At 43.1% G+C, this 72,089-nt stretch overlaps 1 protein-coding gene across 1 annotated transcript; it reads right to left on the bottom strand.

Moving 5' to 3' along the window:
• Nucleotides 1–28,268: 28,268 nt before the first annotated feature.
• On the bottom strand, nt 28,269–56,003 carry CAND1 (cullin associated and neddylation dissociated 1). Its single transcript, XM_066633807.1, has 15 exons — nt 55,795–56,003; nt 50,043–50,186; nt 44,780–44,934; nt 42,850–42,973; nt 42,226–42,482; nt 42,011–42,116; nt 40,364–40,509; nt 39,580–39,872; nt 38,991–39,132; nt 35,874–37,367; nt 33,801–33,896; nt 32,112–32,281; nt 30,782–30,946; nt 29,624–29,731; nt 28,269–28,819 (listed from the first exon to the last, which is right to left on the bottom strand). Exons 1-15 carry the CDS (start codon nt 55,860–55,862, stop codon nt 28,595–28,597), a joined length of 3,693 nt encoding a protein of 1,230 aa, XP_066489904.1. The 5' UTR covers nt 55,863–56,003; the 3' UTR covers nt 28,269–28,594.
• Nucleotides 56,004–72,089: the final 16,086 nt, after the last annotated feature.

Below are 72,089 nucleotides of genomic sequence, written 5' to 3'. Positions count from 1 at the left end.
ATTGGGCAATCATGAGTATATTTAGCAGCAGTTTCTACAGTCACAGTTGTCCTGTTTCAGCTTCTGTGATTACAAGAAATGCTGCTGACGACAGCTTCCTGAGTTTCCTCATTCAGTGGTGTAGCCAGAGGGGGGTGCAAAGCACAAAGTTTTGCAGGGAGCCTCTGTTTTTGCAGGTGTGTGCAGGTGTTTTGCTCTCCAGCCCAGGATGGCTCCAAAGGGGCGGGGGAAGGGCCGCTTGCACACTGCGGTGAGGCGCCCTGCAAAACTTTCTGCTTTGCACTCCCTCTGGCTATGCCACTGCACTAATTACATTTCTGGGTTCTCCCGTCTGCTAAAGAAAACCTTATTCCTCTTTTCATTTCTAATGATGGATGCTTTGTGTGCAACATGAAGCACAAACTCTAGTGTATCAAACAACAAGTGAACCAGGACTTATGCCAGTTGATAATTAGCTCATGTGGACTTTGACAGGTTTTATGCCCTGTATCCTAGACATGAAAAGTACCGCAGAAAAGAGACAAAACGGCGATGGAAGAGCGACTAAGTGAGAAGTGACAAACTCCTGCAAAATGTTTCTTGTTCGTCTTGTCTTGTTCACATTAACATTTTGCAGAATTTGAAACGTATGTGAAATTTCATTCCCCTCTCCCTCCAGAAAATACAGCAGATAATATTTCAATTACTGGTATTCTGTTTGGCTGGGGGAATCAATGCATTTTACATACACTTTGGAAAGCACACAAAAGGGGATGAACATGAAAAAACATGATTCGTTCACCCCAGTTTAACAAAGCATACTGCTAACCCCAGCAGTTCTGGTATTGCACCCCAATTTTCTTTTAAAATATTACAGCACAATCCTAGGCGTGACTATTCAGAATTAACAGCCTGATCCGATCTAAACTACCCCCTCCACCAATGCAGTCAAACCACCAGAGCACATGCTGCATCCTGCATGGAGGGCAGCCCCAGGGGTCTTCTCCAGGTAAGAGAACATTGGTTCCCTGCCTCTAGGTAAGCCTCTGCTGCCCAAATGGGTCTACTTAGATCTACAGCAGAGACTTTACTGGCTGAAGTCCAAGTGGACCTGGGAAAGCAGATCGAGGCCAGGAAGGGGGGGGTAGGATATTGGCAGTGCAATGACCACTGATACCACTTTCCCAGCCTCAACACACCCCCTGCCTCTCCCCAGCACGAGTCCCTTTCAAGCCCAGGTGGGCAGCTCTGCCATTCCCTAACTGGCACATGGCAAACTGGGCAAGAAGCTTTGCCTCCCAAGCCAAGCTCCAAGTGGCTTTCAGGTGCTTGGCCATCCACAGGTTCAATGATGTCATCTTCAAATGTCCAGCCTCTCTTCACAAAAAAGTTGCCAAGCCCAGCTGTACAGAATTCCACTCTTAGTTGCAGGAAAGTGTGCTATATACAAATTCCTGCCTACTACTATGCTGGAAGAACTTCCTAGTGCTGAAGGCAGCAGTGCAAGTTGAATTCCACAGCAGGGAGAAGAGATGGGTGGGGAAGCAGGCGAGGCAGAGCCTCCCCACCAGAGTCCTTCGGAAAGTGCCATGGTGGTGTGGAGAAATCTGCTGGTACAGCATGTCAGGGTGCTTTCAGAAATCGCTAATTTACCACATAATGAACACTTCAAGCATTTCATAAGAGTGTAATTAGAGCCAGTTCTGCAAAGCAGGTCCCAAAGGTAAAATACAAAGCCTGTCAGACCAGTTGAATGAATCAGTCTGTCCTTATTATGCCAGTGACAAAGTTCTAGTATGAGGAATCCTTTTCCTTGTGGAGGCCAGAATGCTGACAAATGGACAGGAAAGGAGCGCTCCCCTTCAAGCTGTACATGCATTAACAAATGCATATTGACTTGCCAGCTGGCCAGTTTTAAGGTTAAGCCAGCCAAGTTGGGATTCTTCTGTGAGTGAGCCTTGCCTCCATTCCAAAGCAATCTGCAGTTCACAGCAGGTACGCTTGTCAATGAACGAACATGTAAATACGAATAACTTTTGCTTCTGCAGGTGATGGCCAGTAGCTAGAGGGGGTGCAAAGCACTAAGTTTTGCAGGTGTCTGAACATGCCATGCAAGTGGCCCCTCCCCCTCCCCTTAGGAGCCATTCCGGTCAGTGGAAGCAAAACTGAGAACTTTACTCAAAGGTGGAATTCATTTAAAGGTGAAATGAATATGGAGGTGTATTGCTCCTGTGCCCATACTCCCATGCCCGGAATGGCTCTGAAGGGGAGGGGGAGAGTCTACTTGCATGCTGCAGTAAGGCTCCCCGCAAAACTTAGTGCTTTGCACCCCCTCTAGCTACACCACAGTCTGCTTACATTCTAAAGATACATTAACTGTTAAATAATATGAAAGCATATGGGATGAGCTGAGCTATTTAAAAGGAGGGGAAAGACTGCACAGTACTGTGCAGACTTGGTGCACCTGAGCTCCACACACTGCAGGTGATACTTGCACATGGACCTGTGAGTGTAAACCAGAGCACATGGAAGCTCCTGACCTGTGATTCGAACTCTGGATTTTTTCCCAAATCACACATCCCAAGCCTGCCCAGGTGTTTTTGTGCAGACATAACCTTGACTGTGTGGAAACTGAGCTCATCAGCAACTGTTAGTTAGTTAGTAACTAGGGGCACAAGAGGAATCTGCAGAAGAATCTCTATAGGGCCAATGGAGCTCTCCTCCAATCCCCTTTCCACTGTGTAATACAATGCATCAGAAGGGGAGGCTGGCATCCTTCCCATTTCCCTTTCCAGCCCTCTATTCCAACTGATACTGCCAAAGCTGCGGACAAGGAAATGACTGGGCAGGTATCTTGAGTGACAGTGGAGGAAGAATTGCGATCAGTCCAACTAAACACAGGTCAGACCACATACTAGTCCCTCCTCTGTGGTGTTAGAGCCATGAAGATGGTGGTAATTTCTCCCCCCTTAAAAAAACCTTCCATGAATCACTTTGGAGAATTACCAGTTGGTATCAAACCTCCCTTTTCTGGCCAACATGGCGATTCAGCTCCAGAGTGTCCTAGATGACCCCCCTTATCTGGATCCCTTTCAGTTCAGCTTCAGGCCAGTCTTTGGGATGGAGACAGCCTTGGTCACCTTGGTGAATGACCTGCACCAGGGACTAGACAGGGAGGATGTGTCCCTGTTGGTTCTGCTGGACCTCTCAGTGGCTTGTGACATCTTTGACCATGGTGCTTTTCTGGGGCAGTAGTTTGAGTTGGGGCTTGGAGGCACTGTTCTGCAGTGGTTCTGGTACTTCTTGGCTGACAAGTTCCAGAAAGTGGTGCTGGGGAATCCCTGCTTGACATGTGGAGTGCCACAGGGTTTGATCTTGTTCCCCATCTGTTCAACATCTACATGAAACCACTGGGAGAGGTCACCTGAGAATTTGGAACAGAGTGTGATCAGTACACTCTCTCCACCAAATACTAGGGGGCTGTCAAAGTACTCCAGAAAAGTGGGACATAAATAAATAAGATAAATGGAGCTGGAGAGAGGGTTTGATTGGGTATCAAAAAGTGTACCAGCCTCATAATCTGGGTACTAGCTGGTGCACTGTGGCACACAAATGCTGAAGAGAAGAGAAGCTTCATTGAGCCCTATGGTTATCCTTCCAAACAAGAGTAACCATGCTTGTGTTGGAAGAAGTGCCCGAGGATTCCAGCACTGATTCGGTGGTCAGTGGGTGTTTGCCTCTGAAGAGGCAACACCTTTTATACACGAGGATTAAGAACAAGTCCCAGGCTTTGAAACATAAATTTCATTTTCACCTGTCAGCTTGCAAAATATCTCCAGATATATATAATGTGTGTTTCTAGCACTTTCTCTTGTGCACAGTACAACACACAACCTTGGCAGGTAATCCTTTCCCAATACTCTGGTGCGTATTCTTTTGAGCAACCAAGTAGAATAATACTAATACATAGGAAATATGTAAGAAAGAGAAGTTTGATTTCACATTGGAGTAGAGTAGTTGTCATTTCTATGAGCAATAAAGGGTTGCACTAGAGGGTTCTGTTTTTCCTGCACATGCCTGATCTCATCTGATCTCGGAAGCTAAGCAGGGTCAGGCCTGGTTAGTACTTGGATGAGAGACCGCCTGGGAATACCAGGTGCTGTAGGCTTATACCATAGTCTTTCAAGACTGAAGGTTGCCAACCAGAAGCATGAACCTCACTGGCACACATGAACTGCACCCACATTAGTCGTCTGCAAAGTACCTGTCAACCTCCAAATTGCAGAATGCCAATGTGTTCATTGTCTCAGGGAAGAACAGACAAAAACAGTATAACGGGCAAAGATACTCTGGGCAAGACTGCTGTGCTTGGCTTCCCTAGTGGTGCTTCTGAGTGTGTTGAAGGCTAATTGAAAGGTGCAGCAGCTGTAATAGACCAACCATTGACTCACAGTGTTTGTCTTTTTCTGAGAAAAGGGCATAACTGCATGAATCACATTTCTGTAACTCAAGCCTGTCATTACTGTCAATTCTTACCATCACCTCTCCAGCTATATGAATATTTAGCAGGAACAGCCAAATAAAGCATCAGATTAGAGGAGAAGCCAGAAAAATGTTGTCTCACAGCCCAATCCTATGCTAGTCTACTCAGAAGTAAGTCCCATTAGAGTCAATGGGGCTTAGTCCCAGGAAAGTGTCGATAGGATTGGGCTGTCAGTCCCTACTATGCAGAATATTATAGAAAGGTACCTGGCAAGCTGCGTGGCTGCGCAACTCAAAGCTGGGCTCAGAGCTCGGCTGAACTGGAAGTTGGCGATGACACATGATGTCATTGCTGAAGCCCTGAAGACATCACTGGGCTGCCATGCAGCAATCAAAGGGGTCTGCACAGCATGCTGGATCCCTTAGGGCAGGGGTCAGCAACCTGCAGCTCTAGAGCCGCATGCGGCTCTTTCAGCTGTCTGCTGCAGCTCCTCCTGGTGAAAGTGGCAAAGGGGGTAACAGGAGGCACCTGTGTTGAGAGGGCAGGCTGCTTCCCTCCACCCCCTGAGCTCACTGCCCTCCTCCCCCTTCACCCCCACCTGCCCCACATTGGCTTCCCTTTTCAATTTTGCCCGCTCTGCAGGCTTAAGCTCCCTGTTTTTCCCTTCCCCCAACTCTCCAGCAGGACGCCCTCCTCCTCAGCCATTGCGAGCCCTTGCAGGTCCCCATTCAGTGCAAGGAGAGGCTTTTCCTTCACAGCAGAGGAGACATCCTGTGTGTCTACTCAGTAGTAAGCCCCATTGCAGCGGATGAAGCTTACTCCCAGGAAAGGGTGCCTGGATGGCAGCCTTGGAGCCTGCTTCTATGTGTGTGTACTCACTTGTAAGCCCAATTACAGTGGATGAAGCTTACTCCCAGGAAAGGGTTCCTGGGAAAGCAGCCTTGGAGCCTGCTCAAGGCCAAGCGCAAGGACTGGTGAGTGGGAGCCTGCGCAGGTCTGTTCAAGAGCAAGCCCCAATGTAGTCCCTGGGCTACTCCCAGGAAGGTGTGGAGGACTGTAGCCTCAGCCCCCTCCTGTGCAGGTCTACTCACAAGTAAGCTGTAGTCAGTGGGGCTTCCTCCCAGGAAAGTGTGGAGCAGACTGCAACCTGAGAGCTCCAACCAACTTGTCTGCTCAGAAGTCCCATTGTAGTCAAAGGGGGTTACTCCCAGGATAGTGTGGAGAGGGTTGCAGCCTGAGTGAGCAAGGGCAGGCAGGCAGGGCAGAAGCTGGCCTGTGGCTCCCCCCCACCTCTGGCTTCTTCTCTTCCCCACCTCTGGAGTCTGTGTCCTTTTTTCCTTCCAGCAGGGTGCCTCTGGAAGGTGGGGGAAGTTCTTTAGTATCCATGTAAGATAAGCAGATGTCATAACCGCCATATGTATTGGAATCCTGGAAGATCTGGTGAGGAGGTAGATGTGGTGTCAGCAGTGGCCCCTTTAAGGGTAAGGCCTGGGCATCCAGCAGAGTGTGCTGCACAGCTGCAGCCACTTGAAGGCAATAGGGCCCTCAGGGATATAAGGAGCACCTGAGGCAGGAAGGGGGTGTGGGTTGGAGAAGGAGTGCAGGTTGGAGGGGAGACTGACTTGCCTTATTGACTTTGACTTGGATACTCAGACTGACTTACTTTGGAATCTGACTTGGACTGTGACTTGGCTTATTGACTTTGGACTCTGCTCTGGATATTCTGCCTGACTTTGTGACTAATGGACTGCTGGAGACACTGGAGTTTGAAGTGTGGCTGCTGTGCCCAAGACCTGCTGAGGACCAAGGGTCTGCTGTAGTGGTGGGAGGCTGCTGGCAGGAGAGAGGACCTCTGCAGGTTGAACAGGTGACCTACCCTGGAGGTGGGGTCCAGCAGGAGTGCAGGGCAGAACCAGGGTCATTTGTTGGGGGAAAGAAGGGGAGCTAATTTGCTTAAAGTGGGCATAATTCTCCAGGCAGAGAATGGCCTTGGAATCAGGCAAAACACCATAGAGGACCAGGCGTCTGAAAACACAGGACAAGAATGTATGAGAAAACTAACTAAAAGCTACAAGAGGGGGCTACATTATAAAAATGGGACCTATAAGAGCATAAAGGTTAAAAAAAACAACTATATATGCAGTGTTATCTTCATTTTAGATGTCAAAAGGGTTTTGTGGCTCCTGAGGTTTTTTTTCCTCCGGAAAATGGGTCCAAATGGCTCTTTGAGTGTTTAAGGTTGCCGAACCCTGCCTTAGGGGGATATAGGTAGAAAAACGTCAAGTCTGCCCCTCTGGTGGCTATATTTAGATTAGCAGCTTAGTCTGTCTTTCCCCAGGACTCTTTCCCTGACAAAGATTGTGTTGCATTTCATCACCAGACATGTGCCAGGCTAGTCAAGGTGAAATTCACAGACACCTATGAATGTCAAGTTTTTGCCATGTACCAGGATTATTATGTCCTATTAAACAATAGAAAGCCAGGAGTCACAGCTCAGTGGGGAACATGCTTTATGGCTTTTTGCAGAATGCCCCAGTTTCAGTCCCTGGCACCTGTACTTACAGAGGATCATGAGTAGCATGGCTGGGAAATGCATCTGCCTGAAAATGTCAGAAGCTGTTGCCAGTCAGAAGGACCGTATAAGGTTAGTGGAGCAGCTGTCTGAATCAGGCCTTAAGTGCTTTTGTCATATCTCTCCAATCTGAACACATGTTCAGGGGGGCAGGAGGTCTGGCTCAGTTGGTAGAGCTGCTGCCTTGTATGCCTGAAGATCTGAGGCTGCCAGTTTGAAATAACTGGAAGTACCCGAGAGCTGATATAGTGATGAGCTGACCCTCAGTGGCAGAGAGGAGTTGCTGTCAAGTGGAGCGAGGGAGGCGAAGGGCCAGAGAGAGGCCAGACCGGGAAGGAATTCAGCTGGAAGGAGGAGTTCTATGAAAGACTAGAACTATTCAATTGTAAAAGTCCCTTTGGGGGTTTAGAACAGCCTGCCTATGTAAACCACCTTGGATTAAAGTCTGAGAAGAAATCTGACAACCAATAAAGGCAGTATACAAATACGTGTGCGCACACACACACACACACACACACACACACACACACACACACACACACACACACACACGTGCCGTTCTTTGGGTGTAACTCAATCAGTCGATGTTGAGTTTTAAAAACAAAAGAAAACCAACCACAATTGGTATGCCTGGTCTGCTGAACAATCACCTTCAAGGCAGGAACATTGATAGTCAGAAGTAGGGCTTTCATGGGAAGGGTGCTCTTGTCCATGTCACTCTGCTTTAACACCTTATCTTCACAAAAGCTGGCAAGTGGTGTGACATTACACATACCAGCAGGCTATGCATCCTGCAGCAGTTCGACATTTCTTTCCAGCATCAATAAGAGGTGGAGACAGAGGAGAGGCCTTCATCGGTTTGCTTCCTTTTGAACACCATTTTGCACACTCAAGGCAAGTTTGATAAAGCAGTGATGCAAGTCTTAGCTACCTTAGTAATGAAATATAAATGAGCAACCCGAAAGAATACTGTAAAGCAGTGTTTCTCAAACTGTGGGTCAGAACCCACTAGATGGGTCGCGAGCCAATTTCAGGTGGGTCCCCATTCTTTTCCACATTTTATTTTTAATATATTAGACTTGATGCTCCCATGATATGTGACTGAGTTTGGGGAAATGTTACAGACCTGTACTTACCCTACCCACACTTACCCGATAAGTCCCATTTACTATCATTGTTAAAAGAATATACATTGGAACTTGTTAATCCTATGTATATTATTTTAACAATGATAGTAAATGGGACTTACTGGGTAAGTGTGGGTAGGATTGCAGCCTAGGATTGTCAAAAATTGTTCTGCTTGATGATGTCACTTCCTCTTATGAGATCACTTCTGGTGGGTCCTAACAAATTCTTATTCTAAAAAGTGGGTCCCGGTGCTAAATATGGAGAACCACAGCTGTATCACAACCTTACAGCCCAATCCTATCCACACTTTCCTGGGAGTAAGCCCCATTTACTCTAATGGAACTTACTTCTGAGTAGACACGCATAGGCTTGGGCTCTTGGGAGAGTCAGCTCCATTAACTATAATGAGGTTTATGTCCAAGTAGTCATGCATAGAATTGCGCACTTAGTACTCGGTTTACTGTTCTCAAAGATCCACAAGACTCCAATAGTCACTGTTTGAGCCTTATGCAAGCAGGGTCTTCCTCATTTGGTAAAGTTCCACACACACAAAAGGCTCTTGGCACATTGCTGTCCCTGAAATAGAAGTCGTGGGGGAAATCCTTGCTCTGGCAAGGGCCATGTGTACCCTTGAGTACATAACACAGACATGACCTGCTGTCCTAAGAATAGCTACAATCCTTAAGGGCTTTTCCATGAAACTTAGAGCCCAAGCCTATGCATGTCTACTCAGAAGTCCCATTATTGTCAGTTTGGCTTACTCACAGGTATCTGTGGATAGAATTGCAGCCATAAACATTTATATATTAGTATCTATCATTTAGGGATAATCTTAGAACAATAAGCCTGCAATTGAGGAACACATGGCAGCATCCACAGGGCAAGGATAGACTCTGACAATTGCATTTCACAGCCTTCGACTCCTTATGAGGTCTTATAGTCAGGGGTCTTCAAGATGCCAAAAGCAGGGATCTACTTCCAACACCAATGTGGGAGCCACCTGCTTTCAAGAGCCCAGCACGGAGCAGGAGTGAGTGAGCAGTCACCATTTCTCTTCTCTTCCTGCCCAGTAACAGCTCATCAGTGACTGCAGCTTCAAATCCCTTCTTTCCTTCCAGGTTCATTGAAAGGAGCAAAGGAGCAGAGTGTGGCACTGTAACAGCAGGGACTCCATTTTGAAGGACAGAAGGAGAGAAATCAGTGGCTGGGTGAGGACATTAGAGGACAGGTCCTCTCCTGAATTGAGAACTGGTTGAAGACCAGGAAACAGAGAGTGGGTGTCAATGGGCAATTTTCACAGTGGAGAGAAGTGAAAAGCGGTGTGCCCCAAGGATCTGTCCTGGGACCGGTGCTCTTCAACCTCTTCATAAATGACCTGGAGACAGGGGTGAGCAGTGAAGTTTGCAGACGACACCAAAGTTTTCCGAGTGGTGAAGACCAGAAGTGATTGTGAGGAGCTCCAGAAGGATCTCTCCAGACTGGCAGAATGGGCAGCAAAATGGCAGATGCGCTTCAATGTCAGTAAGTGTAAAGTCATGCACATTGGGGCAAAAAATCAAAACTTTAGATATAGGCTGATGGGTTCTGAGCTGTCTGTGACGGATCAGGAGAGAGATCTTGGGGTGGTGGTGGACAGGTCGATGAAAGTGTCGACCCAATGTGCGGCAGCAGTGAAGAAGGCCAGTTCTATGCTTGGGATCATTAGGAAGGGTATTGAGAACAAAATGGCTAGTATTATAATGCCGTTGTATAAATCTATGGTAAGGCCACACCTGGAGTATTGTGTCCAGTTCTGGTCGCCGCATCTCAAAAAAGACATAGTGGAAATGGAAAAGGTGCAAAAGAGAGCGACTAAGATGATTACGGGGCTGGGACACCTTCCTTATGAGGAAAGGCTACGGCGTTTGGGCCTCTTCAGCCTAGAAAAGAGACGCCTGAGGGGGGACATGATTGAGACATACAAAATTATGCAGGGGATGGACAGAGTGGATAGGGAGATGCTCTTTACACTCTCACATAATACCAGAACCAGGGGACATCCACTAAAATTGAGTGTTGGGCGGGTTAGGACAGACAAAAGAAAATATTTCTTTACTCAGCGCGTGGTCGGTCTGTGGAACTCCTTGCCACAGGATGTGGTGCTGGCGTCTGGCCTGGATACCTTTAAAAGGGGATTGGACAAGTTTCTGGAGGAAAAATCCATTACGGGTTACAAGCCATGATGTGTGAGTGCAACCTCCTGATTTTAGAAATGGGCTATGTCAGAATGCCATATGCAAGGGAGGGCACCAGGATGAGGTCTCTTGTGATCTGGTGTGCTCCCTGGGGCATTTGGTGGGCCGCTGTGAGATATAGGAAGCTGGACTAGATGGGCCTATGGCCTGCTCCAGTGGGGCTGTTCTTATGTTCTTAACTACAATTCCCAGGAGGCCTTGCAGGTCTCTTGTTATCTGGTGTGCTCCTGGGGGCATTTGGTGGGCCGCTGTGAGATACAGGAAGCTGGACTAGATGGGCCTATGGCCTGCTCCAGTGGGGCTGTTCTGATGTTCTTAACTACAATTCCCAGGAGGCCTTGCAGGTCTCTTGTTATCAGGTGTGCTCCCTGGGGCATTTGGTGGGCCGCTGTGAGATACAGGAAGCTGGACTAGGTGGGCCTATGGCCTGATCCAGCGGGGCTGTTCGTATGCTCTTAAACTACAATTCCCAGGAGGCCTTGCAGGTCTCTTGTTATCTGGTGTGCTCCTTGGGGCATTTTGTGGGCCGCTGTGAGATACAGGAAGCTGGACTAGATGGGCCTGTGGCCTGATCCAGTGGGGCTGTTCTTATGTTCTTATGAAATGCAGAGAGCAGAGGGAGAGATGTGGCAGGGAAGAGTATGCAGATGGGTGGAAGATGAAGGAGGGCAACTGAAGACTGGGGAGGGGGGTTTCAACGGCTCAGGCAGGATTTGCCTCATCAAAGACCATCTAGCCCTGACTGCCATTCAGACTGTGCGGGCTTGCACCTGAAAACAAAAGGGCGGTGACAGCACTGCAGCAACCCACTTGAGAGGGTCACGACCCACTTTTGGGCCCCATTCCCTCTGCAGAAACCTTCTGTTCTAAGTTATAGCCATTCACTACTGATATGTGTGCGAATTCTCAGTTCTAATCTGTTGCTCTGTTGCTTGGGAAGGGTTGCAGCTCAGTGGTGGAGCACACGCTGTGCATGAAGAAGGTCCAGCTTTCATCCCTGGCAGGGCTGGGAAAGAGTCGTGTCTGAACCTCAGAGAGCAACCTGAAAGCCGGGCAATGGAGAAAATACTGAGCGCCATGGACTGGCTCAGTACAAAGCAGCATCCAATGTTCATAGAAGAAAGGCACATGAACACAGCAAAGGCTAGATAACTGGGGAGCCACTAACTCCACCCCTTCCTGCTGCCTTGGAGGTTGGGCTTGGAGAGAGAGAACCTCTCTCACATGCCCAAGGCAATCCCCGGAGGTGCTTTAGCTGCTGCTCTTGAGGGTTGCAATGAAGACAGTTCTCTAATTAGCGCACAGGTGGAACAGAGACAGGCAGAGCTGCCTCTGCTCCGTCCACCGGGAGTGTGGGCACACCCCACCTTCAGGCAGGCAGTTTCAGGTGGCGTAAAGCAAGGTATGTGCAGATGGTTCTCTACTCAGCTCCCAGCTGGTTTCTTCACTGGAATGGTGGCACCCTGCACACTGTGTGGCATAAGTGAAGAGTTCTACTGAGTTCTGGATCTGAACAGCATCATCTTCTAGAGGCGTGACTTATACTTACATAAATGCTCCAGAGCAGTGGTTCCCAAACTTTTCAGCACTGGGACCTGCTTTTTAAAATGACACTCTGTTGGGAACCACCAAGCTTTACAAGACCCCCCCAAAAAAGTTTCACTTTACTCAAAACTCAAAACTCATGTTTTTATCCATTTTACAATGTGTGTGTGTCGGGGGGTGTCTTCTGGAGTGTTTGTTGAGCCCCACATTTATCAGATCAGGACCATTCTAGTTGCTTGTGTTCAAAGTGGACTAAGGTGTGTTTGCCTACTCACAAGTAAACACATACAGTACGTGTTGTTCCATTTCAGTTTCCGTAGCGCTCAACACATTTTCCTTGTCAATACATTTTCCTATCAGCTTGTCAGTTTTGCAACCCACCAAAAATCGGGTTGCATCCCACTGGTGGGTCCTGACCCACAGTTTGGGAATCACTGCTCCAGAGGAGAACAAAAGTCCTGTGTGTCCTGCCTAGACCCACCTTTGTTGCATTTACTCCTAGTTATCTATATAGGGTATTCTCTTTTATTCCTCTTGTGTCAGAATCATTCCTGACTGGCAAAAAATATTTATCCAGTAGGGGGGAAAAGAATGCATGGATCTGACAGATCGCATATTGCTAGCAAGCGTGTAGTAACGTAGCAGCCTGCAGTCCCCCAACTCTTTCCGCGCTGCAGAATTATTTAGGGTGACAAACCTGGGCAAACGGTTTAAAGAGAAAAGTTAGATTGATCTAACAGGAAATGAATTGTTTGGGCGTATGGAGAAACCACAGCGGGAGCCCGGTCGCTATTTTTAAGGAGCTAAATAAATCTGATTTTGACGAGACTGGCCTGGAACATCTCAATAGACTGAAATATCTAAAGGAAATTGGTGTCAGCAACATACAAGCTGGTGGGTTTATTTTTCCCCTCCTCTTCTTTAAAGAATCGCACCTGGTGTGGTTTCAGATTAAAAGAGGAGTGTGAGGTGTACATTATATCTGTGTGTGGGAATGGAAGTAAGGGATGAATTTAAACAATAAGCGAGTTGCTTGCTTAAAATAACAAGGAAGGAGATCAGAGTCCAAATGCCCTGGCTGTGTAAACCTGAGTTTGTTTAAAACAAATTAAAGTTGATCGCTTTCTTTCTGTGCATTCTAGGGAAGGGGATTTTGCAGCCAGCAGCCGTTTCATTTTCTCCTGGCTCTTTCTATTTGGATCCTGGCCACATGTCATTAGTGACCTATTTTTGCTGCAGTGAGATCAGCTGCGTGTTGCAGGACCCTGAATCAGCAGCTTTTCCCCTGGCTCTGTCTGCTCAGGCCTTCAGCCAGTTCGGATTCTCCAAATGTGCTGCTTTCATCTCCCCTGTATAGATCCATAGGAAATAGCATTCGACCATAAAGAAAGTCAGGTTGAACCAATGACTTCCTTCCGAGCCAGACCATCAGGCTGCAGTAAGTTCAAGCAGCTGAGACAGACAAACCTGAAATGGTTTCATCTAATTCAGTCGAGCTAAACATAGCAGATGCCAGCACTCTTTCATGGAAGTGGGCACTCTTGCTGGTTAAGTGCTCACGCTAGAGGTGGTAGGGTGGAGAGCTGCAGCAGCAAGAAAGGTCAGACGTAATAGGAGCGACAGCTAGAGATGAGCCCCTAAAGGTGTTTTCAGTGTGAGCTTGGAACAAAGCAAAGATGGTGATCCCAGTGGTTTAGCTGAGGCATCTGCTGTCCAGAGTCACATAAAATTTGGCACCTCTCACACAATGAAATACAAATTAATTAATTAATATGTTGTTAATTCAAATATATTATTAAGAAGCAGTAACACAATATCAATCTCTTGCCCCATAGAATACAATGGGAGGTCCGCAACTGCACCTGAAATGGGCTCGCAATCCACCGTTTGAGAAACACTGTGCTAGACTCTAGCTAAACTGGAAAGTCATTTGATCAGCTAAGCACAGGAACTCGGACTTTTAATGACAATGACCCTTAAGAGCTTCTATAGCTTTGTTTAAAACTTAGGAAAGTTTCAGTTTCAGAAGCTGCTTTCGGAATATGTAGCTGATTTATATTCTATCAATCAATCAATTTTTACGGCAACAGAACAAGCACAGTTACAGAGATCAGCAAATCGGACAAGATAAGAAGCCATGTAGCACTATTGATGCTGCGGGGCAGCACGGCCACCCTATATCACGGGATACCCTTAGCCCTTTGGGACGGAGCTATGCCAGTGGGTGCTTCCCAGCTCATTCAGACATACCTAGGGTATGTTACCCAGGGGGGAGGCTTCCAGGTCTGAGGCATCTTAGGAATCAATCACTGAAGGAAGGGTGTCATAAAGCATGAATCTAGAAGGGCAAACTACATAGAACTTGATGCAAAGTGTGCCATTACCACCGCTTTGTTGAATCTTTATGTGCTGTATAGCCACTGTGGAAGGTTCCAATACAGTTCAAGACCACAATGCAGAGGGGGGAGTGTTAAGCCTTTGCTCCTGCCAGTCTGAATTGGACACCTCTCTCCCCAGCTAACATTTGCACCCAGGAGGAAATCCTCATAAGCACCAATGGGAGTTTTCTTCCCAGGGAAAATGCAGTTGCAGGGAGGAGGCCCATCAGGATCAGGGCCAGAACAGGGGAAGGAATGAAAGTTCCCTCCCCCCATATCATGTCTAATCCATACCCCCTTGTCTGCTATTTTTGGCAAAAGTAGTACGCTCATGAACACTTACTCTGTGCTTTTCAGAACCTGTAGTTTGGCCAAATACTCAGGTCATCCTAGGAGTGGCATTTTGCGGTGGAACAGTTTTCGACAGCTTCACAGTCAGAAGCGTGAGCTTCATGACACTTCAGAATGTCATGATTTTGTATTTTTAGATGCAGCTTTAAAGATTTTCACCCACACTCCACAAAATTGCACAACTTGGATTAAATTTGGAAACATGGCACACTTCAGTTTTGAAAGCTGACTTGGCAGGATGCTTTGAGAAAGAGCAACAAACCAACCAGCCAGGATAACCTAGCCCGGTGGCGTAGCTGGAGGGGGCGGAGCACCCAGTCTGGTGGGGGGCAAGCGACCCCTCCCTTTGGAGCCATTCCCAGTGGGGGGGGAATGGAGCTGTATGGCTCCGTTTTGGCTCCCCCGGGAATGGCTCCAAAGGGAGGGGCCTCTTGCCCCCTGCCAGACTGGGTGCTCCGCCCCCTCCAGCTACGCCACCGACCTAGCCCTGTCTCTGGGTGCAACAATTTGCACATTTTTGTGCAGGGGGGCATGCGCAGAATATAGAGACCTCCCGGTATGCATGACAAGAAGGCGTTGCTGTGATATAGTTGCAACACTGCATGCCAGAAGGATGGGCTTGCACATAAGTGCAGACCCTTGGTGGGAATATAGGTTCTGGCTGCAGCCTTACCTGCAGAAGATGAACCTGAATTCAGTTGCATGTGCGTTGGTCACATCCAGCTTGACCAACCGTTGTGCTCTGCACGGGGCAGCCTTTGAAGACAGCTCTGAAACTCTAGCTGGTGCAGAGTGTGACAGCCAGAATGCTTGCTGGAGCATGACAGCACGCACTGCTAGCTTCTGAATCACATCCAAAGTGCTAGCCTGAATCCTTAAAGGCCTATATGGTCTGGGACCAGGATATGTTTAAAGCACTGGGTCTCCAACCTTTTGGTCTCCTTTAGGAGCCCTTTACACTCCTAAAAGGGAGTCTTGGGGAGCTCCAGAGCCCTGGCACATGCACATGGTATGCTTGGGAAGTCCCAGGGCTCCTAAGAGGACACTTGGAGAAATGCTGTTGGAGGATATGCCTTTGCCGTTATGAGCCTTTTCAGCTTGAAGATATTCAGTACTTCACAAGCCCTGCTCTCTGGCCAGCAGCTGTCTGGTGTTCATTTGCTGGTGATCAGCAGCAAGTCTTCTAGTGCTGGCACCTGCACTGGAAGAGGATGAGGGGAACAGAGAAAAAGGTTGGAAGGGAAGCGAGTGAGGAGTCACTAGACAGAGCATCCTGACTCTCTAGCTCACCATTCTCCTTCCACTCTGTTTCCCTCTTCCTTTTCTAATCCAGGGAGGCTGGTGCGCCAGCAGGTAAGGGCGGGCAGCACTTGGCACCCCACCTCAGGCACTAGGAGCTCCTGAGCTGGTCCTGGCTGAAACGCAGCACATGGCACGTCAGTGGTGTAGCTAGAGGGGATGCAAAGCACTAAGTTACTGTTTGAAGGCCTGCCTTTGCAGGTGCCTGAACATGCTGTGCAAGCAGCCCCTCCTCCTCTCCTGCAGAGCCATTCCAGGTGGGGGAAGCAAAACAGAGGCGAATGCAAGGAGGTGAGTGCCTCCTGTTTGCTCTCCCCACTTGGCATGACTCTGAAGGGGAGGAGGAGGATCCGCTTGCGTGGCACATTCAGACACCTGCATAACTTAGTGCTTTGCACCCCCACTAGATACTGTGGCACTTTGTTATTGGGAGCAGGTTTGGAACATCTACACTCCGCACAAAGACTCTGCAAACAAGGGTTGAGCCAGAACAGCGAGGTCAGTGAGTTCACTGGTCTATAAGTTGCTAAGAGCCTGTTGGGACGCAGTCACTAAAACAAAGAAGAGCCCGTGGCTTTGAGTATTGCATGGCTGGGGTTAGTAAGTGGCAAAATGTGTGTGTTCCTGGGAGTTAGATGTAAATAACTGTATTTAAAGCATTATAGATTTTAAACATGTGCTGTTAAATGCCATGTTTGGGTGAGCACCTTTTCCCTCTATAAGCGTTACAACTACAAGTCCCTTTTCCAATAGCAATGCACCACTGCTGGGTCGTAAGGAATCCCTGGTCATCTACTGCCTCCAACAGGACTGCTGCAGAATTTTTGCACACCTTGCAATACATTTCAGTGATACTGCAAGACAACTGCTTGCCTACAGGGAACAAAGCGATGAGCCCGTAGCTACTGAAAACACAGTAGCATAGCTAGAGGGGGTGCAAAGTGCTAAGTTTTACAGGAAGCCTCACCACACCATGCAAGCAGCCCCTCCCCCTCCTTTTGAGCCATTCCAGGCAGGGGAAGCAAAATGGAGGCAAATGCAAAAAATGGATTTAAAGTCAACCACCTCCAATTAGACTTGGATTAAAATTCAGCCCCTGTGTGCCATGCAAACGACGTGCTGGGATTATAGGAGCACCTTGCATGCTGCAGGGGATGGAACCTGATGGGAATATGGGAGGCCTGTGCCAACCTGCAATACCTTCCTCGGTTGCTTGTGTGTGTAACTGAGGAGTCAGGAGAGAGACTGGGAAATCAGGGAGCTCTTTGGACTGTGCTTACGCTTGACTGGGTCAAACTCTAAGAGATTCTGAATAAACGTGGATTTATGAAATGACTGTTCTGCTCACTGGACTCTACCAAGGTTTATCCGTGTTCAGTTGGACTTAATTTCAGCTTAAATAGAGTTAAGACTTCTGCTGAAGTTTGATTCTCAGAAACACAGTTTCAGAGCATAGATTTCAAGGTTCTCGGAATACCTTCTGGTAGTTACATTAGCTACTTTAGGATGCCATCTTCTGGGGAAAAATAAGCAAACCACCCAGTTGTGGAGGCCAGCTAAAACTCCTGTAGCCATGCATGCTGTAATCTGTTGCTATCATAATACTGCTGCATTTGTTTGGCTGAAAAATTAGAGCTTGCAGGTCATTTTTCTTCTCCCAAACACATGAGTGCAGCAGAACAGCAATGAAGCTCCTGCTCGCTTCAGTCGCGTCCCACGTAATCTTCCTTGGAGAGAAGGTGTTTGTGCTCCATTTTGGAGAGATGACATCAGATGTTAGCTATGAGGCAACAGCACCCAGGGAACACACATCGGATCTCAGGTGGCCAATTTCTTTCCACAGGCTGCTCCAAACCGAAATGTTATACTCATCATCTTTTGCTTACATCTTCAGAAGATGATTCCATCTTAAGGAAACCAAGTACAAAGTTTCTTTCCAATTATAAAATATAAATACATACTACAGTGTTTCAAAGTTGGGAAAGGTTGAGGGGTGTGTAGTTTTGTGAAGGCAAGGACTATTTATGCCAATGAATTGTGAATTCAGAGTCTAGTTCTCCCCTGTGGACTGGGTGCCATTTGAGAACCATATATTCATTTACTGAATGTCAGCATTTCAAATGAATAAGTATTTTCTCCACTTCAGAGTTACTCTGGGATTACAATCAAACAAAAACCTTGCACTAGCGACAGACTTCACTGAACTATTTGCCCTTGTATAAGCATGGATAGTCCATATATGCCATGAGAGTTCTTGATATTTTTCTTCGTTAACTTTCTTGCAGAACACGCATTCCATTCAGATGCACCTTCCTACTTACACACCCAAAGTCACTGTTAGCTATGTAATGCTCAAATGAAAATGCCACCCTGAAACTATGGAGAAGAGCAATGCAAGCAAACGCCCTGTCTCCAGCAAAGCCCTGGGATTGCCATGCAAAGTACTAGGAGTGATAGAAAACTAGCTCCAATCAGTGGGTTGCTTCTGGTGCTGGGGCCAAGTGGAAGTGCTTTGATGGTAGCACAGGGCCAGCAGAACTCTCTGAAGGCTGCTGATGGTGATGCCCCCTCAGGTGGATGTGGCCCTTTGGTGCTTAGAGAGGATTATGATACCTTTGCCCGGGGTCACGTGGGAGAGTCCAAGCCACAGGACGTTGGAATTCGGAGCTCCGGTAACTGTACTTTGTTTTAATTTTCCCTGCCAATTTGGAGAGTTTTTTGTCTTATTTTTGCTTGCTCGTGAACTAAGGAACTTCTTCCCAGCATGTTTTTGCTTTTACAGACTTCAAGTGCTTGAGTTTGATAAGCCTTGCCCTTGAGTTTATCGTCAGCCTGTCGTTATTTGGCCGCCATTTCCTTGTGCAGAGCTCAATTGTTTGTAAAACTACAGCTAATCAGTCTTTCCAAATGAGGCGTAAAAGAGCTTTGTCTCCGTCTGGTCCTGACCTTGAGCCATCATTACCTTCTCTGAAACAAACTAAATTAGAGAAGTTTATGCCCTCCTACAACTCTAATTCCAAAGAGAGTCAGCCGTCTCTGGAAGAGTTTTTCCAGCCTGTGTCTCCCCTTTCGAAAGAACAACCTCTGCTGGAAACTCAGCAGTCTTCTCAGTTGGAGGGGAGTGCACAAATGATTAAAGGAGATCCTTGTGAATTATCTACGAAGCTTAAGGAATATTCTCAATTGACGGCCCAGACGGTATCTTCTATATTTTCTCAGATCTCCCATATATTGAGCCTTTTAAAGGAGCAACACCAAATGATTTCTAAGCTATCAAACTTTTTTGTTAAAAATTTTTCTCAGTCTGCATTGGAGATGAGACATTCTACTTTAGCCTCAACATCTCACTCTAAGTTTGTCTCTGCAACTTCGCTGGAACGTTCAAGCCAACTGGTTTATCAAGCTTCTGCAGCTGTGCTATCATTTGATCAACTGGCACCCAAGAGACACCCAGCCTGGTCTACAATCCATTTGGCCAGAAGACATTTAGCCTCCTTGCTGAATGTTCCTGTTTCTAAGGTGGATTTATGGAATTCAGTCCATCTACCTTCTGTTCGTCGCCCTCTTCGTCTCCTCCTGGAATTTCGTTCCTCATATATTCCGAGACTCTTATTTGCCACCTCCAGATTTCTCCAGGAAGTAGGTATATCTGTCCATCGTTATTTTCGTGATACCTCCATAATCAAACTGGTCCCATCTAAAATTTCTCTCCAAGGAGGAAATATGGACGTTCCTGCGTCAGCACAGTCTCCCTGTTCGGCAAAGAATGGTTCCTCTACTATACCCCTTTTGGATTGCTCTTTGTCTGCTTCCAAATTATTTCCCCTTTCTTGCCCTTTGGAGGCTGATAAACCAGAAATTGCATTTTCCAAAACAAACCTGTTGCCTAATTCTTCTGTAGGACCGGATGATCCTTGTTTTAGTCAGCCTTCTCCAATGCCTATTATGTCGAATTTAGAAATCTCTACTGATGCTTTGATTCCAAATGATGTTCTGTCTCTTCCAGTTGTTCCCTCTAACCTGAATCCGATGCCCCTTTCACATACATCCCTTTTTCCTACTTGAATTATTAAGAAAAGTTCTTTATCTGACTCTTTTCGTTTAATTGATGCTTCCTCTCAATATCCCCCACCTTTAAATTTTGATTTTATTGGTTCCAGTACGTTAAAAAACAATGAGATTAATAAATTTACATCTGGCCCTCCTTTAGATACTCAGATCACCCCTCCTAACTCAATTATAACTCAGCTAGAGGTTTCACACGATCCTCAAGCTTCCCCTAAAAGTCATTCTGCTTTCCCCTCTCCCCGTTGACTAACTGATTGTTGTTCTCCTTCCTTGCATAACGTTATGACTATTACTATAATTTCATGGAACATTTCGGGGTGGTCCAGAAAAGCTTCAGATAAAGACTTCATCAATTTTCTGAAAACTTTTGATGTAATTTTATTTCAGGAGACATGGTCTTTGTCTTCCCCGTCCATTCCTGGTTATACTCCCTACCATTTACCCGCTTTCAAAAATAATATTTTGGGACGTCCACGTGTTGGACTTTGTTGTCTTGTAAAGTTATCATCACCTTTTTCCTTTTCTCATATACCAATTCAATCTTTGTATTGTCAAAGTTTTCTTTTACAGATAAATTTTTTTAAGATTTTGCTGTTTAATGTGTATATCCCCCCTGCTGCTATTACTCCCTCCAATCTATGGGAATCTCTTGAAAAACTTATAGAAGAAAATTTAAAAGCTTTTCCTTCTGCTTTGCTGATAATAATAGGGACCTTAATACTAGAATTGGCCCCAGTAATTCTGCGCTAGTCCAACATATGAACTGGTTTATGGATGACCAAATCCCTCCTTGGCTTCATCTTCCAAGGGTCTCCAAAGATTTATCCTTTAATAGTTATGCTGCTTCCTTTGTCGATTTATGTGCCTCTGCTAATGTAGTTATATTAAATGGCTCTAGAGGTAATGATTCCCCAGGAGAGTTTACTCATTTTTCAGTGAGAGGCCCAAGTGTTATTGATTATGCCCTTGTTTCCCCTGATCTCTTACCTTTCCTCTCTGATTTCTCAGTGGGCCATCGTTCTGAGGGAGATCACTTTCCACTTTTATTAACATTTTCTTTTCCCCATGATGTGCCCCACTCTTCTTCATTTCCTTCTAACTCCAGTCGATCTTATAAATGGTCCTTTACTTCACAACAAGCCTTTTCCCAGTGGACTAGTCACCCGGAGACTATTGTTCTCATTCGTAACCTTCTTTCTTTTTCTTCCCCATCCTCAGCTATAAGAGATTACGATTCTTTAATTGATTCTCTAGTTAATTTTCTTAGCTTCTCTAGTTCCTCACAACCATCCAGGGTTCCTTTTAACCATAATTCTTGGTTTGATGCTGATTGTTGGCAATTAAAGAAACAAATACGCTCTCTTTTTTTTCATTCGTTCTCATCCAATCCCATCTTTTTTAAGAGACTATTTTTATTTACGCGGAACATGCTATGAATTATTTGATGAGAAAAGACATCAGTATGCTCTGCGTAAGTGGGACCAATTACATTCTGCAATTATTTCCCATAATCAAAAGGCCTTTTGGACTTTAGTTTCCAGATCAACCTGTTCAATTTCAAATTTGCTTCCATCTATCTCTGCAGTTACCTGGGTTGACTTTTTTTCAAAAAAATTCTCATCTTTGTCCCCAATTCAACTTCCCAGCAGTACTCCACAGGATCTCTTGGAATGGCCTCCAGTTTCCCCTAATGAAATACATGAGTTAATTCTTTCTTTAAAACCCGGTAAAGCTCCTGGGCCCGATAACATTTTGAATGAGACTTTGTCTAATAATCCCAATTGGTGGGCAGAACCACTTGCATCCTTTTTTACCTTGGTTAATTCCACAGGTCGTTTTCCTGATGCCTGGTTGACATCTACTCTCATTCCAGTCTACAAAAAAGGTGACCCTTCATCACCTTCAAATTATCGCCCAATAAGTTTATTATCAAACATTGGAAAATTGTATTCAAAGTATCTTTTAACAAAACTCTCTTCCTGGGCAATTTCTAAAAACCTCCCCGGAAAGGAACAGATTGGTTTTTGGGCAGGAGCTTCTACCCTTGATCATATTTTTACGTTGACTTATTTAGCAGAGAAGTATTTTATTTATAATAAAGCTAACCTTTTTGCTGCATTTGTTGATCTCCAAGGTGCTTTTGATTCTGTGAATAGAGACCTTTTATGGTCTAAACTACTTAAATGGGGAATAGACTTGCGTTTATTATTCCTGCTACGTCAATTACACTCTCAAAATTTTGGTCAGGTTCGGATCCCAAATTCTAATATTCTCACTGACAGATTTCCTATTCACAATGGTGTCCGCCAGGGTTGTATCCTTGCTCCCTTATTATTCAATTTATTTCTATCTGATTTACCTTCTTTTCTTTCTTCTTCTACTCATTCTACTCCGGTTCTAAACGGGGTCCCTGTCTTTACCCTCTTGTATGCAGATGATGCAGTACTATTATCTCTAACTAAATCTGGACTTCGCTGCATCTTGGCTAAATTTCAGGAGTACTGTACACTAAATGACCTAACAATCAATTCAAACAAAACTCAAATTATGGTGTTTTCCTGCTCTTGGTCCCCTATAACATGGACGATAGGTCCAAATATATATAAGCAAGTCCAATCTTATAAATATTTGGGTCTTATATTTCATTATAAACTTTCTTGGTCTCTTCATAAGAAAGCTATCACTTCATCTCTTTCTCCCCAACTTAAAGCCATTTTAAAAATTTTTTATAATGAAGGTAACCAGTATGTTCCTGCTGCTATCCAGATCTTTCAGTCCAAAATTCTTTCTCATTTGTTTTATGGTGCCCCAATTTGGATTAAAGCAATTAATAAGGATATTGATCAGATCGCAGCATCTTTTTTTCGTAGAATTCTAGGGATTCCAAATTTAATTCGTGTTTCCACAATTATCCTAGAATTAGGTATCCATCTTCCAACAACTACAGCCTGGTTACATACTTTTAAATATTGGCTTAAGCTGTTTTTAAATTCTCATTCCGGTTCCTTATTATATGATTTGTTAAGAGATTCTTATTTTTCTTCTTGGTTTCAGTTGATAGAAAATAAACTTGCTTCTCTCAACCTCTCATTAGAATCCCTGGCAGATATGAGTCTTCCAAGAGCATATTCATTGATAAAAGACAAGCTCTTAGCACTTGAATTCAATTATCTAAGTAATAGTCTCAATTCTGTTTGTTCCCCTCTTTCCCTTGGTTTGGCCCCATCCTTTAATCATGCATATATTTATTTTTATACATTAACCAATCCGTTACATAGATGAGCCTTTATGTTAGCTCGCCTCAACATTTTCCCGTCGGCAGTTCATTCTGGCCGTTTTTTTAACATTCCACGGGAGAAAAGGCTCTGTCTCTTTTGTCATGAGACTCCTGATTTTTTGTTTCATATACTCTTTCTTTGCCCAGGACACTTTGATATTCGGAATCATTACCTTGATTCTTGGATCCCTTCTGACCTTATCCCCTCTGATATTATTCTCTCCAAGTTTGAGTGATGTTTGTGATTCCCTAACTGCAGCTGTTGCTGGTTATTTATCCGAGATCCTTAAAGTAACGCTATTAGAATTTAAATAATTCTAGTATCTTGTTTAAATTGTTGAGTGTTATGCAAATTGACATGTCAATTATAAAGTACAATTGTTAATCGTTTGATATGCCAATAAAGGTTTCAGAAAGAAGAAAGATACCTTTGCCCATCATGGATCACAAGAAGTTCTATGCAATGATGGTTCCTTTTTCTCCAAGTAGGAGTGAGCAATTTGTGTGGCTTCCAAGCTTCCCCTAAACCTGTGGATTGTTGGGAAAGGAACTTCTCCATGAGCATGGTGGGCTCCCACCCACTTAAGCTTCACTGGAGAGTTTATCATACTAGGGCAGCCCAATCCTAAATTGCTCTGGTGCAGTGGAGCTGCATGGCCTCCATTGTATTCAGTGCCGCTTTGGAGCAATCTGGAGGTCTACTAGTGGTAAGGGAATATTTTTCCCCTTACACTGAACAGCACCCCAGCCTCCTCTGTGGAGTTACTTGGATCTGCATCTGCTAAAAATCAGGCACAGGTCCGAGCAACCTGTCCGAGCAAACTATGGGCCAGCGGCCATAGTTGAGGATGTAGCATCAGCAGAGTGGCACAGGCCCCCCTGCAGGTGCTGTTTGCTTCCTGGGTAGTGTGAACATGCTTTATGGCATGTTTGTGGCACCCTTGGGTGGTGGAGTGGCCACTGCACTAGCAGGATGTTACAGTAAGTTTGGATTGTGCTCTGATGAGAGAACAAAGCTCCTCCTTGATGAAAGCAAAGTGCTCACATGGTCAGTACAGGTTGGGATGGACAGCATGTCTTCATCCAACAAGGACGGTAGATTCTATAATACCACATGGGATGGTTCAGGGCAGTGGGAGGTAGAGCTTTGGGGAGAAAATTGGAGACAGACAACTGGCATCTTAGATTTCTTCTAAACCTCCCCTGAACCAAGAACGTTGGGTTTGGCTTGAATGGAAACCCCAAGTTAACTTTGCTGTGAAATGGAAACTAGGGGAGTTACCAAAATAAAATGTAAAAAAATTGTCATCCTTTGTGGAGGAAGGGAGCCCTTAGCTTGGAATGCATTGTGGAGATCTGGCTAATGATCCACCAGTTCTCCTAGAGGCACAAGAAGTGATGCAACTGATAAATGTCCAGTTACCTGTCCCAGACTTACCCATTTCAGATTGTATGCGTGTGCTGCTCAGAATGCTTCCAGAGTAACATTTTCCTCCAAAGTTCTTTTTTACCTTGAAATTTAAACCAGGACTTTTTCCCTTGTGCCTTGATGTAACAAGAACAGAAGCACAGGCAGCAAGCACCCAGGGGCTTGTGGTTTGGGGGGACACCTGGCATCCATGCACAGGTGTCTGGGAAAACTGCATTTCTCAGGATCACTGGGGTGTTATTACAGCATTCAAGGCATCAGGAAGGAAGAAGCCAAGGACTGCCAGGGAGGGCACCCTATTGCTTCCAGGGAAAAGAACAGGGCAAGGTGCTGCAGCAAGCATTTGGACCCCTTTCTGCTTTCATGAACGTGACTTGAGACTGAGTTGCTGAGCTGGGCATAGGAGAAAGAAAGCTCTGAGCTCTTTTCAATCTGTTGTGAAAGAGTTCATCTTGCAAAGCCCAATTGTGGATGAAGGGCATGAACCCACCACCAGGAAAAACAAAAACACTTCACCTACCATCAATTCTTAGAAAGCCATGCTTAGTACTTTTGGGCTTGATTGCCAAAAGGGGAAGGAAAAAAAACATGTCTCGGATGAGGAAGTAGTGGCCAACATGCAGTTGGTCCACCAAGTCGGGCTCTTCCCCTACTTTGTGCTAGTATGACTTAAATTGAGGGATAGTATGCTCCAACTCTAATCCACAGCCATTTTGAGGTGGTGAGATCCAAAGCTGAGATGAGCATATCTGACTTTCACCCATGTCTTTCTGCATTCTCATAAAATGTCAAATAAGGTTGAGAGGTGCGCTGATAAAATGTGAGCAGGTAGTGATAAATGAAGGTAAGAGTCTCCCCTGAAGCTATCACACAGCTAATTAAACAAGCACCTAGAGGGAAAAGATCAAACTACGTCCTCTGAATACTCAGCTCCACCTCAAAACCAGTGTATAATTAAGTCAAGCTGGTTTCTTAGGAGTGTACAATTTCTACCAAGAGCTCAGTCTAAAAGGGACAGTGTTTCTGACAGGTTATGTCAAGGTTTTACTTTAAATTAGCTGTGTTCACTCCAGCTATGGATTGCACTGCTGACACCATATTTTGAGAAAAACTGTCAGCTTCACATTTTCATGTATTAACAGCCTTGCATCTCGTTTTTTCTTTCTTTTTCCCCTTTAAGTCTCAAGCATTGACAAGCTGTTTCAAAACCAAGTTTCCAACCCCTCTAGTTTGAGCAATACATTTGAAAATTGACAGCAAAAATACCTAAAGATTAGGAACAAGAAGTCAAAAACAAGTCAATTTTTTCAAGGTTAAGGTCATGACAGGTTCAGACCCAGATTTTCATATTTTACAGCAATATCTGAAAATTAATATCGAACAAATTCAGTATATCCAGATGTAGTTTGGTGCTTAATATGTTCATAAGGAAACAATATACTGATTGGTTTTCACTATCAGGCATGGCTAAATAAATTATTGCTTCCAGCTCACATTTTGCCAAAGCACAGATCATTTCTTTTTAGGGCTCAGTGTACCATATACTTTACTGATCTAGAAAAAGAATTTGACATTTGAGTCTTCCAGTTTTACCAGTGTGAACTTATGCATATTTGCTCTGAGGTAGGACCTACTAGGTTTTATTTGAGCCCAAGTGCTCCCACATGGTACATCCAGATAACAGCCTAAATTCCTTTCAGATTCATAGTAAAAAACAAAGTAGATTCTAACGTTGACAACCACATTACGCACGTTTTGGATTAGCTACTCTGCAAACAAATTTTAACCACATAAATCAGACTCTGGGATGTTGCTGATCTTCTGTGCCAGTAATAAAAGTGAACATGTCTCACATGCAGTTTTGAATTAAAATTAGCTGTCAGTCTGTATAGCAGTGATTTAAAACAAAAAGCAGAATGAACTTTGTACAGGACACTTTTGAAGATAAGATACAGATGTGACTCTAATCTTACAAGACAGTTTTCGTATGCTCCCAAATTTTAATGCACATAGGGCTATTTATTTTTAGGAATAGCTATCTTCATCTGAACCAGCTGCAAATACTAACAGTCACATCTGCCTTGCATGCAGTGTCTGAACATATATCTACACTATTTTGAGCTCTCTCTTATTTGGAATTTGTTGTCATTTTTTTGAGGTGGAGGAGCACTGCAATTTTTTTTTAGTGAATGCAAAAAGAATATAACCTGTTGAAATGCTACTTAATAACTGGGGTACAAGTTAGAGAGACTGCTGGAAACTGCCCCCATGCAATGACTTACATCCACCGTAGTCATAACATATCTCCATAACCATCACGTTCATTCCCCTCCAAGCACTGCAGAACTCCAATCAGTGCTAGTACCACTACGGGAACTTTCTAAACTGGGATTCAGAATGATGCAATACAGGTGCATTATATGTTTCATACACCCCATAGCACATATTAATGTTAACGTTCTAGAGCACTGACTAGGCATAACCTAGAATCTCATATCCATGGAACTAATTGCAGGCTATAAGATAAACTGCTACAATCATATGGAAGTCTGTTGCTGGGAATCGGAAAGCCGTGCATGAGGCTGGGCTAGAGCTAAAACCCCAAATCTTTCACACAGTGCTGCTCACATAATTCTTCTTCTCTTATAGTAATCCCAGGATTGATTCATGTGTGTCTGCGAATACTTTTTTGTATGTAGCTTGAATGTAGGTGCCGCATGACAGGCCTCCTTTGGACTGTCTCTCATTAAGCTATGTATTTTGACTACGTTCTGTATGTTGAATGTACCTAAGTGACGCTTTAGCTTGGTTTCACTTAGTAGTCAGTTATGTTGAATTTGCTGTTCTTTTGTATGTATTAAGTTTTACAAATGGTGCCTGTTACTCAATAGAATGCCAAGTTATGAACCCAGCCTTGTGTGTTTCCCTCTTCTACATTGCTTAGAAGACTTAACACATTTCAATTTCAGGACATCCATCTTTCAGGTGGGGAACACTGGATTGAGGAGTAAAAACAGAAACTGCAAAGACACTGTCTATGTTCTCATTTAAGATGTTAGTTACTCTGCCTCCACCTTCCTTCCCTTTCTAGCTGCTATCTCCCTTGAGTCAATATCTAGAGCACAACCTCCTGAAAGGCAGGGACCTGTCTTTTAATTCTAGGCACCATGTAACTTGATGGTGCTGTGTAAACACATAATAATTATGGTGGCACTGATACAATAGCACTTATTTGAACTTGTATTATGAATAAACTGCACACACTGTTTTACACACAATATATATTTGTAAACTTGCTCATGCAAAGTTAGTGTGCATAACCGGGAGCTGTTTACTCCCATATCTTTAAAAAGGACATTTTTGTCTGCATTTTTTAAACTGTGCCCAAGTCCTCTGCACAATAAGTCTTACACAGATTTTTTTTTAAAACCGGCCAGCCAAATCAAGGTATGTAGCTGAAACAAAAAGATGAAAATTATACAGAACACAATTTTTATATATATATGAAAAGAAAAATCATGGTCACAAATTTCAACTTTTTAATCCTAAACATTACAGGGCAAACAGATGTTGGAATCTATTTCCATACACCATGCGTTTTAATCTTTTATTTCTATATCATGGGTCCAAATCCACTAAAACATGAGTGGCTTACAACTTTTAGAGTTATGGAAATACACATTCTGGAATAAATGCTAAAAAAGCAACAATGGGAAAAAGCCAAACTGTCTCCGTAAAGGTAAAGTGGAACATTGTGAAGATTAGATACTTTTCTGTTTTGTCTGTTTTTTAACTTGTCAATTCAGTGCACCGAATGGTTCATATTAATGGTCCCCATTTTGAACAAATATCTAACTAGTGTCCATAGATTCCAAATTAGTGGATGACGAATCTTTCTGGATACTTTCAAAGATGGCTGCAAGCTCAGGATTAGAGCTTATCTGAGACTGGAATTCACTCATCAATGGACTCTTTTCTGCTTCTGGAATGGTCAATAATGCTGCCACTGCCCTCATGGCAGATCGTTTCAGCTCATCTTGTTTCTCAAACTCCTGCTTTACAGAGTTCGCTTTTACCTGTCGAATTAAAAGGAAAGCAATGGTTAAAACAGAATTCAACAATGAAATCAAATTAGTTATTCAAAACTGATGTATATACTCCATCAACTAATAAGCACTTTTACTAACCCACAGAATACTGAACACATACCAAAAAAAACACATATCTAGCAACTTTATATACTGGTGTCTTATAATTCAAGCTGATGCCCTAACAACTACAGGAAAGTGTTTTTTCCCCCTCCTTGTTAACATTTCTCTAAACCTGGGACAGCTCTAAGGAGGTACCAGTAAATCAGATGCTGTTTTTAGTCACAAAAGCAAACAACCAGAAGTGACTTTGTCTGTTCTCACACAGAAGAAAACAGATCCTGCTTGCTTTTGTTCAAAACAAAAACATTCCTAAAGCTTTAATTATTATTTTAGCTTAATAGGAGACAGGAAAAATTCCCCTGAATGGACAGACAGACTAAGGAATACTTTTTCTCTGAAATTTCATGTTGAGCATCTGAACAAAGAACAGATGGGGGAGAATGGCAAAAGTGCAAGTCAGGAAAGAAAAATGCCTTAAAAGTATCATCTTCCCAAGACTGACTTGGTACCAGAGCAACATGCACTGGTGTCTGTCCCCTGCCCCTCTCTCTCTCACACACACAATCAACTTTGGGCAACATAAGCAGTGACACAATGTCAGTGACTGTCCTCCTACCACAAGTGGCGAAATGAGAAAACCTAATCCAGCCCTTGTAACATTATTTTACAATAAAGATCTATTTTTTTATTTTCACATTTTATGCCACTTTAAATACATTCACATAGTACCTTGGTTGTACATGTAGCACGTAAGGGTTCAACCAGCCTATCCAGCCTCTGCAGTACTGCACTTGGACATAGGGTAGACAGTCTCACCAACATTAAAAATGTTAGCATCTGGTTGAGCAAGAGAAAAAAATATTGAAGAAATAATTAAGTTAAAGCAATTTCTCTACAGAATAGCTTGCCAGCTTTCAAGCATCAACAAATTCAACACTGACGATTCTAGGATGAAGACATTCTGGGAGGAAAAATGCCATTTTCAGGCTATTTTTCCTACTCACCAATTGTAATTTCTTGAGGCTTCCCTTCCAACCCATAAGAACAGAATCCACCCTTGGAATTTTGGCTTTATTTGTAAACCCCACTCTGCATTCAAAATAATTCCCTCCAATAGCTTATACAGTCTGATCTCGGTATCTGTGGGGGTTCTGTTCCCAGAACCCCCTTTGCTGAAAACCAAGGATAATGAAGTCTGTGGTTGGGGAGCGGCATCTACGCCCGGGAAGTGGTCTGAATCCCCCAAAAGGTCTTAGAAGGAAACTTCAGATTTTCCCTAAAACCAAAAGTCACTCCCAGGAATGACTAGAAGATTCTTCTGGTCATGTCTGGGAGGCAGAAGTCAGCCTCCTGGTTGAGAACCTTGGTGGGGTCAAATCTGCTGGTCCAAATCAGCATATAAAAAGACACAACCTGTATACAAATCTGTATATAACATGTATTCTCAGGGTATAAGGAGACACAACCTACTGAAAGCCCCAAACCACCAGTACCCTCTGTTTGGCCCTAACCTTTCATTGGCTATCACGGTCACAGCAACAATCTATAAGAAAAAGCATTAAAAGCCCATCTTGTAAGCAGCAGGAAATCACAAAAAAAAACACCCCATCACCTATTCATTGGGGAATTAGGTGCCCTATGCATTTTAAGCTCTTCCTCAGTTGGGGAAAAAAGTCTGGGAAAAATGCAGGCAAAACTCAGTAATAAACCCTGGTAAGAGTCTATATGGTGTTCTCAATTCCAACTAAAAACATTCCTCACAGAGCTTAGGATAAGAAGTCTTCTTCCAAAAGTAAAAATGAGAAGTTTTATTGTGATTGTTAAACCAGCGCCTTGTGAAGATACATTACACATAAGCAGACATGCATGTGTGATGTCAGAACTCACCTTAATATCATAATGATCCTTCAAACCATCTTCAACATGGTTTAGGAATTCAAAGATGTCTAGTCTGTCCAGGCAGCTATCCAGAAGAGTGTACATGCACTCAAACGCTGCCTTCCTGATATCCAGACCATCATCCACTGTATGCTTAAATGGTCCCATTTCCACCTGCAAACCAAAACAGAAATTTAAGAATTTGATGCACTGATTAAGTTTAGTTTCCACTAAAGTTACCAGTTCAGAACTTAGCCATTGTATAGTGCTTTTCTGAGTGGGCAAAGTTTCACACATTATCTTGATGCTGTCCTTACATCAAATGTGTAATTCACTACTACCCTGATACTATCCTGAAAGCTGAGACTGAGAGGGAGCGTTCTGAATAAGGTCACCTAATGAGTTTGAATAAAGAAGTCACAGCTCACCCCTTAGCCACTATGCTAAACCAGCTCAGGATACTAGAGCTAATAGGCTTAAGCTGCAAGAGGTGAGAGTTCAGTTGAATATCAGGAAACATTTCTTAACTGTAAGAGATGTTTTTAAACTTACAGGTCTGTAACTTCAAAAGTATCTGAAAAAACTTAAACCCCAAATAACACTCAATTTCCCACATCTAATTATTTTAGGTCTATGCAGCAATTATATGAATCTTTCAGTACCGACTGTTCTTGTATGTGTCCTCAGCAAATTTTCTCTTTGCAGGCTATTCCCTGTATCCCCACAATGTTGCAAGAAAGTGAATTACATTTAAATTCAACTGAAGCCGACTGGATGGGAAGCCTACACAACAGGTAACAAGATTTAGGGGCAGTCATTTTGCTCAGCTCTTTTCATAAGACACTACGTAGTGAACTAAATTTTGTAGTGGTACTCAGTTCTCAATACCTTCCCTGTACTTTGGTTTCCCAATTTTGTAAGGTGCATTTATTTAAATCCTTTTCCTATCAGTACAGAACAGTTTTCAAAGGGCTGCATCCAAAGCACTGTGCTCACATCCAGAGGAGAAACTCTCCTTCCCACTCCTCTGCTCCTTACTGAAGCCCCAAACCTCCAGAAAAGGCACTACTGAGGGTGCAGGGATCTTTGGCAAGGTCATGGCACTTGGCACAGGGAAGTTACAAAAGGGGAGAGAAATAGGAAGTGCACTCTTTCCCCCTCAACAACCGCCAACTTAGGGACTCTCTCAGCCCAAACATATAATCATGGTGATTTCTCAATCACTTATGGCTAAAGATTGAGCTTACATGAGTATCTCAATACAAACCCAGCTAAAATAGTGTTAGCTATTCTCTGGGCACCACAGCTTACTTACCATGAACTTAAGTGGATTACATACCTCTCTTATTAGTTCCTTTCTGACCTTGGTTTCATTATAAAGATGTGGAAGCACAGTATCTAAAAGGTCCCTTATTAATGATGGTTTATTGTGCGCTGCTGAATTAAATGTTACCAGAGCTACTCGTCTCACATTAAGATCTGGATCTTCCAAAGTTTTCAGAAAGTCACCTGAAACCATTTAAAAAAGGTATATGAACAATATGATTTTATCCAATATTTGTTACTTATGAAAAATGAAATTACAGTTGGCCATTGTTATCCACGGGGATCCATTCTTGGGCCACCCCACAGATACTGAAACCTGCAGAACAGAATCAATAAGTCCAAGCCACAAAGGACATCCGGACGCAACTGGAAGTGCCTTCTAGATGTGTTCCAAGACCCAGAGGGGTCACACACAGCCTCTCTGGGCATCAGAAAGCCTCCCAGAGGTGCAGGAAAGGCACTTTTGGTTTTCCGCACAGCCTCTTCAGGCCTCAGAAAGTTTCCTGGACACTACTGGGAGGTGTTTCCAGTTGTCACTGACAATAACTGAGCTTGTAAACTGTTCCAACTTGGACACATCTTCTTTAAAATGGTACTATTTGTCATTTACAAATAAGTTAGCTTCTTCAAAACGCTCCTACCCTCAAGAACAGTGTTTCTAAAACTGTGGGTCATGAGCTAATTTTGGGTGGGTCCTCATTCATTTCAATATTTTATTTTTAATATATCAGACGTGATGTATCATGGTATGTGACTGCATTTGGGGAAATGTGACAGATCTGTACCTTTAACAGGCTGCTAAGTATATGCTTTTAACAATGATAGTCAATGGGACTTACTCCTGAGTAAGCGTATCTAGGATTGCAGCCTAGGATTGTTAAAACTCTTCCTGCTTCATAATGTCACTTCTGGTCATGACATCACTTCCAGTGGGTCCCGACAGTTTCTCGTTGTAAAAAGTGGGTCCCGGTGCTAAAAGTTTGAGAACCACTGCTCAAGAAGATTTGAGGGCCAAACATATAGGAACCTTTTTCTATATGTTTCTCTAAACCTGCTCTATGGAATGTTGTAATTAAGAGACCGAAAAGTGCCAAATTCCATGTTCTTCAGTCACAACCTGATTGCTATCCCTCAGGTCTTAAATAACAACTTGTGAGTAAAACACATTTCAGAGAATCAAAGCAGGAAAGGAAAACCACAAAACAATGGTTTTAAAAGAAATGAGATTTTTCAGTCGCCATGCCAGTCGCAATGCCAGTTGCAATGCATCAATATACATTCAATTTTCATTGTTTAAAATTTGTTTTTAACTTAAGTGGTGCCTCTTTCTATGTACTGTCTGTTCTTTAGAGCCGAGCATGTGTTGTGATGTACCAGTGTTGTACACTACTTTCAGTAAGTAATGCTTCAGACTGAAAAAACACACCAATGAATGCTTTAAGAATATTCTGGTAGCTGCAAAACCCTTTTAACCCATTTTTGCCCGGCCCACAGGTGTACACATTTGGTCCCTGTTGCATATATGCAACGTTGGGCAGAATGGCTTTTAAAGTAAGGTTAGAAAAATTTCAGGTACCATGTCACCTATAAACAAGATCCTAGTGCCTCAAAAATCCTGAAGTTGGCACTTAGCCATATTAACAGTTCAGTTTTTGTATGTGCTAAAAATGCACTACTTGAAAAAAGTTAAAGTTTCACTTACCTATACAATTCTTTAAAAGTGGGTCTATGGGCTGGGGATGATCAGAAATGGTGAACTTTACAGCAGTAACCACTGAACTTCGAGCATACGATGATCCTAACACCAAAGAACACAAATCAGTTTTCAATTTTCTCTATAATGCAATTATCAAAATGCCATTTGATTAGCAATAATGACAATTTTCTTTTAAAGGGTGAAATTCCCTTGGTTTGCATTTTTCCTTCCTGAGTATTATCCTTCTACATTTTTATAGCCGGAACCTTGCTGGGATTCAGAAATACTTAAGCTCACACACATATTGTATGCTAACCCAGTAAGATTTTTGACAGTTTCCTTTGAACAGCTGAATCTCCACATCATATTGCAAAATCCATTTCTAACTCTCCTAAATTTCAAAAGCTGTTTCCCATGCAACACAGGGCAGTCAAAGTTGCTGTTCAAAAAAAGGCTGCTTCCACCTCACAGAACTAGGTTCTTTCGATCCTCATCCGTTGTATAATCTACTATAATAGTGAAAGCTTTAAATTTCCTTTCAGGGATGCTGGAAGGGTGGGAGAAGTGTGTGAGCCTGCAGCTCACAGAAGCTTGTTTTCATAGCACTAAACCATGGTTTGGTATTATGTCTGGGCTGAACCATCTAGTCTACTTCCTGATTCCAACAGTAGGCTGGTCAGGTGTTTCTCTTGGAAACTGCTGTTTTCTCTTACTGTCCACGGACAGTTCAAATACTCTAGGAGTTCTCAAACTTTTCAATCACTGGAGCCCTTTACACTCCAAAACAGGGTCTCAGGGAGTCCCGCTGGCACCTGCATGGAGTCTCAGGGAGCACCAGAGCACCACTGCATGTTCGGTGTGGTGCAATGCCAAGCAGATGACAGTCATGTATGGTGCGCTAATGAACTCCTTGAAGGGGTCTCAGGGAGACTCAGGGTTCACAGGGGCACACTTTTAGAACTGCACTAGACCAGTGTTTTCTGACATTTGTCCCCTGCAATGTCCCCTGACCTAGCACATTATCCATCTGTTGGAAGGATCACCAGAAATAACTGACAGTGATGTAATCACCAGTTACTTCTGGATTGGGAGGCCAGATGCAACATGACAAGCACCAGTTAAGAGGCTCAGGATGGACAGGAGGGCTTTTCTAAGCATGCAAAAAGTGCATGCTGGAGCTCTGCCTTCTGAGTCAAGCCTCCTACCGCTGCTTGTTGCACTGCTTTGCTGGTATTGCTGCCAGACAGTGGGGGTCCCATAAGTACCACCAGACACCACCTCAAGTACCACTGGTGGTACAAGTACGACTGGTTGAGAAACACTGCTCTAGAATATAATTCTGTTCAGTCGAGGAGAGGCTATAAGAGGTGGGTAGCGTACATGAAACATGAAATAAGGGGATGCCATTGAAATTAATAGACATAACCAATTCTTGCCAGTGACACTCAGCATCAATTTGATCCATTAAGAATCTTGCTGCCATTTTCTTTAAAAAAATAATATTGTACAGCCAGATTGTTACATTCTTTATACAATAATAATAATAATAATAATAATAATAATAATAATAATAATAATAATAGTAACAACAACAACAACAACTTTATTTTTATCCCGCCTTTCCCCCCGAAGGGACTCAAGGCGGCTTACAACATATTAAAAACATAATTTAAAAACAAATAAAAACATATTCAAGAAGTCATACTAAACAAAGCCCTTGTTGTACTTGCCATTAAAAAAAAGATTTCTAATTATTCCCTCCAAATTTTAAAAATGCTTCCATTTGGAATTACGTCTCGATTAACATTACTTATACAGTTTCTGTAGCAGAACTGCTTAAGTTAGAACTCTCCAATTAAATTTAAACAGACAGCTCAGGAACTCTTTTTTTATACAGCTATAATTTTTAAAAAATAACTAAGAAATATTAAGATTCCAGTCTGCTGTCCATCGCTTGAACTGAAATCCACAATCTCTTAACTTCAGCTGGTACATACTAATGTTAACAGAAACATTCTGGTAGTAACGAGTTATGGATGGCATCTCAAGAAGCACACCAAGATATGAATGTCTACGAACCTGATGCCAAATATCCTTTGAGGCGTGGAAGTAGAGTCTCTGGGTCTATTAAAGTCAGCTTGCCCAAGCATTCAGCAACAACATTCCTGGTACCCTCTTCTGCACACTCACAGTGTTTCAGGAGTAAAGACCAAATGCTTTCAACATATGGTTTGAGACCTTGCACTGTTGCAGAGCTAATTATCTCCTTCAAGGAATGGAGCAGAAGGTATTGCCTTTTAGGTTGACTAGTTATTTCTTGTAAGACAAATGGGAGATATTCAGGAAGGTTGCCAACACTGATACTGCCCAATGCGTAAGATGCTGCAGATTTCACTTCTTCGCTAGGAGAGGAGAACGCTTCCAAAATTACAGATTTTAGTTCTATTTGTCCACTTAAGTCAATGTGGTGTCCAACTTCCCCAAGCGAAAGTAAAGCTAAGAGACGAATGGAATCCGTAGATCTTGAGTTCTTGACATCTTGAATAAACTGACCTACTACTGCTGGTCCTTCTTTAGGGCACGCTCTTGTAAGGGCAGCTACACATTTGGCAATGGAATAATAAGACTGCTTGTGAGTAAGCGCTGTATTCTGAGAGTACACTGGACCCGTTAACATGCGCAATAAATCCATATACCCTAAGTTACTTGTTCCAGTCACAACCAGAGCTTGGAAAAATTCTAGCATGGCACTAAGGGCTCCACCCTGCAACAGTGGTGATCTTACTAGCCCAATGAGTTCATTCAGAATGGAGCCACTGATTTTTGAGAGAGAGGAAGGATACACTTTAGCTAGTGTTGTCAGAAAACTGATGGCCATTTGTGACACATGCATATCACTCTCACTGATAAGAGGTGGAAGCTCATCCAGGACAGCATCAATCATAGCAGCTGTCAAGCTGTCACTGTAGTTTTTGATTAAGATATCTAAAGCAGAAAGAGTTCCTAATTTCAAAGCTCGCTGGTTCTTTCTAAGGAAAGAAGCAAGAATAGGAACACCTTCTCCTAGGACTGGCCTCAGGTCTATCTTCAGTGGAGAGCCAGCAATCAGAGTCAAAGCCTTCACTGTGGTTAGCCGAGTGATCTCGTTTTTCAGTCTCTCTAAGAAGATCTGAAGAGTACTAGGTAGGTCAGAGCCCAGATTGTCACCGAGGCTGCAGATGATTTGGCCCATACAAGAGATTGCCCTCTCTTTTACTTCCTGATCAATGTCAGCAGCTTTCAGTCTCTTGATTGTACAACTAAACAAATCTTTGATATAAAGAGTGGCGTCAAAAGAAGACGGTTGTTCTAATGGACGAATAACCTTCACAAGCTGCTGAGTCACCAAAAGTGCCTCTGAGGTTATCTTATAAAATGGGTCCCCAACACATGCTACAACAGGAGGCACCAATGCTTGAACATGAGGGTGGAAAACTTGGGGAGCATGATTACAGAGAATCACATACAGACAGGACAGAGCATCTATCTTCAGGTTTGAAGAACTTGACTTGTCGTTCAGTGAAAAAATTATACCTGTGAAAAGAAGAGTCTTAATTCACACAACTTTATTTTTAAAAGTATATGTGTTTCTTCTCATCTATCTAATTTAAACCAATAGCTTTCTGAATTTACATTTAAGTATTACAAAAGGAAAAAAACAGCTTATCATTCTGTAAAGCACTTATTAGAAGACAATATTTATCTGATCTTGTATTATCCTACAGTCTCTCACCCAGAAGCCATTCTGCCAACCAAAGCCTTTCATACAAATGCTACCTGTAGACCTGATCTCACTTTTGCCAATTATAGCCTAGTTAGCAATCCTGAAAATCAGGTTTCGCTAAGCTACGTTCAGCAATCCAACTGCACTACATTAGTAGCAACCAGCCAAACGAATCATTCCTAGCTACTATGGAAGACTATTTGACAGAATACAGTGGAGAAAAACAATGGCTCCTAGAGCTGGTTCTATCCGTATTTGAATGCTTGCACTGAGCTTCTTCATACTTATGATACACACTGTTTTAATGTGTGGAACCAGAGTCTGCTACTAGAGTTCAGAGCTGGGAACATCTGAAAGAACAAGGAAGGGGCAACTTCACATGTACAAGCCTATCTTCTCTCCACCATCTCCTACCCTTTTTCTTCATTACATGGATCTTTATCATTCTCTTTTTCTTCCTCACTTATTTCTTTGGTCACTTTCTTTCCCACTTCTCCTCCTCTCCTTCAGTTTTCATTATATCCCAACTCTTGCTGAAACTTACTCCTTTTTTTTGCAAAATGCTTTATTAATTTTTTTCACAGTTTCAATAAATCAAATGTTACATCATTCAACGGATCTGAAAATGCAAATATGTTTGACTCTTGTTTCCAAAAACAAAATAACCACCAGAGCCTGGTTCGGTGATCATCTGAAATCCCATGTACACTGCCTTGAGTTATAACTTCTTAAATGATGAAAGAAAGGCAGGGGATAAATGCAATACGAGTACAGTTTAGTTTTACTAGTATTCATTCTCCCCTTCCTGTTATTACCTTCTCTCATATCTTTTAAACCATGATGCTGTATGTATTGAATAAACATTTTCTATGTATAGCACCACAGACAGCCAGAATAGCAAAATATTCACATAAGCCGTGTTATCACTGAAACATGCTAATTAGGAGCATCACCTCTACTCATCTTCCTCTAAGCACCCATAATGGCGCAAAGTGTGAGGTGTGCGGGGTGTTAAATCAACCATTCCAAGACGTGCCAAGCAAATGCTAAATTGTTTAAAGGCTAATGAGGGAGATACAGTGTTATACTGTACAATAGCGATTTTCAACCCTTTTCATCTCACGGCACACTGACAAGGCACTAAAATTGTCAAGACGCACCGTAAGTTTTTTGACAATTGACAAGGCACACCATGCTGCCAGTGGGGTGCTCACATCCCCCATTGGTCCTACTAATAAATTACCTTCTCTCAAATTCCTGTGGCACACCTGTGAACCACTCACGGCACACCAATGTGCCATGGCACAGTGGTTGAAAATGACTGCTGTACAAGAACCAAAATGGTAAGAAAATATGCTTCAAACCACAACCAAAGACTGCAATTTCACAAACTTTTAAAAAGCAAAGTCAAGACTAAGACAAGTTTTCCATACCTGGCACAAGTACAGGAATGTGTTGTGTTAGAGCCCCAGGTAGTACATTGACCAATTCAGTTAGCATGTTAAAGCAACACTGACGCGTCTTCACGCTTTTTTCCTTCATCTGCTTATGTAAGGCTTTAACAATGTTGGGAACCTGTAAGTATGATACACTTGTTCAGCCGTTAGCACTTTCTTTGTACGAGCCTACGAATTAAGAGCTACCTTTAAGTAAAAAATATAATATAGTGATCAGACATTCAGACAGATGCAGCCACTACTATTTCTGGATTCTACACTTTGCGTGCAACTCCAGGGAAGAATCCAGAAACTGCCCCAAATAGCAAAAACCTTCTAGGACCTCACAAACCAATAGAAGTTGCTTGCAGTTCAACACCAAAAGCTCTCAATTAACAGAGCATAAAAAAATCCTGAGGCTTACATACTAGAGACATCAGAACTAATGTCTGACTTCAGTACAATCCAAGAGCCTCAAGTGTCATTTTCAGAAAATGGTGGCAATTAACCTTTTCACCATTTTCCACATGCAGCCAGCCAAACATGGCCTTTCAGGCTACAAAATACAGAAATGTTACCTACTAACCTGACTCTGAAGCATTGTCAAAGGCGTCTCTCCTTGTTCCATTGCATCAGGATCACACAGCCAACTCTGCACAGGTCGAGTTTGTTTTAAGAGAGAAAGATATGCATGAAAGACATCTGCTTTTACATTCTCCTCACGTTCCTTGAATCTAGCAATTAAAGCAGGAGACACAGTCTTGTAGAATTCTGCTAGCATTTCATGCCGTGTACTGACTACAGCATCCAAGCATTTTGCAGCTGCACGTCTAACTTTCCAGCTCATGTCATCATCATCGCTATATTCATCGTCGCTTCCTTAGAAAAAATTAAGATACCATATTAGATATAACCACAACTAAAGCTCACAGTTTAAGGTTTTGCAGTTAATTGAATTCCATGAACAATGGAAAATATATTTTATTTTATTATTCGCTTATTTAATATTTGATGACAGCTGTACAAGGCATACAGAACAACCAACAACGCTACATATTTTAATGGCAAATGTATATTCAGCAATATTTAGCAAATACCGTGCTTAGACCAATACTATGAAAATGAACAGCTACTACATGAAAGCACCACTTCACTGCACATTTCACAGGACCCCAACTAGCTACAGCTGCTAGTTTGCACTTACTAACATTTGGTTTTTCCCTGCTTGTCTTAGTTCATACAAAGTGGATCATAAAGAATGGACTAGAGAACTCGTCCAAACATATAATACGTTAACTTAGAATACTGCACTAGCAAGTTCATTTTCCTTCCTATCTCAGATGTAGGTACTTTACCAGTGCGTGAGTTACCTTGATCATCGTCATCTCCACCATCAGCATCCATGGCATTCTCATCTTCATCTTCATCATCATAATTGTAATTGGGATCATACGTAAGGTACTTAAGACAAATGTTTATAATGGTAGTTACATGAGGATAAACTTCTTTAGGACATCTGCATAATAAACACAACACTAATTAGGAAACTATGAAAGATAAATCTTTAAATATTATTGCTACATGATTCAACTGGGTTCATTAGTAAACCTGTGTATAGTAAAAACCCACTGAAACAGTCTACAGTTATAGCTGACACATTTATTATAGGCAAAGCCAGACGACGTTTGCACAGATTTCTCTCCGAAAAAGAACAACATTCCTCTGAAGACTTTTGAGTTGTCTCTGCAACAACTATTCACTGATTACTATTTACTGAGGGGTGGGGGGGCCCTCAGGGTAGTCATTCTGACAGGAGAGCTGTCTACCAGGGCAAAAGCACACACACGGTTCTCATTTCTGGGACAGCACTACTCTCAAGCAAAGCCTCCTGGGCCAAAACAAGGCCTGAGGTGCTGCTTCTTAGCAGATTCCTCTGGGGCAACATCTTCTTTCCTGTTGAGAGGTGTGCATGCCCAGTAGAGGAGCAGTGCCTTGCAATTCTAACCTGAAAAATGCTGGAATCAAAACCCATATGGACTTCCCTACTCTGCTGCAAAGCAGGAGACAGTTCAAACAGGACAGAAGAGTGGCAGAGCTGATTACGTGCAAACCCTTGTACACTGGGTAAAGAGGCTCCTTTTAGTGGCACTCTCTTATACTTAGCTGAGGGAATGATACTATCCTTATTCATTCCAGCACAACATCTCTCCCATAGGCCATTAATGGTGCCTCCCTTGTGTTTCTCTCTTAACTGACCTCTGTAGGACAGGGAACAATTTCCTATTTTTATTTAATGGTGTTATGTCAGCCACTCTGAAAAGTTTTTTAAATTAAAAAGCGGTATATAAATATTCTTAATAAGAGTAAACCTCCCATATACTCTTTCAAATGATGTCAAATAACCTATATTTAGAAATCTATAGAACACAGGACTCTTGTAAAAATGCGCCTGCTACAACCAGGCCACACCAGATCAGATTATACAAGAATTTCCACTATTGATGCTCTGAAGAAATGTTACTTTGGAGTCATGGCACATCTCAAAGACCAGTTTAGTTATCCATGCATTCTATGAAGTAGTCGCTTGAATCCACTTTAAGAATTCAGAATTTCCAACTAGTTACATTATTTATTTTAAGGAGAATCTTTACTTAAATCAGGTCATGTCAGCTGTTGAGCTGTTGAGATCTTAAGAAAGATGTACTGAAGGAAGATTCTGAAAGACAACTTCCCTGCCACTTCTTCCACACATGCTTCCCTTGGAAAGTCTCTCCAGACTGCCAGGAGAACCTTCAGGAATGGCTTGGGTTGGAGAGCAGCAAGAAGATAGGAAAATTACAAAAAAAACTAGGCTGAGACAAGTTGCATGAGTGAAGCTTCTGCTTGCGCAAGGTGTACCCACCCAATTCTTCAAATTCCTTTCACTCTCTAAACCCTCCTCAGTCTACTCTAAAAATTGGTAGCAATTTCTTTTGTACTGAAAAGCAAAAACCCAAGTGCACCTATGACACTCTTACCTCCTAACAAAAGATTCAAAGGCTTGAATGCAGTATTCTCGTAGTTCATCATCATCTACGTTACAAAATTTTACTACCAAAGGAATAATTTTCTCAAGGTATTCACCTGACAGCAGGAAACAGAAGCAATCAATATCTGAAATTCTTAGCAACCATAGCAAAATATGAAAAACAGCAACTGGAAAAAAAAACTTTAAAAGTGTAAATTGTTTTACCTATTCTGTGACCTGCTTGCCTACTGATGGCAGCAATACACTGTATATAGGTCCTAGTTGTTGACATGGAATCATTTTTGGAAAGCTCCATCAACAGATGTTCAATGAGGTCAACAAACACTATGTTGCCACAACTCATAACAAGATGGCCCAGAGCAATGATGGTTCTTTTTCTCACAGCAAGTCTTGGACTAGTCAGCTGAGGAAGCAGGCAGGTCAGAATAGATGGATGGAAATTGACAAGCAGTCCTCCTTGCCTTGAAAGTAGACAAAAATTAATTTGAAGAAAACTGTTAATAACTCAACTTTTGATATCCAGACACTTTCATAACATGCTTCTCTTGAAGTTTAAGTGTTTTCTCCACGTAATCCTTAAGCTGCCTCTGCTTCAACTCATCAAAATAAACTGTTCAGTTACTACGGTCAGCAACAATTACTAATATAAAGTCAGCTTTTAAAGTTACATTTATTATGCACTTAATAAGTCTACATTTGCTCAACTTCCTTTGCCTTCTCTTCAATAAAATCTTGACATATTTGAACTGCATATAGAGCCTACTTACAAAACTTTATAAAACCATTTAGCCAATCACTGTTAAAAGCATCTTTAACATGCATGTCTACCTGCTCAACATATCAGCCATGATGTCCAAGGCCTCTAACTGAACAGACACATCCTCTTGCTTGGCAATGGCACTGGTAAGACGTCCAGTGATCTTTTTGCAAACATTAGCTGCTAATGCAGAACCTAAAAGTAAAACAAAACCATATAGTTACATATGAAACTTCAACATATCTCCAATAGTCTATAATTAACAGTATTTACTTAATGAAAATTTTGTAGTTATCCAAAACAAATTGTGGCCAACTGCGTGAAAATGATTTGAATTCATTCTGTAACAAGTCATTCCGACTATTGTCCAAGAACTAGGAACTGACTATACACAAAATGTTGGAAACAAGCAAAATCACAAACTGGCACCATCATCCACAGTGTGCAATCTATAAATAAATCCCCCCCAACACAGACTAGATCTCATGGAGATTACTTGTAAAGACTATATTAGACACGCAAGCAGGACCTTATCGGAGGAAAAGCATTATATTGTTGCTCTATTTTCTGTAAAAGCCAAACTTAGAAATCCCTCAGTGTTTTTATTTATAAATTTTAAGTATATATATTTAACTAGCCACATCATGCTCATGATGTCTTTCCTTCATAGACAACACTAATTATCCAGGCACCCAAAAGCACTAATACTTTTACAGTATTAGGTGTTCAATGGCCATTTGATAACCAAGATCAAGCAAGGAAACAGAAAATGAAACCAGATTAAAAATACTACTGAACTGTGGATTTTCCTATTTCGAGCTTTTACACAAAGCTATCCAATGACCACTTCTCATTACTTTCACCTTTCTGAAAGAACTGGCACAAGCAGTTCCATATTAAACACAAGCCTGTAACTGACCCATATCCTTGAAGAAGATATTCCTATTTTAGTTAAATAGTACAATAAAGCTCAATTCAAATGGCTGGGCATTCCAATATGTGAACAGCATCCAAATTGAGCTCAGGCACTTTAAAGAAGAATGATTTCGATATCATTGTTGGTCAGACCAACTTGTAGTACTAAAACTGCAGGCAAACAAGTGTAGGAGCAGGATAGGGCTAAGTATTTGATATACATGGTTACAGCAGCTTTCATTGTCAATATCTCTCTGAGGGGAACTCTGAGGAGGATGGGGGGAAACGTTGCTGACCCCAAGACAACACAGGCTTATTGAAGCATAGATGGGGCCTCTATCTGTGGATTTAACACCCATGGATTTGACTCAACACCAGAACTGCATGGGAGGGCCTCACCTGACCTCTTAGATGCGACCAGGACTGCCTTCCAGTTGCACCCAGGAGGTTTTCTGAGGCCCAGAAAGGCTGTGCACAGTCTCTACGGGCCTCAGAATACCTCTGACATGACCAGAAGGTGCTTCTGCAGGTCCTATTGGACCCCACCCGTGGATTCCACAGTGGTTTTAGTATCTGCGGGGGGAGGGGGGTCCCCCACAGAAACTGAGATCCAAACTGTACTGTAAATAGGTTTCCTGTGAAACTTCAAATATTACACAGGACAAATGACAATGGTAGCAAACAAACAGGTGAAGAGGTTACTGGGAAAGCTGAGCAGTGCTACAATAATAGACGCAGCCTACATGCTTTCAGCAGAAACCCTGGGTCATGCTGCACAACAGAGAAGTATCGTACATTGTGATACAGTGACCAATAAAGATGCGATTCCCATGTTTGGTTCTTGAACTATTCTTGCCTCCTCTCTCCAAACACTACAGTGAGACATTAACAACAACAGCATAAGAACACTTATCAAGCATCACCATTTTCTCCAACCAATCTTTTGAATTATCAATTGATAGAAAAAGATTTTTATCCAATTAATGTAAATCTCAAGGTTATCTAAAATTTAATCTGACCCTTAATTCATTAACTAAAATCAAAACAAAAAATAAATAATATAAAGAAGAAAAAGAAAAAAGTTACCACTGGAAGCAGGAGGAAGTTCGCCAATCACTGTTTTAAGGCCAATGCTTGAAATATCACGCAGCTGCTCTTTATCAGAAAGCATGTTAGTACACAGAGTATCTACAATTGTCTCCACTTGGTATTCTTTCACTTTACTCACCAAGGGTCCGAGGCTGTAATGAAACCCAAACAATGTTCACTGGAATTTAAAAACTGATTCAACCACTGCTAAAACATTAATGTCTATATTCTAACACCCTTCTTTAACTCATCTCGCATTTACAAATACAGTGGTGCCTCACAAGACGAATGCCTTGCACACCGAAAAACTCGCAAGACGAAAGCGTTTTTGCGATTTTTTCTGGTTACTCGCAAGACAAATTTTTCTATGCTGTGCTTCGCAAGACGAATTTTTAAAATTAAAAAGTTGAAGTTTTGTGCTTGAAATTTTTGAAATCCTTTGTACAGTATGTATGCCTTTAAAGAGCACTTAATAATCACTTTGTAAACCAAATTTGACTTTGTTCTGACTTTTAATGCCCATAGGAACGCATTAATTAAATTTCAATGCATTCCTATGGGAAACCGCGCTTCGCAAGACGAAATTTTCGCAATACGAAACGACTTGCGGAACGAATTAATTTCGTCTTGCGAGGCACCACTGTAAAATCAAGATTACAATCCAACACAGGTTTAGACTTTGAACAGGTTTATAGTCAATACTTTTATTGTAGCACTGATGTTAATCTAGCTGTTTCCAAATATTGTTAACTGGGCAAAACTAATCATTTCAAAGATATGCTACCACATATGCAATCAAGAACAAAGTGGTTAGAACCAATAACCCCACTAAAGCATCCACAGTGGTGCACACAGGCGCTTTTGGCGCTTTGAGCTATGTAGCAACACAGCTTCAAAGGAATGCTGGTTAGAACTGTGACCTACGTAGATATTAGAATGAGGCTCACTATTTTAAAAAGTGTCAATATAATTTAGCTCACAACAGAAATTTTTGCCTGTAAGGCAAGTGCACATTTGATATATTTTATATCCCACTTTGTAATATTTCAGTGAACAATTTAGTGATGCTGTCCATATTGCCCTGGTTTTCCTGAGGAGTCAAAGAGACACAAAGTTTCATTCTGCAGCTATTTCAAGTGCTGCTAACTGAGAAAATGATATCAGCTGGTTTAACAGCTTATACATAAGAACATTTGGCAGCTAGCACAATCAAAGCCTTCAAAATAAAGATTCTTCCCAACCCCAACAATTTCATCTGTTCAACAAGATTTCCTCCAAAATGCAATGGCTGCCACAGACTTTTTATCTTCAACATGAAGTGTTTCAGGATAACAGTATTTCTTCTGATTTTCTTTAATGTACTAAATTACCTGTGACTGGATAAGAGTCCAACAGATATCTTAGGTGACAGAACTGGGATTTCCGCATGAGCCTTAGGGAAAATCTCTGCTATCAGGGTTGACAATGTTGGGCTATACAAACCCTCTGGCGCAACTCCATATTTTCAAATGTCTCAGCAGCACACCCCAAGTACAGGGTATCTGCATATAGCATAGTAACTATGTTGCATGCTGTATTATATAGTACAGCATGCAATAGTTGTATAGCATACTATATAAACAATAATAATATCCCCTGGAGGCTGGGGACAAGAATAGGCCCTCTGTTTGGCTGTACTTGTCGTAAGAGGCGACTAAACAGCCACCGGGTAGATGGGACTCGTCAGCCTGGGAAGGCAGCTCATCTGAGAGAAGGAAAACTCTGATCCCAAACCTCCACTGCCTTGTGGCTACATCCAGTTATGGAAAAGGCTTCAGGAGTCAACCTCGAGGCAAAATCCAGAGCCGGAGTCCCTGAGGCAGTTCATGGCTGAACACAGTCACGTTCTGGCAACTCCTGCGACACCGCTGGAACCAACCGTATTGGCCTCTGCCTTTCCATTGGACCATTTCAGCGACTTGGAGAGGGGGGATTTGCTGCATGGGTAACAGTCTGTCCTCCATACCTACTTTACCCAGGCTTCACGCACTGGAGAGGACACTCTGTTCCAGAACCACCATTCAGAGCGTGACACCATAGTCTTCCGAGACTGAAGGATGCCAACAACCAATAACCAAGAATACAATGAGTTCCTGAGTTACAGACAGCTGAATTATATGCTTGCCTGGTAAGACCAGCTGTTTCAACCTATCGACGTTCAGACTTCTGGACAAACCTCCAGAATGCAACCCATAGGTGTCTTGGTGTATATGCATTATTTCTCTGTACTTAGGCAATATGAATGAATCTCAGATACCTTCAGAGTGACCAGGTTCAGAATCACCACTAAATCATTATTAACCCATGAGTTACCATTCCATTAGTGCTTTAAGCGTTGCTTGCCACGCACCACTTTTTTTTTTCTTAGGGAGGCACCAGAAGAATTATCCTATGGTCCAAATCCTAACCAACTTTCCAGCACTGGCACAGCGGTGCCAATGGGACATGTGCTGCATCCTGCAGTTGGATGGCACTCAGAGGCCTCCTCAAAGTAAGGAACTGCTTGTTCTTTTACCTCAGAGCTGCATTGCCCTTATGTCAGTGCTGGAAAGTGGGTTAGGACTGCGCCCTATGTCACATAATATGTCATTTCCTGGCACTTCCTAAAGAAATAAGAAGGTAGCCAGCAGCAAGCGGCTGCCGCAAACACTGCTGAAGCTGCTGAAGCCGCCCACAAAGACACAGTGCCAAATGTTTTTGTTTTTTTTAAAAAAGAAACTATCAGTACTTTAAGCACTAAAGAAGCTACTGTTACCCATACAGCATGGTGAAAAAATCCTTCTTATGTTTAATCCTGATGTTCCCACTGTTGCTACTAACAATGCATTAAGCATTCCCTCTCCACAGTAAGCGACCAAGAACTTTTCTAGGCAAGCATATTTGAGGGTCTTAACAAGACATTAACAAGGGTTAATAAGCTCCAAAAATGAGACTGGGACCCACCAGTGCGATATGATCCAATTGTCATGAAACTGACAGGGCAAATAGGCTATGAGCATCAAGGGTTAAACAACCTGCTACTTGGGAGAGAGCACTGCTGCATAATCATCATTATAGCCACACCCCTTGGCATTTATAAATTGGGCAACTACCTATAGGGCCTCTAAAAAGTTTGAGAACCGCTGGTTAGTTCAATTCAAACAGTCTATATTTTGTTGACTTGTTTTTTAACTAGAGTGATCTGCGGAAAACAAATGATGGTAAAACCAGTGCCAAAATACATATGATATCCAACAGACAGCATAAGCTTACATCAAAGCAACCCCCAATGCAATTTCTCAATCACAACAACGAAGACATTAATTCTGGAAAAAAAACTGTGGTAAGGGTAAGAAAGCATTTTCCCCTTTATGAGCTGAAAAATTATATTTTCACTTTTGACATAGCTGTCACAGGTACAAGTCAAGAAGGCAGACAACCAATTTTTCCTTAAAGAGAGAAAAATATAAAGCCTGAACATTTCTTTACAAGTGCTTTTCAAGTATAAAATAAATTTAAGCTCGTGTTCCTGCCACATTCTCTACCTAGGAAAAGGATAAAGACCAAACCTAATTAAAGGCTGTGCATATCCACCATTCACAAGAGCTGCTGCAACAAATATGCACAGGAAACATTCACAGACAGGTTGATCTCTAGTAACCTATATTTGGTAAACCACATTTTGCAGTCAAAGCTGCTCATACTCTTTGTATATTACATCTTAATATAAATGTGTTAAGAGGTTCTATGCGCCTTAAAATGATATTTATTTCAGAATTCAGAACTGGTGTCCCACTTCACTTACAGGACACAGGCATTAACATCTCAAAAACAGAGTGAGAATTCTATATTCTTAAGCATTCAAATAACCAAAATATTCATTTACCAATATTAATTCACAATCAATCAATAAAACTGCCATTTACCAGATAATTTCAAGATGGCTAACTCTTCATATCAGAGATATAAACAAATACAAACGTTTAAATTCCTGTCCTTTCTATGCAATCTTATGCATATCAATACAGAAATAAGCCCCATTTTGTTCAATGGGGTTTCCTTCCAGGAGATCTGCTTCCTTAAATACACAAACCAATCTGATCTGTATACCTAAGACAATACATGTAACTACACATAGCTAGAACTATTTGTTTATATGCAGGTGTGTGTCATTTAACGATGATCATACATTCTCTGATCCCTGTTGGTATGAGATTAGTTTGTTAAGCGAACATTCAGCCCAATCTAGTGCCTTGGTTGTGTACACAGACACTCCTTGCCAGACACTAGCTGGCTGCACAGGCTTACTGGAGATAGATTGCCTTTCCTTTGCATTCAGAGCCTCTTTGTTGTATTAACAGACACTCTGCTGCAGACTGTGGGAGACCTGACTGCCTCATTAAGAACCTCTTTGTTGTGCTTTGACCACCATGATACATGTGGTTATTAAGCGGAAGTCTGTAGAAAATAGAATTCCACTGGTAAGCACAATGGTCTGTTTTTATTCTGATGCTGTACTTCAAAGAGATGGGAAAGAGAAAAGATTATTTCTCGTTATTCTCTTTTTGGAAAATAAAAGAGAACACAACAATATGAAATGTGTGGAAATAGTGAATGGGACATATATCTCTCTAGCACTCAGAATTCCAGGTCAGAAATTGGCCAGCAGGAAATTCAGGATAGCCAGTAGTCTTTTTTGCATTGGCATATACCTGCAGTTTTCAAACTCCCAGGGAGTTTGAAAGCCGCAGTAAGTTCTGGCGGGGGAAGTTTAGCAGAAGCGGAGTGTGATCACTCCACTTTCACTTGTGAAGCTTCGGAGAGCTCTGCACAGGGCTCCCCGCATCCCCGGGAGGCTACAGGAGGCTCCGGTAAGTGCACCCAAGTCCCTGCAGCCCCCTGAGTGGCGCAATCCTGGGGATTGTGCCACTGCCTCCTCCCTGCCTCCGGGCTGCCCTCGCCCCTTAAGGAGAAACAGGCCAGGGCCCACAAGCTGGGGCATCACGACACCCCAGTCTGAAAAGTCCTGGTATATGCAGTTTTTAAAAGAATCAGGTGGTAACTAACAATAGAAGACAGTCATCTTCACCACGCTGCTTACATTCTCTCAGTTGCCATTTCTGAAGAGAGAATGCCAGACAAGACGGACACTGACATGTTCACAAGACAATTCTTTTCTTCTTACTATAGAATCAAGCGAATATATCAGAATTAGAAATGCTAGTCACAGAAATATACATACCATTTGACTGCCAAATTTTGCACTTCACCATTCTTATCTTCTAGCAACTTTAGAATCATTTTCACAACTTTCCTTTCGCTATCGTCATCCAATTTGATAGAATCTTTCTGCAGTTCAGTCATCAAGTCATTTGTTGCCATAAACCTACACAAAACACAGTCAATGAGCACAACTAAGAGACTGCTAAGAATGTGAGTTCCCACACTAGCACAAATCTCTATCACTCATTTACCATCCTTAGCCATGGTTAATGTTAGCCAGAGAAGATTAACTTTTTCTATGTTGTTATACCAAGGACTGCATAAAACAACAAATTCTTACATACAAACTATGTAGATGTAAAAATATAGCGATCAACATACTTATCTTTTGCTTCCTGTAAGACTTTCAGATTTAGTAAGAAAGAGCCTGCATTTATTTCTTACATTTGCTTTATTTGAAGGATTTATAGACTGCTTCTCTAAAAGCTTAAAGCAGTGTACAATGGAATATCATAAAATAAAAAATGAATACAAGATGAAAACAATTAGTGATACAAGGAGTGAATAAAAACATCAAAAATAAAACCATGAAAGCAACACAAGATCACAATATACACACTAACTGAAAGTGGTCTCCTCGAAAACCAAGCAAAACAAGTGTTTTCAAACCCTGCCAGAAACTATATAGAGAAGAGACTGTCCTCACATCTTCTGAGAGTCGATTCCACAAATGTGGTGGCACAGAAAAGGCCCTGTCCCCTGTCCCCGTGGCTTCAGATGATGGTGGTATACTAAGCCCTATCTGACGACTGTAGGGGAGAAGTGGGATTCTGTGGGTGAAGGTGGTCATTACGATATCCTAGCCACAAGCAGCCAGAGCAACTGCATGGCAGACTCAAACCAATGAGCCTGGTCACCACCCAGGCCGCCGTATTCTGTACTAACTGCAGCTTCCAAACTGTCCTGAAAGACAGTCCCACATAGTATGTCATAACAATCTAAATGAGATGTAACTTTACCATGGACCACTGTAGCCAGATCTGATTGACTTAGATACAGCTGCAGCTGGTGCACAGCCCAAGGTTGGGTAAAGGCCACTCTGGCCACAGCTACCACCTGGCAATCCAGAGACAAATGCAGATCTAGAAAGACTCCCAGGCTGCATATCATCTTGTTCAGAGGAGCTGCTAGCCCATCTAAAGCAAGTTGCTAATCAACTACCTGCACTGCAATCTTCCAGATTAAGAGGCCCTGTCCTGCCCACATTTAATTTCCATTTATTAGCTCTCATCTAGGCCACAACCAGTTAGCATTCCAAAACAGCCTCTGTGGAAACTGGTGGAAGAAACAGACAGAGCTGGGTGTCATCTGCATATTGGCAACATTTAACTGCATATCCCTGGGTGAACTTCCCCAGCAGTTTCATGCAGATATTAAACAGCATGGGCTACAGAATGTATCTCTACTGACATTCTGCAAGCCAAGATGAAATCCAAGTTGAGTCAGATCTGGGTGATTTTATTTGCAAAGTGCTTCATGAAAACATCACAGCAGGCATTAGAAGAATCTCCTGAGGTATTAAATATAACAGGCCCAAGACAATGAGGAACAGCTCCCTTGGATGGCATTTTGCAGATGTGATAGCAGCAGAGAAGAAAGCCTTCTTTGCTACCACCACCCAAGTAGGCACTAAGGCAGAGGTGACCAACCTTTCGACTTGGGGCTCCTGGACCTTAAACAAATATGTAAAAGAGGGGAATCCAGCTGCACCAGATGACAAGCTATACCTGCTGAAATTCTACACAATTGTTAAAGGTCCAGGAGTCCTAAAGTTTAAAGGTTGGCCACCCCTGCACAAAGGTATGTTCTAGCCGGTGTCCGGTCAGACTCACTGTGTGTCTTCCTCCACCACTGCCCAAGGCATTTGCCAATCAGTTCATCATTCAAAGCTCTTCAGCAAAACAAAGAGCTAACTGGACCTGACTTTACAACCTGGCTGAGGTCACATAGAAGAAATCTGATCCATCAGTAGCCATTTCCTCCTTCCAGAGGTCGACAACAGCAGTGAGTGAATAAGTGGCCCTAGTAGCAGGAAAATCCCCCAAAGCCCTCAGAAAACCATTTGAATCCATCAGCCTTCGGGATGGACTATATCATTAGACAACCCCCTGCCTTAGCAACAATTAGATGCTACCATCAGTCTACATCCTACCAGGTAACATCTGTCTGTTGCAGAGCAGTCATCTTAAACTCTTCTGCCAATAGATCATATTCCCTCTGCTTGCAGTGAAAATCAAGTCTAATCTGTGCCCAGACACATGTGTCAGGGCTGCAACTTGCTGAGACAGGCCCATAGTTGTCCAGGCCACCACAAAATCCCAAGCCAGACTTATCATGGAGGCCCCAGCACAGGCACTGAAATCCCCAGCACAATTAGCCAGGAGCATTCCAACACCACTATTGAGATCACCCAAGCCAGTGAGTCTGTTGTGCAGCAAGGTAGTCAGTACCCTAACAGAATCCCTGACCTATCTTGCCCATTCAGCACCAGCCTCAGGTCCTCCATTCAGCACCAGGCTCAGGTCCTCCACACCCACTAACGCTGGACAGGGCACCCAGAGAAGACAAGTGCAACTCTGAGTAGAACTCTGCCTCCTGAACCCCACCACCATGGCTGTTGCAGCATGCAGAAGCCTAGGGGGCACAGTTGGGTAAGATTAACCCTGCCAGCCTCATTCAACAAGATCCTGTGATACAGAATTAAATCTTGGAACAGGCTGGTTTTATTATTCTCTGAGCTGACAAACAATAACAGCAGCTTCAGGTGCTTGAGGCAGCTGCTAGGGCCACCAAGGAAGGACCAGAAAGAGGAATGATCTGCCCTCGACCAGCCTCCCTCCTCTTGTAACAACCTGCCCAACTTCCACTGCCATTATCTCCTATGCTTGTCACCCTTTGAATTGCGACACAGTCCCCTATTCCCTAAAACACATAGTATCTGTCTGAGGAGGAAGAATGAAAACTAACCTAATCACATACAGATGTGTTCTTGTGAACAATTTTTATTATGTAGTAAGTAACTCCTACTTTACAAATAATTTTCATTAATGCATATTTGACAGCGAACACAACCTCCAAAGTAAAATTAAAGCCAATGAACTCTTTGTTACCAGTAAGTACTAAGTAACATCATTGCAAGAGATTAAATGCCATATTCACTACAATTTTCTATAGAAGAGTGTATTATAGTGCATCATAAGCCCATATAGAATAAAAATACCAATAAAAGCTTTTTGTTGATTACATGCTAATTTGCTTTGGTTAGTCATGTTGAATGAAATTTGTCTCACAGCAGCAATATCCAACCATAAAAAAATACAATTGTTTGTCTACAACTTTGTCTGTTTTTTCTTGAAACTTTAAAATATACATCAATCTGAACTCAAACACTGATACAAAAAATGAACCTTCTTTGTGCTATGCTAATTTTTACACATCTATATTTCATTTGTAGCCTGATACTTTCCCAAGGACTTCAAAGAAACTTATCTCCAAATAACAGTGCTTCAGCTTGCAATTATCATTCACCTTTACCTCAACACCTTGGACAGGTACCAAAACATATCTCATTCATCCTCAAAACTATGCCATTCAAATCACCATTCACACTGAATGGAGAACCAATGGGGCATTCAAGGCTTCCCATAGTCTGTGTCTAAGGAAGGATTTGAATAGGGGCCACACAAGTCAAACATGATACAATACAGTACAAACAAGATGGTATTACTCCTGGGCTATATCACCTGCTGCAGTTGTTGACAGCTTTTTGAATGCAATTCAAGGTGCTGGAGTGCAAGTCAGGCATTTAAACAACTTGAGTCCAGAATACCTGAAGGACTGCCTCTCCCTATATAACTGCCTGTCTTCGTTGGACACATATCTAAGAGCGCCCCTTCTGCAAGTTCAGCCGCTGGTGGATATGGGTGTTACAATGACACAAGACAGGGTCTTCTCTATTGTGGCACCCAAGTTATGAAATGCCTTCCCCCCAGAAAATTATATCAGCCGCTGGTGGTGGTGGTGGGGGGGAATGCCAAGTTTCTTCAGATGCCTAGTATTAAGCCACCCCTTCTCCTTGCTTTCAGAGCCAGTACCTATGCAAAAGCTTTTCCTCTGAAGGTGAGAGGAGGGGAGGCTTTATACCAGAGACCAGCCACCTGACGAAACTTAGCATTCTGCCCTCCCAGGAAAGCCAGTGATGTCGGCAACATCTGTGATCTTATTTTGCCATTGACTGAAGGACTTTCTTTGCACACTCTTTAGCCTATGATGTTGATCTTGCTAGTGCTCTGCTGTAACCTTTGCTTTTTGTGTTACTTTTTTCTGTTTTAACAAATTTTACTTTGATTGTAAGCCACGTTGAACACCTGTCTGGTGGGAAAGAAAAGTGCAGGATACAAATCTTCTTACAAACAAACATTTTTTGAACTAGTACAAGCATCTACAGCTAATGTTTGAAAACTCTGTATATAGCATTAGGGTTAGGATTCCCATGCTGTTACCATTATATAGAAGAGGAAATATTGGCAGGTGTAGCTTTTTAAACCCTTCCGTGTTGAGCTATACCTGCAAAATTCCATCTTCTATACAATGGTTAGAAATATACTATATTCCATCTGTCTTCCATTGCCACCCTATATAGTCATTTGCATGTCTACTCAGAAACAAGTCCCATTGTGTTTGATGAGGCTTACCCCAAGGAAAGTGTTGGCTGGGTAGGAGTAAGCTCTGTGCAGGAACAGGAACAGAGAATGGCGTGGCCCTGGGTGCACTGATTGAAGCACCGATTTGTAGGGTGACCAGATGCCAAGGGAGACAGAGTGCCTGCACTTTTAACCACTGTATAGAAGAGGGAATGCTGGCAGGTGCAGCTCAACATTGAAGGGTATAAAAAGCTGCACCTGCCAATGGTATGGAAAGGTTTGCAAAGCGGCACCTGCCAACATTCCCTCTTCTGTGCAGAGGTTAAAGGTACAGGCATTCTGTCCCCCTTGCCATCAGGCCACTCTACACAGAGGCCTAGCTCCTCACCGAGGACTAGTGCACTGAGAAGGCTCCGGAGCCTCCACCACAGACTCTTCCACTCCTACAACAGTGAGAGCCCCCACACGGGTGACGGGACAGAGCGCTCTGCTTTCAGCCACTTGTAGGAAGAGGGTGTGACGGCAGGCGCAGCTCAGCACAGAAGAGCTGAAAAGCGGCACCTGCCAACACTCCCTCTTCTGCAGGGGGGTCAAAGGGGCGCTCTGCCCACTCCGCACCTGGCAGCCCACAGGGAGCCACGCAGGGCACCTGACAGCACCTCTCGGGGTCAGGGCTCCTTCCAGGAGCGGCGATGAGGCGGAGGCGGGGCTGCTCAGCGAGCCCCCGGGGCTGAGCCCCCTTCTGCCCGGCCTGGGAGTGACGGTGCTCCCGCGGCCCCGCTCCTGCCCAGCCAGCCAGCGCCAGCGCTCCAGGCTCGACCCCTGCTGCGCACACGCGGCGCGGGCAGGACCGACCCGAGCAGCCAGCAGCGGGGGAGGCCGCCTCGCGAGGCTGCGGAAGGGAACCCGGAGGCGGCCGTGAGATGGAGGCGGCGCCGCCCCGGCTCCCCTGCCCGGCTGCCTTGGCGGGGCCCTCCGGCCGCGCTGCCGCCGACGGCCGCGCCCAGACAAGAGACGGGCGGGGCGGGCGAGACGCGCGGAGGCGCCGGGGGGGGGGCGCGGGCCGACCTGAAGTCCTTGTCGCTGGACGTCATCTTCTCCAGCAGGTTGGAGATGTGGTACGAGGCGCTCGCCATGGCTGCGGCCGGCCGGCGTCTGGGTCCCGCGCAGCGTGCGTGAGGAGGGCGGGGCGGGGCTCAGCTCTGGAGCATCGCTCGCGCGGGACAGCGAAGGCCGCGGAGGAGGAGGGCCCAACCCCGCCGTCTGTTGCCTCGCGCTCGGGCCTAAGGTCAAAGTTCAAGGAGGCCCTCGCGCGCGGAGGCGGGGCCGGCGCCCATTGGCTCCCTGCGACGCCGCGGGCGGAGACTTGCGCCTGACGTCACCACGCCGGCGGCGCAGAGTCGCGCGATCGGGACGGTTGGGGGTGGGAGATGAAGGCGAAGACTCCGAATCCCGGCCTGCACTCGGCCCTCGCCTCGCCCTCGGCGCGGTGCATCGCGGGAGGCCACGAGTGCGTTCGGCCGAGGCGAGGGGTGGGCGGGGCTGGTGGAGGATTTGAAGGGTTCAGGGGAGGGAACGGATGACGTGAGGGCGCTGGCGTGGCCGTTGGCGTGCGGCGCTGTCGCCCAGGCAGGACCGCTGAAGAAGCCTCAGGCCTTGCTCTCTGCGGGGGGAGTGGCTGCAGGGACATGAGGCCGGGGGCGCGACGAGGGTGGAGCCTTAGGGGCAGCAGCCCTGGCGAGGGACACCTCAGGAGCATCTGCCCGAGTGAGGGGCATCTGCAAGGCAGTCACTTTTGGGTTCTCCCTGGCGGTGGAGACCCTAGCAGCCTCCATAGCGTATGCAGCATGTGATTTGCCACTTTGAAAATAACCGTGCTGGACGCAGGCGAGCAGCTTGCTAGAAACATCACTTCTGCATTTTTTTCCAGGTAAGGAAAAGAACACAGCCCTTGATTTGTTTGGCTAGTATCCCTCCCATGGACTCTGCTAGCTGTTACCCCTGCTAACTGGTTAAGAGGCACTTTTTCAAGAGGGTGCTCCTTTTTTTAGCAGGGGGAGAGTAACTGGCCCACCTCACCCCAGCAGTGCCTGTTCTAGTGGCTGTCTGCTGGTATTCATTTGCATCTTTTTAGATTGTGAGCCCTTTTGGGACAGGGAGCCATTTAGTTATTTGATTTTTCTCTGTAAACCGCTTTGTGAACTTTTAGTTGAAAAGCGGTATATAAATACTGTTATTATTAATAATAATAGTAATAATAATGATAATGGACTCAAAACAACCAGCCTCGTTCCTTCCACACATAAAAGCCTTCTCCCAAGGGGTTCATCGCCTGTAAATAGTTAGGGCTTAGATAATAAAGGAAAACAAATGAAATCCAACTGGCATTGTAAGAGTAAATATCAGAGGGGGACATTTTCCCCCTTTAATACCTCCTCCAATATTTTACCCTTGTATTTCAGAGGGGGGAAATATTACTAGCCTTTGCTTTTTCATCTCTTCTGCCTACAAATACAGTAGAACCTCCAAAGTTGACCACCTCTCTATATTGACCACCTCCTTAAGTTGACCAAATTTTCACAGTAAGGACAAACACTGCATATACACTACGGGAGACCAACCTCTCTGTATTGACCACCTCCGTAAGTTGTATCTTGACCACTTCGACCACTGCACAGACTATTAATTTAACCTCTGTAAGTTGCCCACTGAACGCAATACAGTGGGCCTGTGTTTTGTCCGGTTTGTCCCATCTTGGAAAAGCAAGAAGCCATGCAACAATCCCTCCCCTACGCCTGCTAGCGCATGTGCAAAAGGGTTTTTATAGGTGGGCACACTGCATGTAGCCGACAGACCAGCGCTGGCTGCCAATTGTGAGAAGTACTGGACGGAAAGTTCATGTGTATGTGCTGTGTGACTGCAAATCACTTATTTTCAGTACAAACAATGTGCAAAATGTACATTTCAAGTTTTTGTTTTCTCTTTGTGGATTTAGAACCTTTCATTCATCGAATCATGACAACCCAAAGGAAAGAACTGAAAGAGCTGACATTGAAGTAGAAGGTTGATCTTCTAAATTTTCTGGAAAACAGCAGCCAAAGGAAGACAGCAGAATATTTTGGTATTAGCAAGACCACAGTTAGCAACATCAAAAAACATAAAGATGCGTACTTTGAGAGATACAGTAAGGAAAATGGAGGCCTACAGCGGAAAAGAAAGAAAACTTTGCTTGATGAAGTAAATGAAGCTACTTTATGCTGGTTCAAACAAATGAGGGCAGTGAATGCCAGAATCTCAGGGCCAATGATCCAAGAAATTGCTAAGAAGTTTGCACAGGAATTTGGGGTAGAAGATTTCCAAGCATCAAGTGGTTGTCTTGAAAAATTTAAACTGCAACACGAGATCTCCCAGAAAGTCTTGTGTGGTGAGTCAAATGAAGTTCCAGCAGAAGTTGTTGAAGAATTAATTACTAAGTTCCCAGACTTTGCAAGTGGCTTCAAAGATGACGACCTTTTTAATGCTGATGAGTGTGGACTCTTTTTCAAAGCAATGCCTGATAGAAGCCTCGTCATGAAAGGTGACAAATGTAAGAGCGGAACCTACAATGAACCTGATCTGGAAACAATATTCCAAGCAATATTGTCCGAAGTACAGCCCAGCAGAGAAGTGAAGGACACACCCGGGGAAGTGGAAGAAGAAAATGAGGACGACATGGACACAGAGATTCCAAAGGAAGGGGATGTTGGCCATCTGATAAAACAGTTGAAGTCATATGCTGTGAATAAATGCCCAAGCATGTTGAATGGGATAGCCAGCATTGATAGTGCATTCTCTTCTTATCTTTACGAAGCAAACCAGGATTGATTCTCTTTTAAAAAAAATAATTCACATACAGCATATGTATGTATGTAATGTAAATAATTCTGAATGCATTTCTTCTATATCTTCACTGTATAGGTATGATATCTGTAATACTCTTTAAGTACAGTATTACACATTTTTCCATATGTTGACCACCTCCCTATGTTGACCAATTTTCTCCAGTCCCTTGGGTGGTCAACTTTAAGTAAGGTTCTACTGTAGCTCCAATTATTTACTCCTTTACCTTCAGCCGCATGCTTCTCCACAAATCGCAACCCAACCAAAAAAAACTTTTCTGTAGTTGCCAAGGATGTTTGAATGAACTTAGGATATTCTTGGGGTGCTAAATCCAAAAGATGTTAGTTTGCTGAATTGACTCCAGTTTTTGAGAAAATGGATACCCCTTAAATTATTATTTCACTCCAATATGAGCTGTAGCTGCTGACAGGGTTTGGTCTGTCTTTTTTACTCTTAGATGTTGTTCTTATCTAGTTCAGTGCTTCCCAAACATTTTAGCACCAGGACCTTCTTTTTAAAATGACAATTTATTGCAACCCACTAGATCAGTGATTCTCAAACTTCTTGGGAAATTTATTCCCAAAGTAAGTCTTTGCAGGGGAGGGCAAGGCAGCGATGTGATCCACAGGATCCTGTTGCTAACGGGTTGCTTTCACTTTCCACAGAGTTAGGGCTGCAGTGGTCTCCAGGAGGTGCGGGGAGTCTTCCACAGGGCTCCCTGAGGCTTGGAATCTTCAAACAGAGCAATAGCAAAACATCTGCAAGCAGGAAATGCTTTGTAGTTGCTTCATTTGAGGATTCCAAGCCTCGGGGAGCCCTGCAGAGGACTGCGCAGATCTCCCCACTCCTGGAGACTGCTGCAGCCCTAACTCCATAGAAAGTGAAAGCATCACCCCGCCCCCCTTAGTGACGCGATCCTGGGGATCAGGTCGCTGCCTCTTCCTTTCCCCTGCCCCTTAAAGAGTTGGGGGAAACTTTACACCAGCAATTTGAGGACCATTGCACCAGTTGATCCATATATATGTACACGTGTGTGTAAAATTATTAATGAGATTCTGTAATCCAGAGGCTGCTATAGACCTTACATGTAGTGTGTGTGATCATTTGCTAGACCATCCCTACAAGTGGAGTTTGGGAACTGTTATCTCAGACCTTTACAGTCATTCCAGGGTACGCAGAAGGCAGAACTGGAGAGCAAAATGTGCAGCAAGATGTGACATCTAGGCCAGACAAAAGTCTGAAACTGGGTTCACACATGATCTATGGAAGTCCTGTGCCTGGATACCTGAAGAAACTGCATTCAATGACACCTTCTCCCTCTTCTGCGAGCATAGGATTGCTGGTCTAATTTTGTTGTCCCCAGTTATTATGGAAAGCTACTAGTGAATTTCTGGATATGTGTCACAGCTGAACTTTGTCCTTTCCTACACTGTGTCCTGCTGCGAATTGAACCATATTACAGTATATTCCTTAGAAGCAGTTATGTTTGTCTAGCAAGGAACATAACTTAACAACTTTTCAGTTCTACTCTAGTGTTTGTTTAGTTGTTGCTGTTCCTACAACCTCCTGGGCCACATTTCTTTGTGACCATGAAAGTTTAGAACTTCTTTCATATGGTGGTATCTATTGTTTGTAAAGATAGTAAGTCGCAACAGCTGCAGATATTGCTACTTTGTATGTTAATATGAAGGCAATAGGTCTCCACCCTCAATTTCCTGTGCTGCCATATCTACTTTATCATTTTGTGCTCTCCCTTGGTGAGTGTGTATGAAGTTCCACTGATTTGAGTGAAGATTTCAGGATGCATATATATTTTATTTCTTATCATTTTTTCAGTACTGTATTTGCATTACAAGGCCTTATTGTAGTTCTGCTCTGACAGCTGGTTATTTCCAGTGAGCAGCTTTCTTCATTCTGGAATGGCACCTTCTTGCCTTGATTCTGTGTGGAAAGACAATATAGCAATGGTAGTGGATACTTTTGTGGGAGCAATGGTAGTGGGATTAATAATTAGTCCCAAAATTAATTCTTGTGTCATACGTACATGAAGTGTCATAGGCTACTCTCATGCACAATCAGTAAATGTAGCACGTAATGGCAACTAAGCTGTAGTTTCAGTCTGTTTAGTATTGCATTTATTAAAAAAAAATACATGTAATATTATGGATGTTGATTTTTCCATTTCTTATATTTTCATTTAGAGTCTAACTTTTTGACAATAAGTTCAAAATTGCTTATTACAGGACCAAGTCTAGCAGACCATAAAGCTCACAGCATATTATGGGGGGGGGGCAGGAATAGACTTATGACAGGTTCTGTTAGCTCATCAAACCAAACTACAAACTTGTAATTAATCATAAATATAGTAATTGGTCCACTAATTTATAATCCAAATAGACCTGAATCAGTGAAGATGGCTAACCTCATGCCAATTAGATTTTTAATCACAACAGACAGTAGTACTGAATAACTTTATGGTGCTGTGAAATGCACTCCTGCCTGAGCAATGCAACTGATCTCTGAAACTTTCTCAGGAAATATTTCTACACATTGCCAGAGATTTGTAATTTGTATAACTCTGTGAAACCTGTACACAGGTCTGGTGAGAGAGGGCTATAGCATGTCTAGATGATGTTCTGTGTTCATGTTCCTTATTGTCTCAGTATATTTGAAAAACACTGGAAGCAAGAAACATCTAAGTAATACATAGATATGGCCACATGGCATGTTTGCTTTCTAGATCACAGCTGGCCCTACCTTTCTTGCATTTGGTACCAGCGTGAATCTAACTAGTATAGATCATCCATCATAAGGCTCAGATCTCCAGCGTTTGAAGGTTGTGCTTGCACAGCACAAACTGAATAAAAGTGGATGGACCTATGTTTCTCCCGCCACCCCTTGGTTAAGTAGGAGGCAAGAGCTGCCTTAGCTACATCATTTTGTCAGAACCTAGGCTCATTTGTCATTAGGCTAGGGTTACTTCTTAAGGTTTGACATTTGGCTCGTCTTTGTTAAGGGAAAATGTATATCTTGCTTTTTTGCTAATTCAGAATAGGATTTAATGACCTGGTCCTCTAAAATGTTGGTTTGTTAAATTAATTGTAAGGGTCTTGCTGTTTTTGGATGATCAGTGATCCAGGCTACTCACTACAACTCAACTGAGCCTCAAAAGGTCTTTTTGTCAGAGTGGAACAGAGTAGATAATAGAGAGCCCCTTATGAGGTGACCTGTGGGACTTTAACTGTCCTGGGAATGGAAGTGGGTGCTGATGTTCTCCTTTATTAAAGGAACATGTGGCATATAGGGCAGAACAGGCATCTGTGCCCTCCTTTTGGTTGGTGCAATGCAGAGAATTCCATCCTTAGAAGTGCACTGAGCAGAGAGTCAAGCAAGCTCAGTGTTCAGCGTGAGAGAGCTGGGTGTGTTTGCTTTTTTAAAAAGAAAGCAATGTGTAGATAAGCATGTTTGGCAAAACAGGTTCTGATCCAGGATACATTTTAAAATAGATCCTACTGCAATTGATTGACTTAAGTCGACCTAAGTTGTATATTCTTAATATTTATTTAGCAGTAATGGGAAACCATGATAAAGCAATGAAAAGAAAATTTAAGTTTCTGCATTCTGATTCCCTAGTAGGATTGGGGAAGATAAAGCAGTACATTGCCATTCTTCAAGAGTTGATTTGCCAGTTACCCACAAATATTGCCTAAGTAGCCTACCAAATGTCAGCATAGATCTTGGTTGCCTCTTCTAGTTAAGCACTGTGCTTTGACTGCTGTTCCCTGCGGATGTACTGTATCAGTGAACATGCTAGGCTCCAGCTGCAAGGCAAACATTTCTTCATATGCTATGTTTAGCATTCTGTTTCTTGCAAAAACATTTGTTAGGGGCAGCAAGACATAATTTAGAAGTGATTTTTCAGAAGTGTTGTGTTGGTCATGATTTGCAACAGTGACATTGAGAGGCTACCTGACATTCCTATTGCCCAGCCCACCAGCTCACACATGCTGCAGCATTCATTTTGCCCCACGCTGAGTACTGCAGGGCTGTCCTGGAGCCTGCTTCTGATCTCAAAAGCCGGGAGAGGCAGCTGAAACATTGTGGAGTGCTCTTTAACCCTGGAAGGCAAAGAGCAATGCAGATTTAATCTGTGGGGGTGGAGTGCTTATTGCTTCTTCCAGTTTTAAAGGTAATGGCAGAGGAATTTGAAACAACTCCTCTGTGCTACAAGGCTATTTGATGTAAATATCTTGGCTTTAGAGGGCTGAGAGATGTGCTATTCTCCAGTTGGTGGAAGTGGAACAGGAATGCCCCTTACTCCCTTTTAGTTTGCTACTTGAACATAGTTGATCAGATGTTTTGGAAGGCAGTAGTGTGCCTTTGAAAACATCGGACATTTTTACTCAGTAAGAGGTGTCATACCTGATACAGAGTCAGAAAAGTCTTAATTGACCTACACCAGTGGTATTTAAACTGGGGCGTCGTGATACCCTAGCCTGAAGGTCCTGGTTCCTTTCCCCTTAAGGGGCGCGGACAGCCAGGAGGCAGGGAGGAGGCAGCGGCACAATCCCCAGGATCGTGCCGCTCAGGGGGACTGCAGCGGCTTGGTGCACTTGCCCAAGCCCCCTGCAGCCCCCCCGGGGTGTGGGGAGCCCTGCGCGACCTTCGGCAGGGCTCCCTGGGTCAGGGAAAGTGCGAGTGGGGCGATCACGCTCTGCCTTCGCAAAACAAGAAGCGGAGCGCGATTGCCCCACTCTCACTTTCCCTGGAGCAGGAGGGTGGATAGGATGTGGCAGCATAATAACAGCCCCACTGGATCAGGCCATAGGCCCATCTAGTCCAGCTTCCTGTATCTCACAGCGGCCCACCAAATGTCCCAGGGAGCATCCCAGATAACAAGAGACCTCATCCTGGTGCCCTCCCTTGCATCTGGCATTCTGACATAACCCATTTCTAAAATCAGGAGGTTGCGCATACACATCATGGCTTGTACCCCATAATGGATTTTTCCTCCAGAAACTTGTCCAATCCCCTTTTAAAGGCGTCTAAGCTAGACGCCAGCATCACATCCTGTGGCAAGGAGTTCCACAGACCAACCACACACTGAGTAAAGAAATATTTTCTTTTGTCTGTCCTAACCCGCCCAACACTCAATTTTAGTGGATGTCCCCTGGTTCTGGTATTATGTGAGAGTGTAAAGAGCATCTCCCTATCCACTCTGTCCATCCCCTGCATAATTTTGTATGTCTCAATCATGTCCCCCCTCAGGCGCCTCTTTTCTAGGCTGAAGAGGCCCAAACGCCGTAGCCTTTCCTCATAAGGAAAGTGCCCCAGCCCCGTAATCAACTTAGTCGCTCTCTTTTGCACCTCTTCCATTTCCACTATGTCTTTTTTGAGATGCGGCGACCAGAACTGGACACAATACTCCAGGTGTGGCCTTACCATAGATTTGTACAACGGCATTATAATACTAGCCGTTTTGTTCTCAATACCCTTCCTAATGATCCCAAGCATAGAATTGCCCTTCTTCACTGCCGCCGCACATTGGGTCGACACTTTCATCGACCTGTCCACCACCACCCCAAGAACTCTCTCCTGATCTGTCACAGACAGCTCAGAACCCATCAGCCTATATCTAAAGTTTTGATTTTTTGCCCCAATGTGCATGACTTTACACTTACTGACATTGAAGCACATCTGCCATTTTGCTGCCCATTCTGCCAGTCTGGAGAGATCCTTCTGGAGCTCCTCACAATCACTTCTGGTCTTCACCACTTGGAAAAGTTTGGTGTTGTCTGCAAACTTAGCCACTTCACTGCTCAACCCTGTCTCCAGGTCATTTATGAAGAGGTTGAAAAGCACTGGTCCCAGGACAGATCCTTGGGGCACACCGCTTTTCACCTCTCTCCATTGTGAAAATTGCCCATTGACACCCACTCTCTGCTTCCTGGCCTCCAACCAGTTCTCAATCCATGAGAGGACCTGTCCTCTAATTCCCTGACTGTGGAGTTTTTTCAGTAGCCTTTGGTGAGGGACCGTGTCAAACGCCTTCTGAAAGTCCAGATATATAATGTCCACAGGTTCTCCCAAATCCACATGCCTATTGACCTTTTCAAAGAATTCTATAAGGTTTGTGAGGCAAGATTTACCCTTACAGAAGCCATACTGACTCTCCCTCAGCAAGGCCTGTTCATCTATGTGTTTTGAGATCCTATCTTTGATGAGGCATTCCACCATCTTACCTGGTATGGATGTTAGGCTGACCAGCCTATAGTTTCCCGGGTCCCCCCTCTTTCCCTTTTTAAAAATAGGCGTGACATTTGCTATCCTCCAATCTTCTGGCACCGTGGCCGTTTTGAGGGACAAGTTGCATACCTTAGTCAAGAGATCTGCAACTTCATTCTTCAATTCCTTAATAACTCTTGGGTGGATGCCATCAGGGCCCGGTGACTTATTGATCTTTAATTTATCAATGAGGTCTGAAACATCTTCTCTTTTAACCTCTATCTGACTTAACTCCTCGGTTAGGAGGGGCCATTCGGGCAGTGATATCTGCCCGAGGTCTTCTGCCGTGAAGACAGATGCAAAGAACTCATTTAATTTCTCTGCCATCTCTAAGTCTCCTTTTATCTCCCCTTTCCCTCCCTCACCATCCAGAGGGCCAACCGCTTCTCTGGCGGGTTTCCTGCTTCTAACATATTTGAAGAAGCTTTTATTATTCCCCTTAATGTTGCTGGCCATGCGTTCCTCATAGTCTCGCTTGGCCTCCCCTATCACCTTCTTACATTTCTTTTGCCACAGTTTATGTTCCTTTTTACTCTCCTCATTAGGGCAAGACTTCCATTTACGGAAGGAAGCTTCCTTGCCCTTCACAGCCTCTCTAACTTGGCTGGTTAGCCATGCGGGCACCCTCTTGGATTTAGTGGAACCCTTCTTTCTTTGCGGTATACACCTCTGCTGGGCCTCTATTACTGTTGTTTTAAGCAGCCTCCATGCACTCTGGAGAGACTGGACTCTTTTTACCCTCCCTTTCAACCTCCTTCTAACCAGCCTTCTCATCTGAGGGAAGTCCGCCTGTCGGAAGTCAAGGGTTTTTGTGAGAGATTTGCCTGGTATTCTTCCCCCAACGTGCACGTCAAAACGGATCGCAGCATGATCACTGTTCCCCAATGGCTCTGTAACGTTTACATCTCTAACCAGGTCCTGCGTACCGCACAATACTAAATCCAGAGTCACCTGTCCTCTGGTGGGCTCCGTGACTAGCTGCTCTAAGCCACAGCCACAGAGACTGCTGCCATCCCTGCACCTCTTCTGGGCCTGAACCACCACCCCAAACCATCCTCCTTCCACCACCCAGCAGCTCACTTACCCCTGTTGTTGAGTGCAGCTCCAGTGCTGGCAAAAGACTCTTCCAATGCACTGGCCTTTGTGTGGTCGCAGACTGCTTTGCAGCAGGTTTGCTACTGTGCGTGCCCATTCCGCCAGTGGGAGCCAGCTTAGGATCGGCTCTTAGACTTTTAATTGCAAAATGTATGCAGATCAAATTAGTGTTTATAGTCAAGTTTGTTTGTGTGATGCCGCAGGCATGTTCTGCAAATGGTAGTTTAAACATTGTACTTCTGTTAATATCTTATTTGGAAGAAAGTTCCATTGATCCATTAAATCTGTCATTAGCATACAGAGAGGAAGGTTAAAGAACTTCTCAAACAAATGTTGCTAGTTGAATATTATGGATAAGAATGTTATGGATATTATGGATCTGTGATATAATTTTTAGGAAGAAATTAATTGCATTAATGTTTTATTGCAGCTATCATTAATATTTATTTATATCCTGCTTTATCTCCCAAATGGTCAGTCAAAGTGGCTTACAAAAAATAAAAACATAAAATACAATATGAAAAATAAATATTAGCAGTTCCTTTAAAAAATAATAATAATGTATGAAATCTAAAAAACCTAATTAAAGCCAGGAGCACACGCAGAAGAATCAGAAACAGTAAAAAGATCAAGCCCATAAAACTAATACTTAAAACTTGAAATAGTGTATTTAAAAGCCAGAACCTCAGAAGAGGAGAGTTAAAAGAAATGTCTTTAAGCCCTGCTGAAAAGGGAGGGAGGACCACAGAGCTGGTGCCACTATGAAGAAGGCCCTACTCCTTGCTGCAACCCCACCCACCTTCATAGGTGATAGCACCTGTAGAAGGGCCCTCTCCGATGACTTGAGAGGACCAGTCAGATTATATGGAAGAAGGTGGTCTCTCAAATATCTTGATACCTCTGTTCTTTTGAATTATTTTCCTGTTTCTTGGAAGGTAACTACAGCACAGCAAAAATGAACTCTGTGTCCTTATTGTAGCTAAAAGACTATTATTAAAACATTGGAAGGATGAGTGTGTTCCTACTAGTATCCAATGAGCTGAAGATCTTTTGACTTGATCTACATTTGAATGAATGGCTTACAGATAACAGTTGAAAATTTGATATTGAGAAGTCTTTTGTAGATCTGTATGCTTAGTATATTCATTGATTATGGTTCAAAGATTGTTGAAATTTGTTTTTGTATTTTACGAAATACAACATGTATTTTTCTTTTCAAACCAATGATTGTTTTTGTTTTAATGTACAGTATTCTCTTTCTTTTTGAGAAAAGAATTCAAAATATTTTTTAAATTTTTTAAAAAATATATTTAAGTTAGAATTTCTTATCACTTCATAGGTATAAATTTTTAATTTTTTTTAATGAGGAAGGAGAATAAGTGTGCGATGCATTGTAGGAGCCCAGTGACAAATTACTAGTTTATTGGCAATACAATGTAACTACCCACACCTCATCTTGTGTGAGCTAGTTTTTTGAATACAGCTTTAGATTTGGAAAAGTAGTTTTCTTCAGAATAAGAAATGTGTTTGTATTAACAGTAGTAGCTTATGAATTGCCAGAAACAGAAGAGAGCTGAAATACAGTAATTCTCTTGCCATTCCATTCTGGATGGGTTTCTTGCTGCTGACTGATGTCAGTATTTCTTTATTCTTATTTTAAGGTGTCCTGAGTCTTAGGAGAGAAAAGGGCAGGGTATGCATTGTTAATTTGTGAAATGGAGGGCCTAGCCCTATCCAGTCTTCCAGTGCTGATGCAACTGCAATGCAGCATCAAGGTAAGGGTAGAAATACTGCCTTACATTAAGGAGGCCACTGACTGCCCCCCCAATACCCCATTGGCACTGCTGCATCGGCACTGGAAAGTTGGATAGGATTGGGCCCTGACATACCTGATCCCTGGAGAAAAGGGATGTGCAAATCCATTTGTAATGCTTATAGATAAAATATAATAGAACTGTAAAGAACCTGTAGCCCATGTATAAATTTATATGATAAGGCAAGTGGAGAACATGCTATCAAATAGCATGAAACTGTGTCCAGGAATTTTATACCTTTCATTCTATTGAGAGAGACTTTTGGGCTGCAATGCTATATATATTTTCCATGAAGTAATCACAATTGAACACAATGGGACTGACTTCTGCATAGACGTGGCTAGGATTGCACTGTTAAACAAGTCTGTTCTGTAACCTTGATAGCTGTGTAATTCTATACTGTTTAAAAATTAAACTAATATTCATTAAATATGCATACAGTAATTAACTTGGCTCCAGTAGCTCTGCAAGTGGTAGTGATGTTGCTAGAACTTATAAGCAGGTGATATCTGGGCAGTAATTTCCATTAAAGATTCTCCGAATGTTCATATAGAGCAGTGGCTCCCAATTTTCTTACCTCTGTGACACACTTCAGCGTCTGCAGGAGGTCTCTAGACCGCCACGACCTGGAAGCTGTGAGGCAATATAGGGAACAAACTGGAAGTGGTTTCCAGGTTGCGCCGGACTGCAGCTTGCATCATTGGCCACATCATGCTGTGTCACACCCCAGAATGCCTGGCAGGCAGCTTCTGCAAGACATGACCCAGAAGTGGCTTCCGGTTTTGGCAGGCCAGCAATCCACCCACAATCAAGTTTGGGAAATGCTGATATAGAGCAACTTATGAATATAATATAATAGCTCGATGTTTTTCTGACTTAATTGCTGAACTGCACTACTCTGTGTATATGTGTGTGCGCACCCATGCTTCATTTCTGAGGTGATTGCTTCTTCCTTGATTGTAAATGCTCATAATTGGAAAAGCTTATTTCCTGCAGAGCAATGCACAGCATTAAGTACTAATAGAACTGTTAATACCTAATAGAACATACTCTTCCATTGACAGTTTTGTATTAGGCTGGTTTTTAGAAAATAATCTTCCAAAATTTGGAAGCTATACAAAGAATCCTGTTGACAGTTACAAAAATCAGAAGACCAGAAATATCTTTTGATCCAATTGGTTTCTGAAATTTGAATGAATGCAATAGAAGGCAACTGCTCTGCTCTACTTAGATCATGTGGTTAAGATCATAAGAGCCCCGCTGGATCAAGCCAAAGACAAATCAGTCCAGCTTCCTATATCTCACAGTGGTTGCTTATTCATTGTTTGTTTCCTGCCCTTGCACCAACTATCATTCCAAAGTATGATGATATGCTTTCTTGACCTACCCCAGCTCCTGAAAAAGTAAAATAGAAATTATGATATTTAACCATTGAGACCCAAATATGAATGGAGGATTCAGTTTTGGGGAAGGTCCCCTGGGGAAACTCCATCCCAAGAATCTTGAAACATACCGTGATTTTCTTTGTTCTAGATAAGCTCAGAGCTACCTACTTGTTTCCAATAGCAAAGGCAAGAACTCTGGGAGGGGTATCCCTCTAGGATTCATAACTACCTCAAATATATGGTTCTAAAGATATTTACTGTTCACTTACCTGTCTGCTCTGTAGTTTTCTCACCAGTTGCACTACAAAAGACTTGAGGCAGGTTCTATAAATAAAATAGCCAATTAAGGCCAAATCCTATCCAACTTTTCAACACCAATGCAGACACTGCAGCCCCAAGGTAAGGGAACAAATGTCCTCTAAGCTTCAGGATGCCTCTATGATTGCTCCCCTACTGCAGGATGCAGCTCATAGCTCAGCTGCATCAGCACTGGAAAGTTGGATAGTATTGGCCCCTAAGCCATTTCTGCCCAACATTGGGGTTAAAGAAAAATCATTATAGCAGTACCAAAGGTAAAAGGTCTTGTAGTGGTTGTAATAAGTGGTCCAACTCTGCTTGGTGATTGTTCATCATGGTATGCTATTTGTTTAGGCTTTGCTATTGCCAAATATATATTTTGGATGTATTTATACAGGATATATTGAATATGTATACTTTATAGCAGCACATGGTTAAAACTTTACAAATGGATCCCATGAAAATGTCTTGGATGCAGGGTGGACACAGGGTGCCTTAATAAGGGTGCCTTATTAAGAGGCACAGTGTGAGGACAGGATCCTTTTTTCTTTAAAGGTCCATTGCTGCCCATCTTCCAGTGACTGATAAGAACCTCCTGCTTTTTCACTTGTCCTTTGCTGACCTGCTGCCTTGGTTAGTGTTCTCTCCTTATCTTTTTCTGGTGTGCTGATTGATATTGATGTTTATTTTAGTATATTCTTTGTTATATGATATTGATATTTTATTGTACTATAATTTTAAATTGCCCTGAATATTAGGGAAGCAAAGGGCAGGTATACATTTTTATAATAAAGGACCACAGGGAGGAAACTAGCCTTGGATGACATATCCTCAGAGGATTCCCACATCCTCTGAGCCCATTGCCTCCCTTCCTTCAGGCACCAGACTAAAGGGAAGGAAATCCACTTCCTTCTCATCAACCTAACTCCTGAACATTTGGGAACACACTATTTTGAATGGTTTGATCATAGCAAATGTTATGTGCAACTTCTTCTATTTGGAGTAGTGGTTCTACTTTATTACAATCTTAGCAAGTACTAGGAATATGACAAGCTTGAATTTCCATTAGTTAACATTTTGTGTGTTACAGGTTTTCAAACCATGTGATATTTAATATCTACTTTTGCAATGGTTTGTTGATTAAAATATTTATAACCTGGTTGCTGTATTACACCAACATCCAAGACAGATAAAAAGATACAAAATCAGAAAAAAATTACACGGTAAAGATGCAACTTAAAACAGAAATTATCAGTATGAATCCAGCACTGAATATTAATGTAGCATCACGATCTCTCTCATTCTAGTCAACGTAGCCATAATTCCATTTCCAAAACCTTCTGAATTTTTTTCAGATCGTAGCTAGATGATGAAAAGCAAAGAAACAGGCTTCTTAAGAAAGCGTTCCACAGCCTTATGAGGTAAGCAAGAAGGCCATGTCCTGCATACTTGCCTGCATCCCCCCAATGGTGGGAGGGTATAGGGGATCTCTTCTAGTCGTGGCAGAACACAGTAGAGCCTCAACCAATGATCTAATTGAGCAGACAGGTTCAAATTGGAAGACATGGTCCTTGGGATAGTCTGATTCCAGGCCATTTAGGACTTTAAAGGTCAACACTAGACAAGGTGGGGAAGACCATGCATGTAGTAATGTGTGGAGGCCACATTAAAAAAAATGCATGATTCACACTTATCAATGCTTTTAGCAATCTCCATGCCATACTCTTAAATTTTTGATTGATTTCTTAACCTAAGAAATGTTGCTGCTTGATTAAATGTGAGTGTAGTAGAAGAAGAGGCAGTTTGAAGCCATTAACATAAATTGTGCTAATGTAGCACTCAAATATTGGTTGATCTTGATGACTGTCTTGAAATATCTAGAGTAATGATAAAATATGCAAGGTTGTAATGAAAAAGATTTGCTAGTCATTCATTCTAAACTCTAGCATATTTCTGTTACATTCATGCTGGCTGGAAGTGACGGGGGCTGGGGATAAGAATAGGCCCTCAGTTTGGCTGTACTTGTCGTAAGAAGCGACTAAACAGCTACCGGGTAGTTGGGACACGTTAGCCTGGGAAGGCAGCTCATCTGAGAGAAGGAAGACTCTGATCCCAAACCTCCACTGCCTTGTGGCTACATCCAGTTATGGAAAAGGCTTCAGGAGTCAACCTCGAGGCAAAATCCAGAGCCGGAGTCCCTGAGGCAGTTCATGGCTGAACACAGTCACGTTCTGGCAACTCCTGCGACGCCGCTGGAACCAACCGTATTGGCCTCTGCCTTTCCATTGGACCATTTCAGCGATGTGGAGAGGGGGGATTTGCTGCATGGGAAACCATATCTACTTTACCCAGGCTTCACACACTGGACAGGACATTCTGTTCCAAAACCACTATTCAGAGCGCGATACCATAGTCTTCCGAGACTGAAGGATGCCAACAACATGTTGGCTTGAGTGCCTCCCCCCAACTCAGGTTTCAGTCACCTTTGAATTACATGCCAAGCAGGGCTGTTGCCAGAGTGGGGCCAGCAGGTGTACCACACCACCTAGAGCAGTGCTACTCAAGCTCTCTGATGTGCCAGGGGCTGGCAATTTTCTTTCCAACATGC

This window comes from Tiliqua scincoides, chromosome 7 (assembly GCF_035046505.1).
Source record: "Tiliqua scincoides isolate rTilSci1 chromosome 7, rTilSci1.hap2, whole genome shotgun sequence".
Lineage (NCBI taxonomy): Eukaryota > Metazoa > Chordata > Lepidosauria > Squamata > Scincidae > Tiliqua > Tiliqua scincoides.
Note: the sequence above shows the minus strand (reverse complement) of the source record. Positions and strands in the feature narration are given on the sequence as shown.

What these genes read in the sequence shown, in the direction of transcription:
- CAND1 (XM_066633807.1), bottom strand. Translation starts at nt 55,862, where the DNA reads ATGGCGAGCGCCTCGTACCACATCTCCAACCTGCTGGAGAAGATGACG. An exon ending in GCAAGCAGGTCACAGAATAG is followed by an intron (nt 42,117 to 42,225) that starts GTAAAACAATTT and finishes TCCTGCTGTCAG; the next exon opens with GTGAATACCTTGAGAAAATT. An exon ending in CAAAGGATATTTGGCATCAG is followed by an intron (nt 33,897 to 35,873) that starts GTTCGTAGACAT and finishes CTTTGGTGTTAG; the next exon opens with GATCATCGTATGCTCGAAGT.